Genomic DNA, 68,688 nt, shown 5'->3' with positions numbered 1-68,688 from the left:
AATAATTATAATATAATTTGCAAAAGGCTCAAAGTGCATTATTTCACAATTTAGGTCTAAATGAACAATGCTGTTAATGCATGAATGTATCTTCTTTGCTGACTATAAACTGTAGGCTTCCAGTTATATTTTTGTAGAGTACGTTTTTTTCTTCTGATGTTTTATTTGGGAGTGGTCTTAATATTTTGAAATTACAAATCTTTCCATATGATCTTGCCCATCGAACTGTGGTAACATTTAAGTTCAACTGAGTAATTTTGCAAGGGAAATTAATTTCCTTATGCCCAAAACGTAACGCTATCAAACAGTTGTCTGAAATGTAAAGTTAATTTGTCACAAGTCTACTGTTTAGGGGGTCCTTTCTGCGAAAATGTCTGCAAAAAATATTTTGGGTTACAGCATTTCACAGGTAATACTTTCCTTTCTACAGAAACCAGCTTTTCGTGTTCTCTTTTCAGAACACCGGACAGTGTTGTTTTTGTATAGCCTACATATTTCTACATTAGAAAGTAGGTTAGGCGACTGATTATCTCTGAAATGCAATTGCTACCAGTTCGACAAGGTTCAATGGAGACATTTTAGAGCATGCTGATGTTAGGCCTACTTGGTCTCAGTGTAAAAAAAAATTACCCAAGCGGCAAGGGAATTTACGGCTTCTATTTTGGATCAGTTTGATCAGCCATGGCCTAGGCCGTATATGCGCAACGGCCAGGCCACTGTGAAAAACAGTGGAAAAACATGTTTAATTACATTATGTAGGTCTATCTGCGAGCATGGTTTGTATTTTTGTCATAGGCCATACATATACGAAAACAGTCAGAATAAGGTACAATGTAGGCTTTTTCTAAAATTATAATTCATAACGTTGGAGTGTTAAAGATGTTCCCAACATGCTATTGCCTTACAGTTCCCAATGGCTGGAAATTATAAAGCTGTTCTGGATGGATTGTTAACGCTTAAAAATATTAGTTCAGTTATGGAAGTCAGGAGAACGACCATCTCACTGGATTTTAGGAGAAACTTCAAAAAATAATGTTTAATGTGTGTTCGCCTATCTGTCTAAAATGTTTATACCGGGCTACTGATCCCATGTTGTTACTTCCAGGGTTTTTACGGAGAAATATTTAATTTCGTCCAATTATGAGGTCATGGATTACACTCTCAGTAAAAATGGAGGAACAGGCAACTGGTATAAACCGCAGCTAAACTATGATTTATTATGACACATTTCCACAGCTTTTGTGATTGCAGTAATGAAGCCGTGGACCAAGTGGCGTGAAATGAAGCAATGCCTAATAATTTTAATCATCCCTTTTAACAGAGCTCCGGCATCAAACAAACAATGTCATTATCCATCCATAGTAAATCATTCTATTCTCTAGAGATAAGACCTACATCATTAACGGTCATATGTCATATTCATCAAATCGACCTCCACTCTCACAGATGAATCCTTACCATAGCCTACATGATGTATGGTAACGATGCTTGTAGCCGATAATTTACAACAGCAACTAGCCGCTGTAAAGGGTCTTGTTGGGTGTGACGTCTCTATCACATAGAACATCAGTCTGAAATAGTAAATAGAAAAATATTACAGGCGCTCTGAATTTAATTAGCTTCTTTATTACTGGAAAGTCAGGGCAGTTCACCAAAATAACATTGCATCTAACACACAGGAAGCCCATTTTAGTTTCTTCTAACCTTGTAAAGTATGTTATACAACAAAAAATAGTTGTCTAAGAAGTAAAAGAAAAAAAAGAAAAAAAAAAGAAAGAAAAGATGACCTAGTAAAGGTGTATTTCCCCATGTGGGCCAGCCCTGTACTCATCCAGACAGTGTGCCTCTGTGTCCTCCATGACCTCTTAACCACCCCACACAGGACAGGTTATAGCCTCTCAATCACACCGCAATGACAGAGTCTGTTTTACCACATGCTCCAACCTCAAATATTGTCAGGACATGAGAGGGTGGCTGGGTAAGTGACTCCACACTGAATCATTGTAACTGCCACCTGTTTTGCTTTGAACGTTGGCACAGGGAAGATTTCTGGCCCTTTGACGAAGGGAAGACTGCAAGTGTATGCCGGCTGGTCATAGACAAATGTTGACGTTAAGAATGGTGCACTCCACACAGTCCATACATTATGGAACGCCCGTCGCTTTGTGGACAGCTGCATGCCATGTGTCCCCCTGTCCAGGAGTCGTTATTGTTAAAGGCATCGTCATCATCAACACCAAACAGAGCTCACTGAACACAAGTTTGTGTGTGTGTGTGTGTGTGTTGTGGGAGGGCCAAGGTGGTAGGTATATTCACTGAGTTTACGGGTCTGATGAATATTAAAGGTACGCTAAATGAATACAGTACACACTGTGGTCCCTCCAAATACATGAGAGACTCCAGTTCCCTTCACTGTATATTAATGATCCAATCAAGAGATTCCCTGTTGCTACATAAACCTCAGTGGTTTGAATAAACCTTCCACAGTGGTTATGTACTCTGGAAAGGGATTTGGATCGCTGTTTATAAAAGCTTAAGAAAAATAGATGACCTTTGCCATATTGAATCCACGGAAGTAGTGTGTCCTTAATCATCCACAGAAACTCTGGTTTGTTTTTTCTGGTGGATGACTTCACTTCTCCAAACAGGCTCCATATTTATTATTGCTCCATCACTTCCTCCTTCTGACAAGTAATGTAAATCTCAAATAGGTGTTAGTTAAATCTGTGTTTTACAACAATAACATTAATCTGGACCACCGGCCTTTCGACTATGAGGGGAAGTTTATCGACAGCATCTAAGACCTTGAAAAAATACGAAATCATACATTTTGGACTTTATTATAATACGCAACAGTACATCCAGTGTCAACATTAATGCATCAAGGAGTCTTTATCTGTGTGCGGTCTAAACACACGTGTGTCTATTCAAGAGTGCGCAGTCGCAGGGAAATAAGTTTGGGAATTTTCCCTTTAAGAAAGTCTGTCAACGCAGAAACCCAAGGAAACAGCAACAGAGAGCTGAACAGTGAGCCCTTGTCTGTCAGCACTCAACATGCCCTGTAATTTACACACTACTGGCAGCAACCATTTTGAAGTCGGTCTTAGAGAGCAAACTTTTTGTCTCCAAACGTCTTGCTCTCAGCTAGCTGACTGCTGCTAGGGCCGGTGATTAATGACTTATGGCCTTATTGTGTGGAGGCAGCTAATTAACTGCAGACTGACTGAAGACACGCTATGAAAACCTCCACTGATAACCTGAACTCTTTCCTCCCGTACAATCTTGGCATGTGGACGCTCTTACTGACAAATTTGCAAGAAGCAGACCAGTTTGAGTAAGATGAATGGTCTCCCAGAACAGTAAACAGCCTCTAATTTAACAGTACTTAAAAGTATGACATACTGGCTTTGTGCTCCTGCTCTGTTCGTGCTCTCGGTTTGGAACCACGGCCAAAGTTCCCCTGCTGCTGGTTTAAAATTAGGCTTGGCATATTCATGTAGGGTGGTTCTGAATACTGGGCTAGCGGGCATGTGTTCTTTACCTTTTGAAGAGTTGGCAAAACTCTGTAATATATCTTAGGTTTTATAACGTTTATTTTGTTTTTAGAACAGACAATTGTTTTTAATTCACATGCATTTAGTTAATCATGAGGTCTTTAGAGGCCAGAACATGCAAAAATGCAACACTACTAACAATATTAACTAGGGAAGTGGGCCATCCTTCAAGGTAACACTCAAAGCTTACCAGCCAACACATACCTGGACAGATATGCAGCTAGCCCACACGCTTTTTCATCACCCATACTATAATTAGGTTTGTTAACATACTGCCCTGTTTGCAGTTGTGTTGACGGTAACTTGATCCAGTTGCCTTCAAACTCGTGCGCTCTGCCCAAGGAGACTGTTAAAGTGCCAAAATGATGGACTTTTAGGAGTACAGTTAGCTGAGGACAAAACAGTCGCTTTATCTTCCAGACTAGAATGATCTATTTTCATGTAATGACACTGATGGCAAATGGTAGTGAACACAACTGTTCTCAAATTACTTGGTATAAGGAACATTTTGCTTCGACCAAGAGTGGTACAGCATGCATATGCTAGTTGGCAGATCATTACAGCTGATGGACATTTCACTTATCCAAGTCAAATATAACAGACTGGTATTCAATAATATACAGGAAGGGTTGCAGAATCAAGCCTACCATCTGGTTAAATGGACAGAATAATCTACCGCTCCTGATTAGGTCTAAAGAGGAGAGTTTCTCTTTAATCTCTTTCAGCTTTCAGAAATTTCCATCTGCGCCGTACAGAACATCATTTTTCTTCAAGATGAATCGACTATTTTCTCATGCTCCAAAATAAGATCAGCAGAAAACAATCAATCTTGTCAAAGCCTGGGAAAAGAATCTAGATTCAGATTTCATTTCTTTCCTCCTTGTTTTAGTGTCAACTCAGCCCCCCCCCTCTCTCTCTCTCTCTCTCTCTCTCTCTCTCTCTCTCTCTCTCTCTCTCTCTCTCTCTCTCTCTCTCTCTCTCTCTCTCTCTCCCTCCCTCCCTCCCTCCCTCCCTCCCCTCTCTCTCTCTCTCTCTCTCTCTCTCTCTCTCTCTCCCTCCCTCCCTCCCTCCCTCCCTCCCTCCCTCCCTCCCTCCCTCCCTCCCTCCCTCCCTCCCTCCCTCCCTCCCTCCCTCCCTCCCTCCCTCCCTCCCTCCCTCCCTCCCTCTCTCTTCTAGTGAGCCTACAGTAGCATTGTGGCCATCAGCATCTTTTCCTGTTCTGTGTCTTAGTGTCATTACATAGATGTCACACTCTTGCTCTGTTGATGAATACGCCAGGAAAATGTGCCTTAGCACGGTGATCTTTCTTTAGTTCTGTTCCCCATGGCGGTCTACAAACAGATGGTGACCTGTATGTCTGTGACACCATAACCAACATCTACACAGAGGAGAAAAGAAAAATAACTCCAGTCATCCAGTCTGCAAATTAGCAAGACAACACAACTGTCAGTTGCCAGCCTACAGTGACAGTTGTCGCCCATTTTGGGAGCGGTGTTGTTTTCACTGCACAACAAAAGGGAAATGGGTCCGTTTTTTTATAGGAGACTTGTCTGTCAACTGGCTCTCAAGTCATAACAAATCACCAGCACTCAGCTGAGGCTGAACATTCAGGGCGTCAGGAGGAAGATGGATGACCTGCAGGCCTTTGAAGTGCTTTGGCAGTTCAGATGGGTCCGCAACGCTGACAGAGAAATATACACAACAGAGCAACCAATAATGAGAACATTAAACATTCCAGCCACCTGACAGGCTGACAAAAACACCCTGGTCTTACATCAATCATCCGCGAAGACGTAACCTTGACAATTAGTCCCTTCTGATACTGCCAGTAACCCCTAGGCTTGCAGTGCATTGTGGGTCTACCTTACAACTGAAGGACCACTAATGGATGTTATTTAATTCGTTACTTGGATCGTAAGAAACCAGGCCCAGAGCAGGGGAATGTTTGTTAAAGATCTGATCCACACACGACAGTTTGATATGCTTTAGAAATAGCAGTGGTGCTTTTGTAACTTAAGTGAAAATGTATCTAGCATATGTTTGTGATAAAGCCTGCACAGACATTTGCAATAATGATGATTCCCTAACCCTGCAAACACATCAGAGTCATACAACTTGAATTTCCAGTGGAGCCAAAACTAGTTATGGCACTACTAGGTCTGAGAAAAACAATGTTCAACACAAAACATGGTATGGCCTTCATTATCTTTTTATAAGGTTATAATGAAGAGGTACACATACGTGAACCTACTGTCAAAACACTAACATCACTAGTTTTATTTTTTCCAGTATGACAAATGCATCATGTTAAATGACATTTCCTTTTACTTTAACACTTGCAAAAATGTTGACAAAGTGACAAAGGGACAGATGGCAGACTCCCAGTAAAGCACTGTATCTTCCACTTAGGCTTACTGTTGAAACTAAATAAGCCAGCCAGCCACTGACTATTTACACACCTACCTGAAAGTGAGCTGCATAATTGTAGTGCCTGAGGATGATAAATGACTTCATGAGCCTTGGGGACTGTAGACTAAATGAGGACAGAGCTAATTGCCGTGCGAAATACTTTGGCATGGCCGTAAAAAAAAAAACCCCGGCAAGTTTTGCGGCCAAAAAAAGGACCCAGTTGTCGTTGTGAACTCTTGCTTGGTTTTTTTGGCCTTGAAGAGTTCACTTGGCGACCATAAATCATTGGCTGCTTACAGCTGAAACTGCTCGGAGTCATCAACATGCAATAGTCTGAGTGACATATTCCATCCTGACTACATTAGCCCCCAGTTCAAACGAGGCTCCTTTTTTAACTCTTCCTCCATCTTGTACTTTACAGGAAATGAAAACCAGATGGCTTCTGAGACAGATTGCTGTGTATAACGAAGTTGGGCTCACACGGGTGTGTATGAGACACGAGAAAGGTTGAGACTACAGGGTTGAAGGGTGTGGCAGATAGGGGTCAACGAGGGTTAGGCTATCCTCTGAGTTTTTCCTTGGGTAATAAACTAGGTTTGAATCTGTGGTTACCTACTGTAGGCGATTTTAAAGAGCACGTCAATGAACTGACAGGGTTGTGCACCAAGGAGTTGGGGAATTTTCTCTGTTGTTAACTGCACGTTTATGAGCTATGTAAGGAACTCACCATTTGCGTTGAAGACGGTGTTTAGAGGTCAACAAACAGTCAACTTCTGTTTTCGACGAATTACAGGAATAACGGTGCAACCACCACCTGCGGGATCAAGCTGCCGTTGCTCTTGTCATCAACGATGTTGCTGTTGCTAGTTTTCGGAGAAGAATTAACACAATAATTTCATATAAATGTAAATGAAGCCAACATAGCAAACGTGACGAGTTGCTCAGTCAACCTGATATCCTACAGTCAACCCGTGAATAAAATGAGCAGATTCGCAGTTCATTCAGGCGACGGTAAACTAGCCTACTATTACGAAGATGCACAGTGTTACTTGGAGGGTAACATTTTTTGTGAAATTGTGAGGTGTGCTTGCGTCTGTTGAAGCTGAAGAAATTTAGAGTACACAAACATCTATTCTAAGATTTATTTTTCATGGGTGGTAGACTACATTTAGGGGGGATAGGCTATGAGACGGGATGAGATATTTTTACCTTCCCTTTAAGTGACGATTACTTTATTTCACAATCAAGGGGTGGTGCCTCATCATCACTACATGAATTGATCCTTTAAAGCAGGGGCGGTTCTAAATCAAATCAAATCAAATGTATTTGTATAGCCCTTTTTACACGCAAGCATGTCACAGAGGCCTTCACATACGCCCATAGAACTGCCCCTCAACCAACCTAAACCCTCAAGGAAGACAAGGAAAAACTCCCAACGGGAGAAAAAATGGAAGAAACCTTGGGAGGAGCAATTCAGAGAGGGATCCCCTCCTCCAGAGACGGTTGGCAAGAGAGAGGAGCAGAACACAAGCTAAACATAGTCATACAGTGTCAATGGGTTTTGAAACACCAAAAATCCATTGTTCGGCTATATAGACGTTGGATGGGACCTGGAAACTCGCTGTTGGCCGTCATGGAGGCTGGTTTCCGGTTGACAACCTGGTCCAGCGTTGGTAGACCGACGACCAGGCAGGTCCTGACAGCTCAGACCCCCCACACCACAAGGTTCTACACGGGGCCTACAGGTGCCAGTGCCCCTGTAAAAATGTCCTGGCCCCCCTGAGCTTTTTTTTACACGTTTTTCTTCTAGTAGTCATCATGAAATGAGGAAGAGACATTGCAGCCTTTTTTTGCCCCATAAATAAAAAAGTTAGAGAAACATATCAAGGTATTGAGAGAGCTGGGGAGCTAGAGGAGGCCAGAGCCATTTGTATGATTTTAATGTAAAGCAAAATTAAAGTATTTAATGTTTAATATCATTTGTTTCCGTTTTTTAATGTGCCCCTCTTATTAAACACTGCCCCCCCCCCCCGTCAAATTTGTCTAGAACCGCCACTACTTTAAAGAACAATCTGCTTTTGATGTTTCTGCTCCAGATGGAAACACCTGCCCTGCTCAAAGCTAATATATTAATTCAGTAACTGCCCTAGCAGATGTTTTCTAGATAGCATAGCCCCGAGGCCTGTACACACGGCCCGCTTGTTTTAGAGAACGCAGTATATGCCAAGAAGACTGGCCAGTTACTTGTCTATCTGTTCACTAAATCTTGTGTTAGTAAAGCTAACTTGGGAGCAAGTTTTCACCACAAGCATTCTCTGAGATATGTAGGCTTTAATGAACTGAGAAACCAAACTCTAGGAGAGCTTTTGTCTAAGCTTTCATTTAAAAAGTTTCACCCAAAACTTCGACACGATTACATACTTTATCTCTAATGAAACCAGGAAGACAATAATTAACATTTTGAGACAAGTCAAGTTCAGTTTGGGACGGTTAATTTTGCACTTCGGGACGGTACTGGGACAGTAAGGAAAAAAGTTAGTTGCGAGCCTTGAATGAAACAATGTTTTATTTTATGTTTTGCTTTATGTGGACAAGTTAGTTAGAAAGTCATACACATTTGACTTTTGAACTGTGACCAAGAAACAAAAGGCTCACCTTGATACACACATCCACTACCTTTTGAAATTCCATCTGCTGAAATGGAAAATCTTCTGGATCATCTGGAAAATTATCATGTTTTCCATAAGATTAGCTTATCAATCGGAAAAACACAGGAACAATCCCCATGTGTTTGCTTAGCTATCACTCATTGTGATCAAAGCTAGAATTTTAGAGCCTTGATGTCAGCCGGGACATATACAACATCTTCTACTCACACTTTTTTTTCTTTTCCTCCTCCATCTCACATGCACTCAAGTCATCACACACCACAACAAAAAGAGATGCCCCAAGTTATCATCCATCAAACCCAGCCTTTTATTCCCCATCAAAAGACAATGAACTGTCAGAGTCATAGTGCTCGTAGCATGATATGACAGCAAATACTCCAGACAAAGATTAAACAGTCTCTTAAATGAAAAGGAGACATGGCGTTTAGATCATTAAGAAAACAGTACATATTATGTCATTAATCTTGACATGGTTTGAGGGTCAGAGGCATATAGACAAATATTATTATTATCTCTTGAGCTTTCCTTTCAGAGTAGGCATACAGATTAGCACAGCTATGATCAGGGTCCTCTTGAGTAGTATCCTTGGTGTCAGATACAACCGTGTCCATCATCGACTCAGATCCGAGGCATGGAAAGACATTAAACAGGAATTCCAGGAAAAAGTCTTGAAATTCAATCGTACCCTACTTCAACAGAAGATTGTGGGCAGAGGCTGTAAGAGTCCCTGGCACAGAGAGAAAACTGATGGTTTTGTACAAACAAGCAACAAGTCCTGACTCACATTGCTTTCTCCTCTCAAGTCAACCATCAAGCACTATGGCTACTGTGATGCAGGTACAGTTGCAAGGCTGCCCACACAGACTGTGTGGGATGCACAACTATTTTGTTTACAGGGTGAAACAGAATCCCTCCGTGATCACACTGTATTCGGTCACTGATTTAGTGTGACAGCACAAATTCCCTCCAGAAGCATTGGGGTCAGGTGCCAAGGCTCGCGCTGAGCATGTTGAGCGAAACAGATCACAGTGGAGAACACGAGAGACCTACATCTAGATCTGTGTAGATAGAAGCAGGCCATTTTGTACGAATACATTTAAATGTAAACAGCTATAAACGTATGTTAAATGACTGGGTGCTTGCTAGCTAGCTTTATGGGGTGTATTACCTCACAGCTCTGCCTTTGCCGAGGCAAAAAAGATCAAAGAAGCTTATCACATCCTCTTGTCTAAGCAGAGCTCTGGAGACAGTAGCATATAGTGCAGTGTCAAACAGGAATATTTTCGCTCATGTGTGTTTTGGCAATGCCCCAAGTCCACATCAACGACCTATCGCAAAATGAATCAGTGAACTGACCTCTGAGTGTCAACATCATTTGTCATCAGTGATCCACAGCAGTCACTCTTACGTCAGGTGCAAGGATGCTGCTGACCGAACTGCTGTAAAAATCTGCCAGAACTTTTTTCCCCCCCATAAACGAATGCATTTTGACACTCCTATCAGTGGCGCAGTGGCTTCTTCACAGCAGACAGCGGAAGCTAATCCTGGGCCCTGGCATTCCTGTTGGCTTCTCAGGACTCTTGTCAGTGCCCAGAGGTGCCGATGCCTGGCTGTCAAAGGCACCTCAGGAGGCTGGATGAAAGGCTGTGTCTCAACAACCTCCGCATGTGATCCTGTGCTGTGTAGTACAATGGAAAAGCTTTAATCACCGCTTATCGGACTGTGTCGCACATCACGGTGCATGACGTTATGCTCCAACACAATGTGCTCTTTCAGAGACTCGTATGACTGTTTGGTTACGCGTAAAGGTTGTTGTTTGATTAATTGCAAGCTCCTTTAAGGAAGTTTTATGGCAGTAGAACTTTAATATGATGACTCATGCCAGTTATACTGGAATCATATTTTGAGCTTTCCAACAGGAACAAGTAAGGAAGATTTTAGGGGACAAAAGAGTTTGATAAGGAAAAAGGATGAGCAGCTGGTATGTTGCAAAAGGAGACCCTTTAAAGTGACAGCCCTGTTTAAGTTTATGGACGTCTGTTTTTGAGCTCAGCACTTTGAAAACAAAGGGAGACATTATTCAGAATAAATGCATTATTAAGGAGTAGACATAAATGACTAAATAAAACTGTTAAGAGAGCAACCAATGGTAGCCAACAAGATTAATAGCAGGGAGCCTAGCTTCAAGATTGGATTTATTTTCTCTTTTATTTCTCCTTTAATGACTAGCTGTGAACACCACTGTTAATATATCGCCCATGGCTCCAGATTGCCAGTGACTAATAAGGATTCAAAATGGCCGTTATCTACATTAATGTCTTTTCATTTGAAAAGTCAATACTGCCTGAGAGACATAGTCTAGTAGGGGTAACCTTGGGTAAAGTAATATGTTTTCAACTATTCAATTACAACTGGGTTTTTTAAGTGCCCCTGTCAAACATTAAGGTATTCTTGCCTCAATGGAAAAACACAGTAAAGCCAGCCATAGCATTTGTATTAATGGATTTCCACCACTGCTCATGTTACTCTTTCAGATAAGTACAAGGTTTTCTAATTTCATTTGTCACCCATGCCCACTTAACTTTCATCAGTGTATTTATTATCACACAAACCACATCTAAATTATTAAAAGCTTAACGATATAGACTATGGGAATATGTCGTCCTCTATTTTCTCAGCACAGAATCAATGTTCTACATTAGTGGGATAAATTAAGTAATACTTTACCCGAGCATGTTGCTGCCAGCAGTGTGTTTTCTGTGTTGGATGTATATTCTTGGAGCAGGGCTTCCAAAAGGCCTAGCTGTGGAATAAGACGATATAGATCATTTTAATGAAAGTCCAGCTTAGTAATGACCACAGTGATTCATGTATTAGTAAAGGAAATCAATTTCATAAGCTAAGAGCAGAGGCAGGGAGTATCGGAGCGTAAGATACACTGTACTGTGTGATGATGATTATGCCATTTGTCACACATGTACAAAACAAGACAGATTGAGTCTATTCTTGAAGCGAAATGGCTATACTCAGATTCAGATAAAGCATTACTAACAATAACTGGTACACAGAGAGCGTTTGCCTTAAGGCTCTGCTTTGACATTGCACTCTACTTAGACTCAGCTATTGTTCTTGCCATCTGCGATTTAACAATGGGAAGCCTAGCAAGACAGCAGCCATGAGAGGACTTGCTTTTTACGTTTCATCGTCTTTTCTGCTGTACCTGTGCAGGATGATGATTAATACACTCAAAATCCTCCCAAAGATGTTATTAAAGAAATGGTTTATCCACTTGTCTAGACTGCGCAGTATGATAACATGTTCTAAATGATTGAAAAGGAACTTATCCTAAGTTGTGAAAGGTCATTTACCCAGAGCATTGGTATAGTAATTCTTCTGTACAGCATAATCTGAAGTGATATCTTTAACTGGACGGCTGACTCATCTGTTGGAATACAACATGGCCCCCCCAAGGGTTAGATACACTTCTGAAAGGTCATCACCATTGATACAGCAGAATGACTCACAGCAAAATAAAAAAACAAATAATTATAACAGGTAGACGACCAGTCAACCTACAGTATTCATTTTGTTAAAGATTTTATTAATGGGTTTAAGTGACAGTCCACTAGATATACATCGTACATTAACTGTACAGCTCTTTGATTTTTTTTTCCATTTTTTTTACAAAGGACAATTTTGAGGGAGGAACAAAAGGGTAACATTTTAGAGGCAACTGCAAATTTGCCCCTTCTCTACCTCAGTCAAAATTATCCTTCTCAACTTTTTTTAAATAAGAGAAAAAGGTGCAGTGGCCTCCATTTTTTCCAGAGCTTACATAAGAACTGACAGAATGTATGTGCCTGTTGCTCTGCGTACTTTTCAAATGGGACATTTCACAAGTCATATCCTTAAGTGAAGGATGGAGTCGCACTGTCATTGCTCTTCACACCTTGCCACCTGCTTAACCTCCTTTATGGGAGGTGCAATTCGACATGTCTGACATTCTGGGGTCACTGTCTACAAGACGAATGCCCCCCAAAATAAACTTCAACTTAGTTATACTTAGAGGAGGAAGTGCTTCTCTGCCTCTTCCTGTGATTGATGGTTTGCTGTTGTGTGACAGACGGGACACCAGTTAAGCCTTTCAAGATATTGAAAAATTGTATCCAACCCTAAGCCACCAGCCAGCTCTTAAAAACTCTTTTTGGAGATTTGATGTTCTGCCAACTACCGAAGAAAAGTACAGAACACCATGTTTATTCATGAATATGTTTTGTCACATAACTTGTGATTGAAAGGTTTTACCCAACACAATGGTTGACTCCAATATCAGCCCCAAACCATGTGTGATGTATGCATACGCTGTGTACATTCTCCTTTATTCATAACACCTTTTCATCCATACTGTGTGTCACAAAGCAGGCTCAGGATTCTGCAGCTTTTGACATAAGTTATGGATGGATATTTTTGAACAGTGTATCATATTCACAGGCACTGTCGTCACATCAATCCACAGCTACGCTCCATCAAATAACAAGAATTTTCTTCTCAAAGGACCAAATTAACATCTTTCATAAATATTTCAAGAAATGTAAATGATGTGATTTCTCAAATTAGTTTAGCTCCATCTTTGATGTCATTATCAATTATCGCACACTACACTATAACACACAGAGAGCTCTAGAAGCCCAAATGTATTACAGCTCTAGATGCAATAGATCGGGTAGGTTTGTGGTGATTCCAGACTAGAGTATTAGATATAACCAAACAAAATTAATATTCATTGTTTTTATTCAGAGGGAAGGAGAAACCCCCCTCATCAAAGAGAAACACACTGTCGGGCACGCTGTGGAGTTGAATCGCAGCCTGGCCAGTGACTTGGAACTGAAACTGACATTGGTTCCCCAGGGGGAAACAAACAAGAAGCAGATCTCAACAAATCTACATCCTTTACCAGAAAAATACAATGTAGCATATGGAATCGGATTACAGGGTCTTATGCTTTGTCAGTCAATAATAAGACGATTGGTTGACGTTGGTGTGTCTTGTTAACTGGACATCCTCTTGGTTGACATTTAGCATTGCTCCAGGGTCAATATCTTTAAGGCAAACGTCACTGAGTCATTAAATGTGAAGGGTTTTGGCTTTTTCTTGGAGGCATCATCACACATGTTTTCACGCTAAAGTAACTAGCCTCTGCTATACCAAACACTTCTTTGTTTAAACTAGGACATGCCGCACAAAGATAAGGGAACAATATTCTTGAAGGTAGGCAAAAGAATGTTTCCGTTAACAAGCCATTTTTTTCTACATTTCATGTAAATACAACTGACAATTTCAAGAGAAGCTTTTATAAAAGAGATTTGGTCTGTTTGTTTTCGCCTGAGAGATGTGATTCATATTCGGACTGAACTAACCCTGTGCATCTATTTCCAGGACACTGAAAGAGCTCTGACACCTGCTCTTAGGATTACCATTTAACATTCATACATCATCCACAAGATTTGCTGTCTTCTAATTGCAGATCGTCTGCAGGCAAAATATTGACCCTTGATTTATGACAATATTGAATAACAGAGTCTGAAAATAACTTGAAACTGGAGTCAGTTTGCAGATAAAGGAATTGGGTATTTGTGAAGCCAACACCCTTGTGACTGAATCAGAAGTGGACCACTTTTACTCTGTAGACTGGAGGCAAATAGGGTGCTCAATAAAAACACTGCACCAGCCCGCTCTGTTAAAAAATCAATAGCAAGAGGACAAAGAACCTATAGTCATCACTTAATTCTCTTATCACTGTGATTTAAGGGACGAGGAGGATGTTAAATAACTGTAAATCCTTATCTTTGACTTTGTGGGTGGTTTATGGCAGTCTCAACAGCAGTTCACAGACAGAATGTCTATACCTTCTGCAGATAGACGATTTATAGCTTTATTACTCTTTGTCTAAAAGAGCAGAGAAACATATAATTGAAAGGAAGAGATAGCGGCCAGGGGCCCAGGGAGTCAGGGGAGGTAGCAGAATCGAGTATCATCATTGCTAGAGACATTTCATGGTGACAGGTTTACGACTGAGGAGATAGCCCTCTATTTTTGGGCTCCTCTTTATGAAATGAGCAAGATCCAATTTTCTGATTCATCTGCAAACTGTTCTGGCTGGAGTTTTAGCATCCCTATGTCTGCCACCGCCCACGCAAGCCTGCAGAGGTCACTGGGAGGACTGGGGAAGGGAGGAATCATGGGCCCGCACTCACACTGTCACAGGCCTCCTCATATTATTGGTCCTGCTGACAACTGGATTACTGTTCTCCCTGATAAGGCCACAATGCACACACAGTAATGGGAATTAGGAGATGTGTAAGTCACTGAGAAATTGGGTGACAGCAGATCAATAGATAGCAGCAGATTTCTTGCGGGCCCTGAGGGGCCATTAGGGAAGAGCACCCTTTGTTTGTCTAATGGCAAATGCCTGGTGGCAGTGAAGGTAAGTAGGTATTCTAGGTGGAATTAATGAGCTTTGTAAAGCAGATATACCTTTGCCTTTGGTCGTTGAAGACCAAAGGCAAACCAAGGTAACGGAAACCTGAAATTGAACTGAACTGACGCCCCCGGGCAGTAGACTGGAAAACATGTTGTTCCTTATAAACCAACATGGAGAACATAACTTACTGTGTTATGGTTTTTAAAAAAAAGCCATCTTTAAAACGATCGTGTATTGAGTCCTGATGTTACCAGCATGTTCCTGGGTCATGTGCTGTGAGAAGCGAAAGAACAGACCCTCATAGCAAAGGCCCCCACACCCAAGCTACCCTGATGCACAATGGAAAAGCATTAGCCCGGAGAGTGTTCAGAATGATTACCCAGACCATGTGACAACTCCAATAAAAGAGATTCCCCCATTAAGTTCTTAAGGCAAATGCATATTGTGGCCATCACTGCAAGACTCTGCCTCTTAAACACACAGATGATTGGTTGTTGCATTGCATTACTCCTACTCTGTAAGTAGACACAGCAGCTAACTACAGCTGAGCGAGCAATATGCCACAGAAAACACAAGATATTAATTAGTATATTATGATGGCGGCACATGCATTTTCACAATTAATAAATTCCACCCCATCAAACTGTGATTTAATTATAAATTATGTAAATAGGGCCATGAATCATTTATGCATTTTATTAGCTAAATGGGGGAAGAGAATGTAGGCATATCACAATGATTAGAATTAACACTTTCTAAATGTAGACAGCAGAAGTAAAAGAATATTTAGTGACTGATCAAAACTACACATAGGGCTTTCGCTAATGGCAAAACACATTTCAGATTACAGATGAATAATTGACAAATAAAGCTGAAAGGGCCAGGTTGACGTGTAAATCCCTCTTCTGGCAGATAATGTGCCAAGCTTTACAAGTATGAACGTTAAATAGATCAGTGTTGTACAGTGTTTTTACTGTAATGCTGTGAAGGCCCGGATGAACCAAAGCATCTGAAATGCACTTGAGTTTAAGGATATCTGCCTCATCAACACAATTCTTTTTTTCTCTCAATGTCAAGATGATGTAGCACCAGGAACAAGGAGTGTACTTAGTTGGAAGAGGGCTGTCAAATCAAACTGTCAGACTGCACTTTTTGATGGAGTCGTATCGCCCGCTCATCTGTCAATCAAGGAGAAAGACTGCTGCCAAAGTCAAATTAAAGAGTTGAGGAGAGCAGAGTTATATGACAAGCTAATGTTTCACAGTCTGGGAAAGCAGAGATATCTGAAGGGCATTGTTAACACTTAATGAGTCTTCAGAAATACTCTGCAGATAATAACAGATTTGAGGGCATTCATAACCTCGATGATAGGCCACAAATTATAATTTATTGGCACATTGCACATGCAGGCCCGTGCAGTACAGCCAAACAGGAACCGTTACAGTGCATAGCATGCGGTAGCATATCACACATTCTTGCATGTACACTAAATCATAGTATTTTTACTTCCTAAAATACTATCTTTAGTTCCCAGAAACACTTAAAGTAGTGTGCCGCCTCTGGATCCATGTGTGATTTGTTGATCCTTTGTGTGCTCACCTAAGAGGAGAGGCCCTAGGCCTCCTCGCCTCACCAGCCTAGCCGCAGGAGCCCTTGTCCCCAGGAGAAATCCTCTATCCTCCCCTGCTGTCCACAGTCTGTCGGTAACCAGCAGCAGCTGCAGGCAGCCAGCCAGCCAGCAGTACCCTGGGAACTAGACCCCGTGTCTGGGAGAGCACGGCTGATGGGCCAGCCAACTCTCCATCAGCCTGAGAAGGTATGAATAGCTCAACCACAGAGCACAGCTCGGGTGAAGACGTTGCCAGGTTTGTGTCTGCAAGGAGAAAAACATTTCTCCATGTGTGATGTTATGGTTCAAGAAGACCCTGCAGTGCTTCAATACCTATGAGGGTGACACCTAAATAGACTCTTGAGATAAACATTGTGACCCATGTCTGATGTTGGGTTGTTGGTACTGACAGGTACTGGTAAAAGTCAGTAGGCATTTATAATATGAATTAGTGAGGGTACACAGTCTGGTGGGTCGACTGTTGGTACCATGCCAGCCTAGTTTAGACACTAGCTCCCTCTAGTGGCTCTTCCTGGTACTATAAACCTCTATTTGGGGGTGAAAAACAAGTAATTTACTTACAATTAAATTGCTCGAATTATATTCGAAGAACCGGCCCTTATCACAAGATTTTATCACGTTTAACAGACTTGTGATTCATGTTATTGAAATATTACAAGAACTTAATGGTTATTTTCATAGCACTTAATTAATAAAAGGTGTATATATATAATAAGGTTTTCAACACTATTGTGATGCATAGATAAGCACTTGTGCGTTTACGAAAGCGCCTTGTTTTTAGATGGAACTGTTCCATTTACCCGCTGTAAGTCAATTATCTACACGACTTCCCTTTGACATTGTGGTTGATAATGTGAGCTGCTCTTCACCTTATGCTCATGTGTCTTCAGATGAAAGAGCAAGTTCACCCTCATGACTGGCTTAACAGCAGATTTGGTGCGTGTCTGGGAGTGTTGTGAGAGCCGTGTGACACCCTCGGACCGGCTCTGGGTGCATGACCACGGCATCACACGATGTCTGGGGACGAAAGGGCCTGGGGAGAGGGCGAGCGTTTTCACTTTAGATCCAGAGCTGGATCAGCCCCACGAGCCTGTTGTGCAACTCACAGAACAAGTTAATTATGCCACAGTGCGTACGTTTACACCGACAGTGTTATCAGGACCTTAGTTGTGACTAATGCACCATGTTATCACAATGTTACTGAAGAGAATGGGAAGTGGGGAGAGAACGAATTTGCGAGGTATTTCAAAGACGCTATAATCATCGAAAAAGATCTTATCAGGAGTGCACTGACTGCACAGCACCGCCTACAGGCTACACTGTGTAAATAAGTATTGTACCCATTTATTTTGTTTTATCACTGTTCCACATTGTTCTTGAAAACAATATATTGTTAAAAAATATTTTTATTCAATTCTGTTGGCCTCAGTTGTAGTCAAAATCGATGATTATGTGACTGTTCACTTGACGGAATTTGCAAATATGTGCAAAACATGGGATAAGATCAGCGTTGGAAAAAGTCCAGGGAGACTAGAGACTACATTCGCATAAATTAAGTCAAATAAATGTAAGCAGACACTTAAAACAACAACCCAACAAACCATTCCAGTCTTACAAATTGATTTTGTTTTTGTTTTATGTTCATCTGTGTGAAAACGCGTGTTAAAAGCACATGACATCGCTGAGCCGGGCTGCATAACACAACGATTATATGGTTCACTGTCTCTCTATTAAGAGCGCATTATTCGGGGGGAATCAAGGGTTAAATTGATTATTCACCATCACAGACCCTCCTTCCTCCATCCATCCTCAGAGGCCATTTTATTTAGTGGTCACTCGGCACAGTCGGCAGTTTGAACTTAAGGCACCAGAAATAACTGTAAAACAAGCATCACAGGATATTTTCTGCACGCTGTAAGTACGCTATACTGTAACATTGTTTTAGCCTCCATTCTATCACCATAATCAGGGGCGGTTTTAGGCATGGGCAGACCGGGCGGCATTTTTTCATGTCACGTGGGGGGGGCGCACGAGCATTTAAAAAAAAGACATCTCTGCGCGGCTTTTTATTATCTATCATTTCAGTTTGTGGGGAATTGGCATATTGTAAGTGGAAAAACTCGACCGGGGCGCAAAATGTGCTTGGACCGCCACTAACCATAATTCTATACTGGTAAATTATTAAGTGCTTCTTCATCATATCTGTCAATAAAACACTTGAATTGTTAACCACATCCCAATGATCAGACACAATAACACGTGTTCTATTATAAAAAGTTGTAGATGTCCAGAATTTAATTGTGGTTGCTTTTCCAAAAAGAAATGCTTGAATGATTATGGAAATACTTTTTTTTTATTGCAAAAAAATAATCAAAATACCACATTGTCGAGTGTATGCTATTTAGTGTACACTGTGTATTTTGTATGTGTCTTATTATTTGTATGTTTTTGACACCAGACTACACTGTAGCCACATACCCAGTATATGACCGTCACATGACTGCACTTTTATTTACCAAAAACATTGTAATATAAGTGCAAGTCAAAATATTTCACGTCAGTGTCCACCATGGATTTTAAAGTAGGGAATTCAATGCGTCTCGTATTACGGCAGTGTGCTATGCAAACAAGGAAACGATGTTACTAGATCTAGTGATTTGACAAGGTGCTTTTACACAATGTCACTCTACAAAGTATCGAGAGAAGCATTGATTGGATCTGCAACACTTGGGGTTGTCTTTGTTGCAGGGTACTACATCGGTAAGGTGCTAAAAGATTTGGGGTCCAACTTTATTTCTTTAGAAAAGTAAATGTCAAAAGTTTAATTGCATATGTGGTGCTGCATGTTGGCTGTCCGATAAGACAGGCTGTGATCTTGCTGCAGGAGTGCCTTCTGTCTTACTTGATCTTACCATTCAAGCTGTTAGGGGACTTATCAAGCTGTTATGTCTTCCTCAGGGAAAAGAAGATCTCGAGTTTCCAGCATGGACATTTTCAAGAGCCACAGTGGAGGAAAAGATAACCCGTTGATGCAATATGTTATCAATCATTCGATGAGGGAACATCCGGCCTTGAAAAAACTGCGGCTGGTAAATGGGATGATCTGATTGAACATGAACCAGTGCAAACAAAACCACCAGGAATATATTGTACATTGACCCTGAGTACTGGGGTTAAAAACAAAATAACTAATCCCTTTTAGTCGTGTTGTACAATGAGATTTGGGATTAAAATGATCTTTTCTCTTTTAGAGAACCATGGAGGATCCACTGAACTTTATCATGGTTGCCTGCGAGCAGTCCCAGCTGATGGCTAACCTTGCCAGACTCATGAAAGCCAAGAAAGCTATAGAGATTGGTATGCACATTATATATTAACATATATATTATACACATCTAATTGAGAATTTATGACCATGTGTAAGCCTTTGCATTGTATCGGTTTGTGCTATATATTTGAGTGTTACCATTACAGTCTCAAAAATAGATCAACATTGTCGATTATGTACATTGACCCAATTAACTTGATCCTTGGTCACTGATCAACAGGAGTATACACTGGCTACAATACTCTGAGCATAGCATTGGTTTTGCCAGAGGACGGCAAGATGGTGGCTTGCGACGTCAACGAGAAATTCACAAACATTGGCAAACCTTTCTGGAAGGAGGTAATCATGGGTTTGTTTCCTAAAATATAATTTCATATATTTCTCAGTTTGCTTGCCATTTTTACTATCTGTGGTGAAGCTAACAAACCAAGCTTGTGAAGATCATTCAAATATTTGGAGGTGCAATGCAATAGCACTGACTGATACTATATTCCCACAATGCCAAGTGCTGAGTGCAGTGGATTGACTGGTTCTCAAGGTAACGGATACAAGTTCTGATTGAGACACTTGCATGTCATCATGGACGCCATCTTTGCTTGCAGAGTACTGAGGGCACCCTGACTGAAGAGTGCATGCTTTGGTGTCACGGGCATTGGCCGGGTTTCCCAGATTCGTTAAGAAGCTCTTAACGCTAAGAGCTTCTTAAGAACATTCTAAGAGTGCTCTAGAACGCTCTTAGAACATTCCTAAGAGGCACTTACCATTAAGTGCTTCTTAACAAATCTGGGAAACCCGGCCATTATCAGTAACACAAGATGGCACACCTGAGTTAATCATTTATCATGTCTAACTCTAGAGATCATAATGATTAACTTTGAGATGTGATTAGCTGTGGTTATAGTAGTTTTGATGTTAAAGACCTGTCCAAAGGCATTGAATGGGTATGGAAATGTTTATCTTAAAATGTACATTGTTTAATATATATTCTTTACCAAATACTTTTCATAATCTAGAATCTTTTTGTTGCAGGCTGGAGTGGAAAATAAAATTGATCTACGCATACAACCTGCTCTGAAGACGTTAGGTACGGTGTGCCATGTTTTTATTATGCCACAACATACACTGTGACACGATCACCACGACAACGACGCTGACATGGCGGCCATCTTCCCCAGATGACCTCGTGGCCGCCGGGGAGGCCGAGACCTTCGACTTCATCTTCATCGACGCAGACAAGGCCAACTACGACAACTACTATGAGAAGTCACTGCAGCTCCTGAGGAAGGGAGGCATCATCGCCATTGACAACGTGAGTATTCCTGCCTCAGTCCGTGTCTGTTATATGAACCTGGGTCAGACTACATTACATTTAGTAATTTAGCAGACCCTCTTATCCAGAGCTACTTACAGTAAGTACAGGGACATCCCCCCCCCTCCCTCCCCCTCGAGGCAAGTAGGGTGAAGTGCCTTGCCCAAGGACACAACATGATTTTTCACAGCTGGGAATCGAACCGGCAACCTTCTGATTAACAGCCCGATTCCCTAACCGCTCAGCCATCTAACCCCCTAGGATGGACTAAACCAGGATGGAAGGATTGCTTTCAACCATTTGATGGGTGCTCTTGCCCTGGGTTTGTCTCACAGGTCCTCTGGAGCGGAAAGGTCGTCAACCCTGCAGAAGACGACGTAGACTCCCAGGCCATCGACAAGCTGAACAAGAAGCTACATCGAGACGTGCGGATCAACCTGAGCATGCTTACTGTGGGAGATGGACTGACACTTGCATTCAAATTGTAGCTTTTGCTTTTGTGTTTCCATTAAGTAATGACAATCAGGTAACTGTCCTTAATGGTAAGGGCTTCTATTAGAATCCCTTTATTTTTTACCATGTCTTATCAGGTCTCTGATCCTTAACATCAATGTTATTGTTCTTAACTGTTAAGATTGTGGATAATGTAATTGTTCCTTTGTGAGTACGAAAATGACAGGATTGTGAGTGTGTCCACACAGTACATCTGTTTAGTTCATGGAATACAAATATCAAAGCCTGAAAGTGGTTATTTAACGTACATGGTTTGTTACTTGAATGAGATCAATCTTTAATCAAATGCACCGTGACACCGTAAACCATAGTCTATTGAAAATGGTACTGTACCTCTTTAATACAGGTCTAGTTAGTAGTTAAAACATTCTTGAAACAATAGTTGCTTCTGTTTAAAGACTTTATTGCAAAGGTAGACATACACACTGACGAGGTTTCTGATCAATTTCCCAATCAATTTTACACAACTATGGGTTGGGCATGTAGAGGAGGCACTCAGATCTGCACCATCACTCTTATCACACAGAGAAAAAAACCCATTTGGCATCGTCTTGCAACTTCCATGTTCAACTAAGAAGCAGTTTGATCAAGATAATCGAGGTTAGGCCTGCATTTAACCTCAGGGTGGGCATGAATAAACATCTACTTATAAATACAGATCATCCAATCAAATGGTGTCTAGTTGGTAAGCATTTTTAAGTAGGAGCAGCCATAACAACAGGCAAAGCATTTTACTAATGAAATGCTAATACATGTGCAAACGATAATGGAGAAGTAGGGTATAAATAAAAGGTAAAAAGGTGTCCACGAGTGTGCAAAATAAGTTCAGGTTTACATTCTATGTTCAGATTACATTATCACACAAGTAAAATCTGTGAATTCTCTTAGAACTGTACTTGGATTGTCTGATGAACCAAATCAACAAATACAGGTTTGCGTTAATTAGAAGGATGTGTTTCATAGCAGGAACTGAACAGGATTGAGGTACATGGCTGTATAAATAACAGACTCGGTAAACACATAATGGCGACAAATTTAGACAGTGGTTGTAAGGTAGGCCATCTAACCGTATCAGGACAGGGGGGGAGGGGGCGGGGGGGCATTGATCCCGGTGGGAGAGTGTTTTGCTGAGTGGGCTGGAGACGCTCAATGCCAGTTTCTGCTGATATCACCTCAACTGTGAGGTCACTGGGGTTGTGGACATGCTCAGGCTTCCAGCTCCAGCCCCAGCCCCAGTTTGTGGCCTCCAGCATTGATGCTCTTCCCGTCCACCAGTGCAGAAAGGACAAGCTTCATACCTGCAAAACAGACAGGACATTTGAGTTTTAACATTTGAGAAATAGATGTATTTATTTGTAACTATGAGGTGAAGTGTAAGCGGTGCTATGGCGACAAGAGCTAGTTTTCACCTGGCCGTAGAGTCTGAGTGTAGCCAACTCCCACCAAGCTGGCATTGTTCACTTTAGCCTTCATAATAAAACAAAAACAAAACAGCAGCACAATTAGTTAAAACATTACAAATGATGTCTAAATGCAATGTATATCGATTTCCCAATAGTACCCACTTATGACTATTATTAATTAGAAGAATAAGAACCACTTACAGATATGGAGGCAGTGGAGTCCAGCTGGTACTTGGCAGCAATGCCAAAGCGAGTGCTGTTGCTCCCTGCGGTCCAGGCCAGGTTCACGGCAGTCTCCAGCTTGTCGTTCACCTTCTGGTAGATGGACCCACCAAATTCTGTGCCATCATTACTGGAACACAGACATGAACCACAAACATTAGCAGTTCCTAGTCTGTATGTGGGGGGGGGTCGTTGGATATTTGCAGTCACCTCTACCCCCCCCCCCCCGCCCCCCCCTTGCCATTTTCTATTTACCTCTTTTCTGTGGAAGACTAATGAAATTGTTTAATTCTTAGAATTAGTTGACTTTTTTTTACTTAAAGATCCGTATATGTTTATCGTTTGCACCTTGCTGCAACAGTAAATCTTGTGTTTGTGTAACATACATGGCAAATAAACTGAATTCTGAAACTACATTTACATTTAGTCATTTAGCAGACGCTCTTATCCAGAGCAACTTACAGTAAGTACAGGGACATTCTCCCCGAGGCAAGTAGGGTGAAGTGTCTTGCCCAAGGACACAACGTCATTTGGCACGGACGGGAATCGAACCAACAAACCTTCTGATTAATAGCCCAACTCCCTAACCGCTCAGCCATCCGACCCTCCTCCAACTAGAAGATACTTACACATTGGTGTGCAGCTGGAAGTCGCCGGTCTTGTAACCAATGGCAAAGTTGCTCTGGGTCATCTTGGATTTGGCCGTGTCAAAGGTCATCTGGTAGCCAGCCAGCCAGCCCTCGTAGCCTGCCACGGCAGCCCCATGAATGGCAGGTCCAGCAAAGTCAAAGTCGACATCGCAGCCAAGGTTGACATATTCACGCTTATAGGCGGTTTTCACCTTCCCGCTCTTCTTCCTGTGAAACAGTACACAGGGCAAAAAAGGTACATGAACAGGATCCCACAATTCACTCTGTATCCAGTACATGTCTAGTTAGGTTACACAAAGCATTGGGATGGCTCCCTTGTCATTTTTGTTGCACATCCCATTTGACTGAGAGGCTTGGTGAGACATATTCAACTCAGATTGTTTCAAAGCAAAACATACCCAGTATTTGGTGAGAATGTGGTGTCAAATGTAAGTTTCAGCCCTTTAGTAATCTAAAAAGGAGAAGAAAATAATGAAATCAAAACAATTTCATTAATATTGATACATCCCCCAAACCCACTCCGTTGCAGTGGCTTTCATAAACGGCTCAGTCTTTTCCCTGCATACCTGGTCTTCCACAGTAATCTCTGTCCCAAGGGTGTTGTCTGTAGTCCACTTCTCTGTAAATGTCAACCCATATTCAGCCCACTTGTATTTGGTTTCCAGGTTCCCATTGACTTTGCTGGTGTCCGTGTTGGATGAGCCAGAGGTTTTGAATTCCTACACAGAACGAACACAAGGATCACTTAAGGACATGTAGAAGCTATAGTAAAGGCATTTCACCTTCCCCTACGTCACTGGACACACCATCTTTATTAGCTTAACTCACCACTCCACTTGAGGACTTAGTCTTCACATCAAGTTTCACCAATCCAAAACCTGTTAAATAAAAAACGACCACAACATTGTTTAAATGCAACTTAATTATTTGGCTTTGCCAAAGCAAGCATTTGTGTGCAAGTTTTTTTAAATTATATATCTAATGTAAAAGTTGGCATGTTTAAAAGGTTGGTCAATAAAATGATCTAATTTTGATTAAACTCACCATATCCTTTATTAAAGATATCCTTTGCTGATTTGCCAAGGTCGCTGTATGAGGGAGGGACAGCCATTCTTCCTGAGAGAGAATAGTTAAAGGATTTGAAGACATCTTATGAGCTACTCTATCAACTTAATGACAGAATTCTGCATGCCCCAGTTAGATGAGATCTTGATGTCTAATAATTAAACTGAAAACCAGATCCGTTCACCATAGAGTTAGGTATAAAGGGCATATTGGTCCGATATCAGGTAGTAGGCGATGCAGCATTGGTGTAGCTTGTCACAAAATGTACTCACTATTGTCCCATATTCCTGAATAGGAGATAAGATTCATATATCCTACCTGTTTAATTGTGTTCGATTAATTTTAAGAGACAAGGCTGCTGTCTTATTTCCATTACATGTATCCGACTTTAAAAAGGTCCCTCTCCAGTTACCTGTTGCTAGCTACTCGTTTAAAATCTCTTTTGACATGACAGCGGCAGGCTCGTCTCTACTCTAATAGGTAACTGGCCATGACGGCAGAAAATGACTGTCGAGCCAGAAAGCTAGGTAGCTATCTTAGCTGGCCAGCTAACTGGAATTGTACGGTTTAGCACAGTCGGTAGCTAGCTAGCGTTTTAGCGTTGCTGACCTTAGCTAAACTAGCTAGCCAAGAACTGAAAATACACTATTTGGCTATCTAGCTAATGTTACCACCGTGAAATGGCAGTTCACCTGCAAATATTTCTGGATAAGATGGTAACTGAAAAAGAAACTGGCAATAAATCTAGTTGTGTACTTACTGACAAATGTTCGGGGAGACAGTCTACGTTCTCAGCAAATCGTGTCCAGCTGGAGGGCGATGTGAAGGAGACACCGCAACCAACACCCCTTCTTGACCGAGGTGTGACAGGACCCAGCAATTGTAGCAGTTCGATTTTTGCCTTTAAAGTAATTGGAAATTCAATGTATTTGTATTAATTCAAGTATTTAATATTGATATGTAGAAATTATTATTGTCTACAGGTGTAAAAAATGTTAATTATACTAACTACTTAGCCGAGCAGAATTTTTTCAAATAAATTATATATACGGCAATTGCAAGCCTTCCTTGCTGCCATGGCAACCCCAACGATTGGGTCCTTGAACAGACTGACGCTGCTGTTGGTTGCTAGATAACTCAGTGTACTGTAGCTAGCGAGGGGGTAGCAAATATGGATGGTATATGTTACTAGTTTCTACTTGATCTAGTGTTATGTCCCGCCTACTTTGTAGATTTATTTAGCGTGTTTGTTTAGTAACGACATACTGAACGAGAAACAAGCGCTGTATACGGAAACAATACTTTTCGCTGTCTTAGCTACTACTAGAGTAGCCTACAGTAGTCAGACCAGTCTCATGCTGTAGTGCTAGAATAAATCAGTACTGTACTGACAGTAATCTCATCGACCCTTTGATTTTGATTGGATACAGTAGGCAACTGTACTGGCTAAATTCAGTTGACATACATTGGTGCCTATAGGCTAAACCGGTCAACTTTATCATTAAAAATGGCCTGGGAGGAATCCTAAAACATGTAGCTAGCTATCCGATTGATGTGTAGTAGACTATATACTAGCCATTCATTCCCAACCTTTTCCACTTACCGGCTCATTTGCACAGCTCAAATATAATTGCGACAAGACTTCCGTTCAGTTCATTCGCGTCTAACACCACACATTGAAAAGGGAGGTAATTTGAACTACAACCATTCCTATAGTTCCATATAACATAATGTTAAATGGCAAACGACGACAGTGATATGTATTACCGATGAAAAATAGGTCAGGCCAGGTCTAAAACTTCTGATGGAAGAAACATGACTTCTAATAACCAGAACAAGTTATACCTAGTGATTGCTATCTCAACCATACACTCAGATTGTGCGACTTCTCTCTTTTTTCATTGACAGATAAAAGGTCACCCTCATGGAGATCTCTCCCGTTTCCAGATTTGTGTTTAAACTGAGAAAAACGTGTTACATTATCCATAGGGAACAAATGACAGAACAACAAGCAAGCTTACAATCAGATAGGCTAATTGAGTACATTATAATGTAGGCTATAGCTAAAAATGGTTTGTTAACTACTAGCCTAGCTAACATTAATGCTCAAATCCGGTGTTAGTGATCAGAGTTGGGGTAGTTAGCCTACTAAAAAAAAAGTAATAGATTACACATTACTAGTTACTTTTTTTGTATGCTTTACTTTACAATATTACTCACTGCTAAAAGTAACTTACACTACTAGTTACATTACTTTTGGATTACTCCGTAACATCACCTGAGATGCACTATAACTTACTTGCCACAATATATGTAGGCCTACCATAGGCCTATATATATGCCCAAATCAACTAAAATTCTTATTATAATGAGGACAAACACAAGATGTTACGGAAAGAGACGATTCCACTGTCGAAACAGGCAACATTTCCTCAACTATAAACTCCTACAAGCCTGTTTAACTCTGATTTGGTAACCTGCTGTTGGAAGTCCAGTCGTGGCTGCAACGCGTTACATTGCTAAAGACAAATGTAATATTATTAACAGTAATGCGTTACTTTGTATCCAAAGTACTTGAATTCTATGTTGGGGTACTTTGTAACGCATTACCCCCAACACTGTTTGTGATAGACAACTACGCTGGCTATTTTTACCTTAGCCTACCTTCATGATTGTCGATATAGCTTGAAACATACAATTTGAAGCCCCCTTCCCTCTTGCTTTAAGGGCAGCAACATAGAATCCAAGTACACCGTTTATTGTACTTATTTTGGGAAAATAACCCTTACTCCTTGTAAAAAAATACAGGCATATTGTGTTCGAGAACTTGCATAACTGCTAGCTACCGGAAGTTGGGGACCTGGCTTTTGCAATGTGCGGAAGTGATGCGTGCATAGTGAATTGAATAGGGCATATCCAAGTTAACGTGACAAATTGTAATTTTCAAATGTTTAAGAATTGTAATAATCATTTACCAACAGTATGTATACATTTGATATATTTATGTTTTTATATTTTAGTTTTAATTGGTTTGGCGGCCCCTATGGGAATTGCTGTACTAGGCTAATTAAGTTTTTCCACCAATTATAAGTGGTCAGAGTAGAGCATTTCTCTGTTGAATTGTATGTTTTCAATCTCAATTTCCTAATGGAAATAAGTATATGTAAATGTAAATCCTGTTTTTACCACAAATTCACACGTGATTTTAAATTCAGTTTAATGATGGAAGAGAAGTATGCCATCAACTGGCACGTCAACTAAGCCACAACAATGCTACATTTTTATTACATTGGTAGGAAATGACTGAATTCAACATCCTGTAGTAAACTATAGTCCTAAACTGTTGTTCTGAACACCAAACCAAACGCAGAACCACAAATATTAGAGCAATAACAACATATGTGTCTAACATTAGCAGTTATTTGCAATGAGCTCAAACTTATGAGCTGGGGATCCAAGACTATGGTGGTTAACAAGGTGACATGAATGACTGTACTTAAAATTTGAGATGTTTTTACGTGATGGACAAAACCAACACAAGAACATGTTTAAAGTCTTGGTCATATCTACACTCACATGCGCGCCCATGAACACCAGCTCCAGTGTGTTTTTGTTGTTTTTCTCTATTGAGAGGAACATCTGAGATCAGACTTGATAATCAAAGCACATTGTGTATCTAACATACGCATAGTTATAAGCAACTGTAAACATATTTTTGTTAAAGTGCATGTTGCAAAAAACTTGGTACATGAAATATAAAAAAATAACTATTGACATATCCAAAGTGAAATAAATTAAAACATGAATATAATAATACATTGGAATATGAGGGATCTGTGAAGGTGCTAAAACAATTTGAGAAAATATGTTGATTAATATACGTATAGGGTAAACATGTCATGAAGTCTGCTCACTTAATACTCAATGTTACAAGCTTAACAACTCCACAATATGTAACATCTCATCAGATATGCTTTGCCTATAAATACAAATTCATTTTTACACCAAAAGTAGTTGGCAAATAGAATGATTTAAAGACAATTGTATACTTCCTCATTCCACATTTTTGGCTGTTTTTGAAATGACACTGGTAATGGCTCTCTTTCTCTAAGATCTGCTTGGATCAAGGTATTCTACCAAAATGAAAGAAACCAAAATACCATATTCTGTACTATAAGAACAGGTTAGAAATCAAGCTTTCAACATTCAGGTAATACTGTTAAAACTACCGTTGCTTAATTTGAAATGATGTATTTTTGCACTCCCTTAAAACCATAATAATAGCCAGCAGTAATAAAGTAATATATGTTTCAACAACTTGAATGTCATGTTAACACATTTTCATATTAAGAAATTTAGCAACACTTTACATAGATCATGTTTCTACTATTGCTTTTAGGTGGTCCATATTAAGATAAGAGCTTGAGTCATTGAGTCAGTAACATTTAAATACCATATATGCTGACAAAGAATCTAGTCTTTAGAAAATAATTTGTTTTAATGATTATACAACTGTATAATCATGGATGTCAACTATTCATACTGATTTCAAAATAAGGTATTTGGTTACATGTGGTGCCTGAGAATATATTTTTCATGGTGTCCCAAACCATCTCCACTGCCACCACCAAGTCTCCTAGATTTGTTTTAATCTTAGACTCTGCATATAAAGATGCGCCCAGCTTTGCAATGCACTTTGTATAGAGAGGAATGGAGAATATTTTCACAATTCCATTCCTTAGAAACAAACAACAACCATAACCTACCCCAATAAGTTCACTTTTCAAGTAAAATAAAGGAGAAGGTGAACACTTTTCTAACAAACCCCAGAGTCGACAGAAATCATTTAATCCCTTTCACCATGCCAGCAGAGGTAGCACAAGTCACAGAACATAAGGGAATTTGGCTCATCCGTATCCTGTCAAGACCATGGCACGACTAGGATCACGATCATGCAAGCCATTTCAACAGTCTCTTAACTATTGTAAATGAAAAACATCATATACCCACGATGGCGATTGTGGAGAGAGCAGCCGTCTGCTCCCTGGGCTCCTGTGTGTCCCCCTACCTGATGAACCTCCTCATGGCTGTGGGTCGAGAGAATGGCCAGCAGTACTCGTTGGGCACTGGCCCGTTGACGTTGCACTCGAAGAAAGAGAACATGGGGAACCAGATGCGAGCGCGGCGGCTTTGCTGGTAAGCTCGCGTGTTAGCCAGAGTGTGGTAATACAGGAAGAGTCTGGTAGTGATGTAGAAGGCGATGAACACGTCGATTGAGTAGTGTTCGTGGGCAGCCAGAATGAAGAAGATGCCAAACAAATTCAGGACCCAAGATAAAGTGTGAAGGAAGTTCCAGCTCCTTGGAGTGTCTGTAAAACCAAGACACACATTTCAATGCTAGCTTGAAACAGTAAGATAAAGGTCTGTATATTCACTGAATGATTATTCCAATCTGAAGTACCACTATAGGACACTAGGTGGGAGACAAGACATCAGTTATCAAACAAAAGACACACTGGTGTGAAAAACTCACATTCAGTGACAAAGAAGTTGAGCATTGTTAGGACCACAGTGTGACCACTGAACATGTAGTCACCACATGTATGGACTCCTGTAAGAGTCATTCCAAACCCAGTCCAGATGGCCAGAGCTCGATGTAGTTTGGCCCACACATCACCATATATCTGGGAGGAGGACGAAGGCAAGGATAAAGACAGGGTCATTTATTCACGCATGCATTCAGCTGAGCACGAGTCTACCACCGTCTGAGAAGTAAATATCCAAATCAGGTTTACGCTTGCATGTAACCAACAGAAACCGAGCGCTGTTGTTTTACATGTTTGTGGGAACATAAGTACCTTTCCTGAGCACTGCAGGTGCTGTCCGGGCACCGACAGGGACGTGACAAACATGGTGACGCAGCGCAGCATGAACACGGTTCCCATGAGGCTGCACAGGCGACGCAGCAGGATTGACCTGTGATGGGGTCGTTTCAATGACAACGCTGCAGTGAATCCAGGACACAGTGTGTGTGAGTGCTAATATTTGAAGCTGCCCCAGATGGTTACTGTACCTGTGTTTGTGTAGTAGCAGGACCAGCAGCCAAATGTTGCAGAGAATGACTCCACATGCCTCGGCCATGGCAAAGGCCCATGGGATTCTAGGAACACTGGTTACAGAAAGAAATGGATTTAATCTTCTTATTGCAAGCTGGTTAGATTCTTTCTCCCGATCTATTAAAACAAACATGTGTTTAGCGTCACAGACAAAACAGATGCCAACCAGTGACCAGAGACACAAAACAATAAAGTAGACCAAAGTGATATTTTACTATTTTCAACAACTTTAAAATCAGAAAGTCATATTTTATACAGTGAAACATTCTAGGAGCTTCTTTACATTTTTTGGGAAACGTGTCAACAGAGAGGATCTCAAATAACCAACACAGGAGACCTAAAGAGCGACTTATTCCCTTGATCATCTTGCCATCAGCACTTTAGCATTTGCCACTGCATGAGAGTCTCAAATCGCCTTTTAGAATGTTCTCTTGAAACTGCCTTGAGAACATTCCAGATAACAACTTAGCATAAACAACAGTTCTTGCAGTCTATGATCACACGCAATTTTTAAATACGTGAGTCTAAGAACAGACACGTGCAGAAAATAGGGCAGTGACAACGTCCATCTGGCCTGATATTCTAGCAACTGATTAAAAAGGCAAAGCATTTCTGGCCTGACTCCCAGACTTGCCCCACCATCATATTCCCTTTCACTGCTGCCTTTCAAACACCCCTTCATGTTCACACCAAAACATCACTGTTGCTGTCATTATAAACTAGTATTTAGGTATATGGTAAACAAACCAGCACACTTTTCTCAAGTTTTCCAGTTAGCAAACCCACCTGTCTAAGAAGATATCTGGCAGGGGTGGGTAGGTGCGCATGTCCGGCACCCTCTCATGCACTATGACCATGACGAAGGAAGTGAATCCAAACACAAACATCACGTATACTGCGCTGAGGACCGTCTTCCAGCACTCGGGGTCCAGACGTCTCGTCTGCTGCTTGTACTTCCCGTTGGTGTACTGGTGGTACTCCTCGCCCACAGGAGCCGTCCGGGCGTGATCGTAGTCCGCGGCGGGGTCTCCGTTGTAGTGCCAGTCACCTCCACCGTTGCTGGTGGGCGAGTGCCCGTCGAAGGGCAAGCCCAGCTCCTCTAGGATGTCCGAGTTCTGCTTCTGGAGCTTGCGGAGGGACACCATCAGGCGCTTGATGTCTCCCAGCACCTTGAGCTCCAGCGGGGGGAGCGGAGGTCGTATTCGCTCAGGGTCAAGAGGCTGGTGCCGTCCAGGCGGTGAGTGTTACACAGGAGGTCCACGTAGTCACAGAAGCCCTCCTCCTTCAGCCACTTGGCAACATGTTTGGGGGTCCAGCGTCGGACGCTCAGCTGAGACATCTCTTTACTCTGAGAACTGAGAGAAGAAACAGGGCAACAGGTGACTTGCTGCAGGAGGGGACACAGAGATACTGACCCTGGTATGGGTCATGGGTGAAGCTACCAAGGAAATGTGACAACGTTGTGTCTCGATACAACACCGAAGTAAAGACAAGATAAGTTTTGAGAAGGATCTCAGTCAGGATTTTGGCACAAACACTTCATCTTCCAGGCCTGTTTATGTCTGTCTAATGATTTGAGCAGTGGGGGGGGGGGGGGCTGTGCTAGTGTGCTGCATAAGAACACAGGGCAGAAGTTCCACACCCAGAATAGGTCTCAGAGATGAAAATTTCTTTTTTTATTCTTACAAAAACAGTCCCGTGGTTAAGTCTTAGAGAACAACAGATTCCCAGTTTCGATTGAATCAGCAGAGTCAGTTTCTATCGCCTGCTAAGCAGCATTTCGTAATCATTCCAAAAACAGACCTAGACAGTTCCAGTAATGTCCGATTCTGAACTGGGGGAAGTCCAGACGCTGGTGTATTCAAGCTACAGGACACACTACTTCAAACCCATACAACACTGTCTCTTCCCCACTTGTCTTGTAAGAAACACTTACAAAAAACTGACATACGGAGTGAGCTTTTGCATTCAACTTTGTCCACTCTGATGTTGCAAACTGTTGGTAACAGTTATGTCTTTGAAAGGAAAGCTTGCTCAATGGGGATCACGCCCTCTATTATGCTTTGTTATTAATTATAGCCTTGAAGTAGGTGAAGGAGTATACCAGTTGTTTGCTATTTAAACACCAATTAAATTAATTGACCATGGATTACTGTCAAATTACAAATTGAAGGTTAGGCTATCAAAGCAAATAGAATTTAACAAAATAGGTCAGAAACGTTTTGAACGACACGCTATTCTCACTTACGCCTTCTGGCTTTGATCTGAATCGATATGCAGTATTGTCAATACAAACTTAGAAATGAATCTGCATCGGACAGAGGAATTAACACAACTGTGGAGAATCATGTTTATGCAGCATTGACATTGTCTTGAATAACTTCAGTAAGTTAGGATACACTGTATTGTCATTCAGTGTCAGTCAGCGAGATGCTTATCGTTAAACTGTGGTGCAGACCACATTGTAGCTTTATCCGGCGAGACACAATCCATGTCCTCGACTATGTAAATCCGTAACACCTGGGGGGCTATGCAACAGTGCTGGCTCCAACAAACGAACTGACAGCAAAACAGAAAAAAGATGAGAAGTTGGCTAGCATTAACACTAGCTCTAGACAGGTTAACGCAGACATAAATCTGTCAAGCTAGCTAGCTATTTAACAATAAAGCTTGCAACGTTAATATAGCTCTAACACACACAGCTCGTCTTACGCCAACCTCGAGAGATGATTGGAAGACTGAATATGATTATCCAGCTAGCCATGTCAATAGCTAGTTAGCTAGCTGCTACCACATAGTTGAGTTGTCCAGTGCTAACAGGACTTCAGTTAACTAGGTGGTTGAAGCTATTTGGACACCCGTGGAAAATACTCACCGGATTCCAGTTAGAATCTGTTTTGACATATACTTCGATGACAGGGTTGATGCAAATCATTTCTCACAGGTTGGCTACGCTACTTTACATCAGCGTTGACCACATAAGGTGCAGAACCGTACCTGTGAGAAGAGATGCGCAGTTATGTTATATTGTACAGTAGGCCTACATAGACCATGTACGGGAACACTGACACCTGCTGGTCAACTATGCGTACTTTGACACTTCAACTTTGAAACAATGATTTAAATGTTCTACTTTCTGACTTAATGTCTTTCGTATCAAAATTACATGTTGTTCATAATAAATTACAGAATCCCCAAAATCCCAAATGGTAACCTGTGTAACTTAATATACACATAGGGTCACTATTTTTAGTTTTAGACTACGGCAAAGACACTTGTCACCCGCATGATCGCAAATTAACAGCATAAGAAGATAAATTGGTTAGATATTGAAATCTGATGGGTCACAGTTATGTGTAATGTCCAGAAAAACAATGGTTCATCTGACGCTGCAACAGTGAAAGAGTTGGAGAGGGTTTTGTACGGGGGTAAAAGGTTTGGCAATCACGTGGACGAAGTTTGGCCAAACTTGTACATTGCGGACATGTAAGTCATTCAAAACCATTGCTTATTGTTGTCCCGGCATAACATGCAAGGGAAGATTCATTTGAAATTTGGAATATAGCCTACTTTTGATGAGATTACTGATTACAACCCCTGTTGATTATGATCAGATCAGCGGCCAACGACCGATACGGTTTATGGAAGCTGGGAATCACCCATGTCCTTAATGTTGCACACGGAAAGGCGTACAGTCAAGGAAGTCATGATTTCTATGGACCCTCTGTGGACTATCATGGGGTCCCGGCTGACGATTCTCCCTCTTTTGACCTCTCACGCTACTTTTATGCCTCTGCTCAGTACATAAAAAATGCGCTTGACACACCAGGAGGTAAAGAATCATCGAATGGAATAGCCTAGTTAATTTAAACCATGGATACCATCCTGTATACCAAGGTTACGGTGCATGTCCATTACAGTGTTATTTAAAGCTCTGCACCGCTTGCCTTCCCGCGGTATGCCCACACCACGCTCGAGGGGCGTTTCAGACAAGTTAGGCTAATACAGAGTTGTAGTTGTCTAAGGTCACTGTTATAATCATGGCCAATAATGTAGGCCTATGTTTTGCAAATATTTTAGATAATAACGTTTCCCCAAAAGAGTTTCAGAAAGATTTTTGAAAGCAGTTAAACGTTTATAGCATATAGAAAATATTTTTTCACAAATATTCTTTCCACTACTTTTTTTCACAAATATTTTTTCACAAATATTTCACTACGCGCTGCTCGCTCCACTGTAGTGGACACACACCGTTAGTCTTTGAATAATCTGATGATTTTCACCTGTTGTTTTATTCTCCAGCTAGGGTCTTAGTCCACTGTGCTGTTGGAGTGAGCCGTTCTGCGTCGCTAGTTCTAGCCTACCTAATGATCCATCACCACTACTCCCTAATGGACGCCATTATAAAGGTCAAAGAGCGACGGTGGATCTTTCCAAATAGAGGATTTCTGAAACAGCTCTGTGCTTTGAATAGGAAATTACACACAAAGGTTTGAGCTGAGAACATTATCAAGGTATTGACCACAAATATGAAATGTTTTGTTTATTAAGGTTATGTAATCACAGATCATTTACAGTAAGCAGTACTGTAGCACAGGTGGTAACATGTTCTAACCACATGGTGGTGTTTGTGTTCCATCAGCTTAGACTTATCCTATTACAATCCATATGTATTCCAAATGCAAATTGTTGCTGTTTTCGATTTATTGAATTACTAAGTGTAGTGTGACAAACATGGAACCAGCTTACAGCTGAATGAAAATGCGCAGCTGGGGCTGTTATCATACTGTATTTATGAGTAGGGACAACACACTAGCCTGAGCGCTAAATTTGGTACGCGTCCAATGGCGCTGACAGTAAACAAACACCTGCCAGCAACGATCATCTTGGGAGGGAGCAGAGGGTTTAGCGTTTTCTCTGTAGCGTAAAGTACTCTGTTTATTCATTAAAAGTGTAATCTAGGGTTAAAATGACATCCATAAAGAACAGGAAAAAGGAGTATCTGTCTGTGAAGGACCTACAAAAAGTTTTGGATTCATGTAAGCTACAGCTGAATCAGATAGATGAGGTTTGGCCCAACGTATACATTGGAAATGTGTAAGTACAGTATTTTTCTCTCACTTATATTCCAATGCTCTTACATTGGTTTATAATAAACATTGAATAATACATCTTGTGGTAGCCTACTTTGAAAGTTATGCATCATTCCAATGATGAAAATGCCTAGTTGTGTTGCAATAGATCTGTCATGAACTGTTATGGAATGTTATGTCATCATATTACCTTGTGCATCAGATTTAGGCTGATGGCTAGGGTTGTGTAAATACCATATGCATTTTCAATACCCTTTCTGAGAGGTTTGGAAAATTATATGTACTGGACGGTTATTAATCTTTCCTCTCTTTGTCTTACCAGGGCAATAGCCCAAAACACGACAGCCTTGCGGAGATTAGGGATCACTCATGTTTTAAATGCTGCTCATTCCAAGCGAGGCAGCATAGGAAACCAAAGGTTTTATGGCAACGACTTTGTGTATTGTGGTATTCCAGCAGATGACTCTACTCACTTTGATCTGAATGTTTACTTCAAACCTGCTGCAGACTTCATTCACAAAGCTTTAAAAACACCAGATGGTAAGGTTTTTTCATTTTCTCCTATTTTCAATTTTGCACCAAACTGAACACAATTCAGACCTTTTGATGCAAATAAAAGCCTAGTACAAAAACACTGCAGGTGCTTCCTTTTCAAAGACAACTCTTGTCACCTGGGCTTACACTTATAATTGCATACTCAATGATATACTGTATGTTTTCATCCATAAAGAAGCAATAATAAAGAACCTTACCTTGCATAATGTCTATAATGTCAACCATGGATGTTCTCCCAGCTCCTTTCAGAAAGAGGACAGTATGGGGTTAACCTGACAGCCTGGGTCTGTCTGCAAAGGGACCTTAAATGAACAAAGGCAACAAACTGTGGACACTATTTTTAGCCCTCAGTAGGGAATGGAAGGGCCACAGTTTGAGACAAGCAGTCATGTATGATATGAATAAGACGGAGGCCTCTCGCTAATCCTTTCTCCCTTTCCTGTCCCTCGCCTCTGTGCTCCAGGGAAGGTGCTGGTGCATTGCATCATGGGAATGAGCCGCTCGTCCACCTTGGTGTTGGCTTACCTCATGCTCTACCACCGCATCCCCCTCCGTCATGCCCTCCAGGAAGTGGTGCAGAAGAGGGCCGTTTACCCCGACAGGAACTTCCTGGCACTACTGCTGGATGTGGATCTTCAACTGAGAGGGAAAAGGAAAACGTGTGTGATTATTTAGAGGTGAACTAACTGCCACACCTCGATCTGGAGTGATGGATTAACCTCGTCGTCGTTTGTCAGGCAGCAAATCCCTAGGAATGTTCTGAGTTTGATTCAAGGCTTTGGGAAGAGATGGAGAAGATAGAAGATGCCACTTCATCCTTGGAAAAATGTTCAACCTTATAATTGTCAGACTGTTTCACAGATAACTGAATGTTGATGTTGAAGTACTGGACACACAGTATGTCAATATACATGGACCAAAAATCCTTTCAAAACGGACACTTAAATGTTTCTTATTCTTAAAGATCACATTTCCCTGGTCAAGAATCTATGCAATTAACCACAAGGCCGATATGTTCACTGAAAAGAGAATAGATAATACAAATTAATGGTAAAAATTACTAAAAAATGTTTTACTACTTTTTCTATAACTACCTGAAACATATGGATACCTCTAACATGAATTCTAAATGTTGTGTGAGATGTTACAATGTGTCTGAAAATAGAAATGACAAAACTAAACACAACAATTGTTTTAGTTTCTATTGTGTTTACTGTATTTCTGACAGGGTAGATCGTACGCTTTGTGTGAAAGATGATAAATGCTTAATTTCAACGCGAGTCAGATCGAATGAGGTCAACAAATGAGGTCACGGGAGAACAGAGACTTCCAGAACATTGATGTAGTCAAACAGCACATGAATCCCCGGGGAACGGTCCTTTTCCAATGCTGTGAAAGCCGCACCTCTGAAGTCGTTCTCTGGCTGTGTCCTTTAACCCTAACCCTCCTCGCAGACCGGTATATATCAGATAACCTTCAGGGAATTCAGAAGATGATGCCAGAATTATTTTGAGCTGAGATTCAAATGTTAAAATAGCTCCAAAACGTTGTGAGGCAGATTACAGTGTGTGGACCTGCAGTACAGTGCGTGTGTGCGGTTGACCTACATGTGGTGACTGAGAGACGTTCGTGTGCATTTCAGCCAGGCAAGTCTGCTATCTGGACTCATCTATTGCTTTGCAGGTTAGGAAAACACTGTATACATTATGTGTGAGTACACTGTTTATGCATATACGTGACCTTCATTTGCAAGTCAAATAGATGTCTGACATTGTTCTACAAAAGACTGTTTCTCGTGCCTGTACGAAGAGGCAGAGAAGAGAGTAGCTGATGAAAGAGGATTCTTATTCGGCCTTTGTGTAAACTGCGGGCTCACTTACTATCTTTAATTACTCTGAAGTGGAGCGAGGAAGGACAGGTTAGCCTTGAGGGGGGAAGGGGAGGGGGGGGGTCCAACACATTCACCAGGGAAATCAGCCCCCTCTACCCCCCCAACTTCAGTAGGGAGGAGGGAGGGGTGTACTTATAGATCAATGGAGAGGAAGACAGGCCTGCAGGGCGCAGGCACATGTTGTGCCAGAACAGACACAGTTCCCAGCTCTTGGTTTCTCTCCCACACACTTCAGCACAATCACTGAGCACACACGTAAAACGGTCGGATCACTCGAGCCTCACTGGTGTTTCGGCCGTGAGAAAGCGTTCATGTCCACAACCCCCGGTGAGGACGGCAAATACAGAGATGCGCAAAGCCGTCAAGATGTTGGAGTGCAGTTCCGTATGTCGCACCAGCTTTACAAAAGGTCACTGAAACAGATTTGTACTCAACAATCGCATCCCAGTAGACGTGAGTATCACGTCTCCAGACCTACCCAGTCTCGATACGCCGCTAGAATAAAAGAATTTCTAAGGGGCTCTTTACATTGACTATGCAGACAGTACATCTGTACCCTGCCTGAAGCCGAATCATTCAAATCCGAAATAGAAGGAAATATTTACAGTATGAATAGAGCATGAGCTCACGTATCTCTCTTGAGTGTGTGCATGCCCGACGGAAATGGGCCGGAACGAAAATCTATCTGAAGAATTCACTGTTAGTTTTCTCAGGATCTGATACAAAATAAGACAACATTAACTATCTGGCAGCATTTTAGCGTGCCGCACATATAATCACAGTACATATTTTATGGCTGAATGGAATACATCAAAGAGATTGCTGGTCGAAATTCCGAACGTGTGTCACCAACAGCTAATAAAAGGCAGAGGTGGACCACCCAGACATGCCCCGGGGGAGCAGCTGTTTGGGGTGCACTGAGGCGGGGGAGAGCCGGTACGAGACGCCCCTGGCCTCCGAGCTTCAGAGGCTGATGTGGACCAAGCCTGGAACCAGCGGTCATCTGGATGAGGTCTATCCCCGGATCTACATAGGGGACATGTGAGAATCTCTCTTTCAGTGTCACAGTGGAGTTTGTCGGGGATATATTTTTGATCAAAGGTCATTGGATCCACAAACTACATTACAGTATACTGTGTATGGGCAAGCCATATTCTGTACATACAAGGCAGTCACAAACCCAAATGGTGTTATTAAATATAAAAATGAACATGTGCTATTTTAATGTGTCGGACACTTGTGCACTTAGGCATGCAGCCAAGGACAAGAGGACCCTCAAGGCGCTCGTCATCACTCACGTAGTGAACGCCGCTGACGGGAAGTTCAACGTGAACACCGGGCCCAGCTTCTACAGAGACACTAAAATCACTTACCACGGAGTAGAGGCTTTTGACATGCCGTCCTTTGATATGAGCCCATTCTTCTACTCATCAGCCAAGTTCATTAGGACAGCACTGAGCACACCCACAGGTACAGTGCTTCTCTCCTCTATGAGTACTCGCAAAACTCTGCAGACAAAATCAAAAACAACGTTTTGTGCGGTGAGTTTGTGAAAAAAGTCTCAAAGGGAAGGAAATTCACACGAACAGCACAGCCAGAACTCTACCCATGTACAAATCAAGGTGTTTGGTGATGCATGATGTTGGACAGTATGCTATACCTGCTAACCCCACGAGGACTAAACACACAGCAGACATAACGTCTTCACGTCTTTCCTCTTCATCCGTTTGTCTGTCAAGCCGTACCACAGCAATCCTATCTAGCATAAGCAGTTAGAATGCAAATCAAGCAGTAAACACAATATCAAGCTAATATCATCCCTCACGGTAATCTCCTCATAAGCCGAAACCTTGGACGAGAAAATTGCTTTTAAATGGCTTGGCCCGGTAATTTGTAAGCAACACTTTCATTGGACATGGAAATTACACAATTATGTTTGTGGCCTGCTCTTCTCCTGTTATGCAGAGTGCATCTAGTCTGAGACATGACAGTAATAAGATGAGGCCTCCTCCCTCCCAGGATGGCGGGAGACGGTGTGTAGCAGGCCCTGCGCAGTAATCCTCAACAGAAATACACAGCCTAGCAGACAGTTCAATTACGCGCTCCTCTGGGCTCTAATCCTCACACATGATAAGAAACCCAGGATTACCATGTGTTGAAACATTTGTTGCAACATTGTCGAAACTTTTAGGGAGTAGTTAAAAACACTTCACTTTGTGGTACACAGGTCTGTAATCCACAGTGAAGTAACAAATAAGGCAATTAGTGTAAAAGGAACCTGTGCTGATCTGCAGGGTGCTCTACAGGAAGGGGAAGGGAGGTTCACAGCTGTCTGAGAACAGCCTGAACTCCGGCTTCGGCAGGAGTGGAAACTTGCAGCATGCCGTTATTAAAAACATGTTGTGTTTCGTCCTCCTCGCTAGGTAAGGTGTTTGTCCACTGTGCCATGGGCTTGAGTCGCTCCTCTACCCTGGTGCTGGCGTACCTGTTGATCCATGAGGGCATGACTCTGGTCGAGGCCATCAAGGTAGTCAGCACCAGCAGGAACATCTGTCCCAACGCTGGCTTCCTGGAACAGCTCAGAGCGCTGGACAAACAGCTTCACTATCAGGGCAGATGACCACAGACACAATATCTTTAGACGCACATTTGATACCAATTGAGACCAGCCTATCAGACTGTAATTGTAAAAATAAAGCGGTAGAAGAGTAGATCTGTCTGCAGTGTGTGTGCTTTCAATGCTGGCATGGCAGTATGTCCTATTCTAGGTTTGGGTGATGCATAGTAAATGAAATGATAAGACTGCATAAAAAAATACTGTAAATCCCTTAATAAACCCTTTAAAACCTACAGTTGATATTGTATACTTCAGAAAGCCTAGATTAGCTGTTTTTTTTGTTTTTTTTTTAAGTGTGTCTGCTAACAATATCAAGTCTGAAACTTCAATTAGAGTTGCACATCTGGAAGCATTGGTGGAGCTCCCAAGCACCTGCTGTTTCCTCCCAAGCTGTTCCTGGCTTCTGTCACAGTCACTAGCCGAGGCCACGCCCACCCTGCCTGGGCCAAGGAATGTTCAGCTGTCAGCTCTGGACAGGGAAGTGAGACTGAGGTCTATAATGACCTCAACATCTACACTGACTAATGACGTTCCTGAAGATATGGAAAGATCTCTTTGTCTTCTAAAGGGAAGACGCTCTACAGACTGAAGGGAGAAGGCGCTGAATAAAAAATGAAAAAATAAAACACACCAACAGACTGGAGTTCAAGTCCGTTTCGTGTGCCGCTAAAATAGCGAATCAAAAGAGTACCCACAGTGCATGCGCTGATTTGACAGAGTCTGTGTGGAGCTTGTCTACCACACATGCTGCTTGGCACTGACGTTCTCCACTATGACCAATCGTTAGCTCTCTGCTGAAGGAGTTACGGTGATGAGCCAAGAGGAGGAGCCTGGATAAGAGACTCCGCCCACTTGCGATCTGCTCAGCCTTCTGTTGAAGAACAGACGGCCCACCGGTCCTGTCAACGAGGTCTGGCCCAGAGTCTACATAGGAGACGCGTCGATGAAACTCGGCGACCGAGCTGCATCTGTGGTGCAATGACAGAAACGATGGATGAAAAAAGAAGACATTTCAAATGTTACAAACGATGTACAAAGAGCAGTGGGAGCACAAGTACTCAATGAGCACATTACACAACCCGGGGTTAGGTTCAGAGAGCTACTCTCAATGTCACCTGACCTCATGTTCCTAGAGACTTCTGAGACCAGTCTAGACATGTGACTGGTTTCCCCACTGCTGTGGTCACCACACTGTACAACCCATTGTAACCCACACCAGCTATCATTCTTGTTTTTGCGTTTGTTTCTGTTTGATACATGCCAATGTAAGTAAAATATCAGACATGACAAGCGCTATTTTGAAGCAACATGTAACTTGAAGTGTATGTACCTATAAATAAATAATACCACACTCAAGTTCACTTTCACATAATCCTGTGCCTCAACTGCTGAAGTACAGTACCGCGCTGTAAAATACCAAGAAGCTTTAAAGAGTCTTGATTTGAGATGACAGAAATATGCCAGTACGGTTCTGAGAGTGTGTACAGATTCAGGTCAAACTTTGAAAAAAGATGAAACAGTGAAGTTGTCCTAATAACAGATGCGCTCCAAAGCGCGGGGGGGGGGGGGGGGAGTGAGATGCTGTCATAATAAAAGGAATCGAATATCACAGGTCTAATGATTTCACTGTCAGAATGAATGATGGCAGCGCATGAAGATGTGAAGCAAAAAAAAGCGTGGAAATTTGATGAGTCTGACATGTTACCAGCTCCATTCAGACCTTCCACACTCTGGAATCATCATTACACTCTGGGGCTCACAGTGACATCAAGGAATGTGCTATGAAAATGTAGTTTGTGTAGCATTTAAAAAAATATTGTCTTCAACAGAGCCCAGTTACAGTGAATCCTCTTCCTGGCAGTGACAGTCTAAAAGGTTCAAAACATCCCAACAGAAGTCACAAAGTCCTCCATCTTCTACAATGAGGTTTTAAAACCTTCTGGAGGCTGTAATATGTCAAGCTGAGAGAATATTGGATGACACCATTTAATAGAACGTGCTTGAGCTGAAGGTTGCAATGGCCGGGTTCACTTGACTGAATGTGGGAATCCTTTGGCTAGTGCAGAGATTTGGATAAGCACAGCTTCATGCCAGGGGCGGAGATTAAAGCTCCGGGCTCTGTTGAGGAGTGGATGGCGGGGTCTGGGACAAACATTTCCCTACAGGCAAGTCATTCAGCAGCTAAGGTCAGGGGCCTGCCGCATCACAGCCCTAAAAATATCCTTCATTTGATGCCTGTCACAGACCAGTTACACAACCTCTGCTCTGGTTCCAGCCTCAAGCCTCCCAGAATTAAAAGTCAAGCAGTTCTGTAGGTTTGAAATGATAACGGTTTGACAATATGCTCTCCAAAGTACAATGTATGCCTTATGTGAAAAGGATATATTTGAATCGTTTGGTAAGTAGTCTAGCATTTTAAACCAGATTGTAACACTGTGTAGAATTGGCAATTGCTTTCCAAACAAATAGAAACAAAAGAACATTGCTGACATTAAAAACAATGCCTCTTTCTCGTAGTAATGTTTGTGTGGAAAACAAGCGAAATCCGACAGCAAAGCTCACCATCCTGAGGGACTGCATCATGTGTGAAAGCAAGCTATTGTGAGAGAAATGGCTTCTCGCCGTTCCAAGGCAGGTGTGAAGATGAATGTTCACAAGGCAGAAGCTTCTGATACCGTGGATGAATATGTCACACCTGGGGGTTATGAGCTTGATAAAATCCTCAACCGTGGAAGTGTGGTATACACTCACATCAATGAGGTCTGGCCCAACGTCTACATTGGAGATGAGTAAGGGGGAATGTTTTGGTTTGCTATGAATTAAAGATACTCCTCAATGTTAAAGTACACACAGCTGTTATCTCACAGCTGAAAAGAAAAGGATAATTCACCAAATTGAATTTGACAGTTGGTGGGGGTCGTTCATTACATCTGTCCACACATCCCTCTGCACTAACCCCTCAAAATCTTGATTTTGACAGAGAGACTGCAAAAGACAAATACAATCTGAAGAAACTGGGAATAACTCACATCTTGAACGCAGCGGAGGGAACCTGGAATAATGTGGACACAGGAGCGGGCTACTACAGCGACATGGACGTGGTCTACTATGGAGTGGTGGCAGAAGACGTCCCCACCTTCAACCTCAGCCAATATTTCCACTCCTCTTCCCAGTTCATCCACCAGGCACTTAGTAATCCAGAGAGTACGATTAAACATGTGTCTTACTTAAAACACAAGTGCATATATATATATATAATATATCTAACCCCATCCCTAAGACTTAGGGTTAGATAGGGTTATGGCTATAACTAATCCTGATCCTGACTCTGCTATCACACCTCACTGTAAGGTCAGCCGTTTCCCTAACCCTAGTAGTACTCCCTTGTATCTCTGTGTTTACAGATAAGCTTCTGGTGCACTGTGTCATGGGGAGAAGCCGCTCAGCAACTCTCTTTCTGGCCTACCTGATGATCTGTAGGAACATGACAGTTGTTGATGCCGTCGACCACGTAAAACAATGCAGGAGAATCATCCCAAACTGGGGCTTCTTGAAACAACTCAGAGAGCTGGACAATCGCCTTCTGGAACAGAGGAGAGCGGATTCAGGGTCCGGACAAGGAAACCACCAGGCGACGGTAGAAGAGTATTAAGAGCAGAGCATAGAGCACCCTGAGGGACATTAATTTCATGTGGATCACTTCCACAGATGTGCACAAAAAGGTGATAGCCAAACAAGTGGAATGTTTCCTATGCCTTCAAACATCCATCTGTGGAGTACAGTAACTGTTAACTGTTTTATGAGGGAGCGATGTTCTGAACTTTTGGGGAATCAAGAAGCTTGAGTTTTACATTAAACACACCATTCAAATCTTCTGCAACTAGTCTGATCTGGAGTCAAAGGAGTAGGAGCATGTGCATGGTCAATCATAATTTATTTTTATGCTAAAATGTACAGCGTTTTTTAAGTGACTGACAAAAGGAGAAAAGTCATAAATACAAGACTGTCATTCTGTCCAATTTTTGTGCACAAAGCCAGATTGATCCCCCTGTCCTTACCAGCCCCTCTGTACATGTACAAAGTCTACAAAAGAGCAATATAAACAAAAACACAAGTACAAGTTGCTTTTTACATGCAATCCGTTAGCTTAGCTTGGTCTATTCACACGCTCTACTCTTCTATACTTCTGTAAAATATAAATCCAACATTTTATAAAGATAGAAAACAAATCTACAGATGGAATGAAAATGTAACTTTAAAGGCATTATGTAAAATATTGACTTTGGACTAAATTTATATTTCTTTATTGTTACTCACCATATCATTTAGTAATTTTGTAAATGTTTTATTCTGCCACATTTCTGGACATCGGTACGTTTTGAAATGTTTTAGAATTGTCAGGGTACAAACACAGATATGCTTTGTTACTTTGACAGAAATCAGTCTGCTTTATAAAACAGAAAGCTGCCTCAAGGAAATCTGTTACAAAAGACTTCAGAATTATACATACAGAGCAATAAAACCTCTCAAACAGTACTGGAAACAGGACTAAGTTTACAATTTTTTACATTATTAGAATTAACAAAATATAGTTTTATTATTCTCCCTGTGAGGGGAAACCTAGTGAAGGCCAGATATCTTTCAAATGGCTTGCTATTAAGCACAACACTTGTACAGTATTACTCAATGCACTGTCACTAACAGAGACTGAAGCATGCTAATTGTCACTTTACAAAATAAGTACAATAATTTAAATATACAAAGGCATGAGTATAGTACAAACTAATTGTCAGCACTGTTAGACAGGTACACTGAACAGATTCAAATATCCACTAACTCCGTTTGTAGCAGGCACATTAAATGGCTTCATTTGAGCTGCTACACAACTGCAATCATGCCGGTGGATTTCCTCCCCTCCCCCCTGCTCCTCTCCCCTCCCCCTGCTCCTCTCCCCTCCCCTCCCCTCCCCTCCCCCTGCTCCCCTCCCCTCCCCTCCCCCTGCTCCTCTCCCCTCTCCCCTCCCCCTGCTCCTCTCCCCTCTCCCCTCCCCCTGCTCCTCTCCCCTCCCCTCCCCTCCCCCTGCTCCTCTCCCCTCTCCCCCCCCTGCTCCTCTCCCCTCTCCCCCCCTGCTCCTCTCCCCTCTCCCCCCCTGCTCCTCTCCCCTGCCCTCCCCTCCTCTCCCCTCCCCCCCCCCCCCGTTCCCCTGGAAACCCACCGGCTCCTAGGAGACATGAGGGACACCAACACTAATTAAATAGAATTTCATATTTATGATGTAAGGCTTCCCATCTGTAGGAACAAAAATACTTTTACATAGCTTAAAAAGTCGACTTATTGATGAAGCTTTTTGCATTCTTTCCAAGTGCTGGTTTTACGTAATTATCAACAAATGAAAAAAAAAAAAAAAAAAAAAAAAGAAAAGGCCAAATCTGTGCATCTGGGACTAAATGCACGTGAGAACCGTCCAGTTGGATTGGGAGTTACCGTCTGATGAAAGGCCCTTTGAGGGACTGTTTGGCCATGCCAGTGTTCATGTAGCCATGGTGACCAGCTGGAGTGTACATCATGTTGCCATGTGGCGGAGCCTGCATGGGCTGCTGGGGATATGGCTGTGTTCCCATCATCCCCATCTGCATAGAGTACTGGGGAGACTGGTTCATGTAGGCGGCGTGGTTGCCATGGTAGCTGCTGTTCATCATGGGCTGGCTCATGCGGTATCCGCTCATGGCGTTGAGCGTGGGCATGTTCATGGAGTTGACGTTGTAGGCTGGCGCCGGCATGATGTTCACGCCCATGTTCATGCGCGGCATGGCTGCCAGGGTCCTGGAGGGGGCCTGCATGGAGACGGTCTGGGGGGGCGGCCGGCCATACATCTGCTGCTGCTGCTGCTGCTGCTGCTGGTGGTGGTGGGACAGCGGGGCAGACTTGGAGCGCATGGACAGGTGGCTCTTGGGAGCCATCTGGGTCTGGATCCTTTGGGAGGGAGGAGGGATGTTCATGTTGCGCTGCAGCATCATGGAGGAGGAGGAGCCGAGGCTGGGGGGAGGGGTCATGGTGGCCTGCACCTGGGGGGCGGAGACCCCGTGACCGTGGGGGGCCTGGGATAGGGACACCAGGCCCGAATGCTGGGATGACAGGGAGGCACTGTTTGCATAGGATGTGATGGGGTGTGAGGCCGAGTGGTTGAAAGGCAGCGAGTGAGGGTGGTCCATCAAGGTGTTGGTTAGCTGCTGCAGTTTGGCCAGGCTGAAGGTGGCCGAGGGCTGGGAGTAGTGAGCTCCGGCGTACTCCCCCTGGTTCATCCTCTCGTAGATGGCCAGGTTGGCGTTGCCCGACTCGGGGATGTCAGCCAGCTGCATGGGGGCGGCGAAGTTGGTGGGCATGCCACACTGAGGCACGCCCTGCTGCTGCTGCTGCTGGCTGTGCTGGGCGTGGGCGTGGGCGTGCTGGCTGTGGAGCGCGTGCTGACTGTGCTGGGAGTGCTGGGCATGCTGATTGTGCTGGAGGTGGTGATTGTGATGGTGGCTGTGCTGGCTGTGGAGGTGGAGCTGGCCGTGCTGGTTCAGCTGATTGTGTTGGCTGTGCTGATTGTGAGAGAGGAGCCTGCCGTGGGGGTTCAGCTGGGCGAGCTGTTGGACGTGCTGGGCGTGCTGGGCGTGCTGGGCGTGCTGGCTGTTGCTGGGCGGCCTCTCTACCACCACACAGCCCTGGGGCGACTTGACGTTGCAGTGCTGCGGAGAGCTCAGGCTGTTCTGCTGGATCATGCCGCAGCCCCCCGGGTTGACGCCGGCCATTTGCTGGCTGACTGCGCAGCTGCTCTGGGCCAGGCCGCTGGGCGGGAGGCTGCCGTAGGAGCAGCTGTTTTGGGGAAGGGCCCCCGCAGATGCTGCCCCCCAGGGTGGAGTCGTAGCTGCTGGGGTTGTCGTAGTTCTCAGTGGTGCTCTCGATGCTGCCCAGGTCGCTGAAGCCGCTGTCCACCACCTGCTGCGAGTGGTCCGACACGGACGGCACGTCCATCATGGGGCTGGTCTCCATGTTGTGGAGCGAGGCCACCGAGATGCCCGCCCCGTGCTCGGGGCTGATCTGGGTGTAGCCTCCGCTCTCCAGGAGGGACACGGCCGGGCTGTTGACGGAGCGGACCGACTGGCTGGGGTGAGAGTGGGCCGAGGAGAGGGGGCTGCTGTGGTCCGACTGGGGGCAGTCGTCGGCGGGGGCCAGCTGGGGGCTGTGGGCGGCCCCGTGGCCGTAGGTCTGGAGGTTCCTGCAGGCCTCCTGGGTCTCCACGCAGTCCTGGAACACGCTGCTCTCGGGGGGCTCCGTCTCCCGGGTCAGAGACTGGACGGCCCGGGCCGTCTCGGTGTCGATCTCGGGGCAGAGCGGGGTCTGTTCTCTGGGAGGGGGCGGCGGGCTGGGGGGTCTGGTCGGGGGCTGGGGAGGGATCTGGGCAGGACTGGGGGCGCACTCCTCCTCTGAGTCACCAGGGTGAGCAGAGTCTACTGGGGACACGGACACTGTTGTTGCTACTGCTGCTGCTGTTGCTGTTATTGTTGTTATTGTTGTTGTTGTTGCTGCTGCTTCAAGTGTGGTTACTGCCTCTGCTGTTGTCTCGTGGTGTTCTTCTCTGGGGTTGGAAGGTACCTCCGGGCTACGGGACGCTACACTCTCCTCCTGACCTGGTTCGGGGTCGTCGGTGTCTTTCGGAGCTGGAAGAGGCGAGGCATATTCCTGGAGCTCTCTGGAAGGTTCTGGCTCCGGCTTGGCGTTCTCCGAGTCGGCAGTGTCAATGTGACTGTCGTCTTCATCGTCAGCGTCCTGGTCTTCCACACGCCTCGCCTCCTCCTCCTCCTCATCCTCGTCCTCCTCCTCCACCGGCCCCTCCGTGCTGTGTTCAGGCTGTCCGGGGGAGGAGGAGTTATCGCGCTCGCTGTCCTGACGGTCGACCTCCAGGGGTTCCACAGCCTCTTGGACGTCCTCCTCCGAGGGCGAGCCAGCCAGGGAACCCACAGGAGAACACGCCGGAGAACACGCCGGAGAACGCACCGGAGAGGCCATAGGAGAGCCCTCTAGAGAGCTGAGCTTGGGAGAGCCCTGGTCGTCCGGGCTGTCGGCCTCTGAGGGAATCATCTTCTCCAGCTGCACTTCCTGGCTCGACGCGTCTCTGCGGGGATCACTGTTCAGCTCTTTGACGACCCTCTGATGCTCTGCTCTCTGCCGCTCCGGGTTCAGGTTCAGCTTGTGGTCCAGGTGGGGTTCCTCCTTGGGCTCCTCGGTGGCCTGAATGTGGTGCTGCTCTGGCTCCAGCGGCGTCTCGGGCGGAGTGTATAGGTTCAGCTTGAAGCCCATCTTCCTCTCGTTCTTCAGACGCCACTTGGGAGGACCTCGCTTCACCCCTTTGGGCCAGCCCTTCTTCCGTTTCATGGGTCGAGGTCTGTCCGGCTTCTTCGCCATGGCGTCGTCTCCTGAAACAAAAATAAACGACCGTTACAATCCCGTCTCGAGCCGTCACATCGACCACACAGCAGAATCTCTGTGGTGTGGGTGGTGGACCTTTGTGAGGTTTGAGAGGCGTTAAAAACCCCGCTAATCTAATCCCGTTCCATACCTTCGTTCCAGCGCTCCCGGTTGGCCTTGTCTATGTTTTTCTGCAGCCTAGGCCGACCTCTCCTGCGCTTCAGCGGCTTCCTCTGGGCCTCGTTCTGGGCCTCGTCCAGGGCCTCTCCCAGGTCCTCACCCAGCCTGCAGGTGCGCTCCAGCAGGGGCATGGGCCTCTCGTCCTCAGAGTTGTCGAAAGGCTCGTTCAGCACCTCCGTCGTCTCCGAGATGGTCTCCGTGGTGACGCTGCTGTTGATCCTCTTGCGCTTGCGGCCCCGCCTCCGCAAGGCCAGGAAGGCTCTCTGAAACACACACACACACAGGACATGTCAGACTAAACATCCTCCTCTTTCCTTCTCCAGCTGGCACGGTCCATGCGATCGTGGAGACAGTGTTCTGTTCGGATCTCATGATTTTGGTCAAACCGGACAGCGAGAGCCTCAATGTTCCAGACCATTCCTTCTCACAGAAGGCCGTCTGCTTGTGGAAACCACAAATGACACAGGCAGAGGAAGACACATTCACAGGCTACATTCTCTACACAGTCAGTCAGTTTTCCACTAACTTCACATGACAAGCATGCTCTCCTCGTCGATACCGAACAAAGAATGTGAAACAAATACTGTAGCTAATTTAACCAATGAAGCTTTTTTTTTCTTTCTGGAATCATTTTCTGTGTTTCAGGGATTTCTAGACCAGGCCGTTGCAATATCAAATCTGACACAAGGGGGCACTGACATAAAGTCTAAACAGATGAGCTGAAGGGGAGGGTGTTAAATATCCATGACCACTGACAATGCTACAAGGTCTAGGCTGCACTACTCGACATCAACAGTGAAAACAACATCTATTATCTATTGCAGTGGGGCCACAAGGAGGCTGGAGATGAAATGGAGACGCAGAAAAATCCAGCAGACCTTTCAGTGAAGCGAACATCACCTCAGTAACACTTTGTACATGGCATGACAAGTAGAAATCTGTCACATCGGGATGGGAATTCATTTCAGTCCCGCAATCCATCATAGCACCGACACCACATGACTAAGACTGTGACTAACCAGCCGTCCCTGGGAGGGGAAGGACACTGAGTCACCTCACCCAACAAAACAATCACCTTTCTCTTGACTCCGAGCATAGCGTGGGCTTTTGTCAGGATCGGAGGCGAGCCGTCAGAAAACTCTTCCTCGTCGTCCTCATCCTCGTCTTCATCCTCAGAGTCCGACAGGTCCCTGTCCTCGGGGGAGGGGTGGCGCTCGTAGGAGCGGTAGGGGTTCTTGCAGCGGAGCTTGGCGGTGGGGGGGCGGCGGCGGCGGTGGTGAGTCATGGCGTACACCTCCCTCTCCCTCTCCCTCTCCTCCTCCTCCTCCTCCTCCTCCTCCCAGCTGCTGGCCTGCTCCTTCAGACGCTCCGCCTGCGACCAAGAGAGACGCGTCAGAGCAGGGGAAACCAGGACTCTGACGGAAAACAGGAGGGGGGAGGGGTGGGGGTGTATGGGGGGGGGGTGGTTGGAATTGACATCATGACAAATGAATCACCCCAGGTTCCTGTCGATAACAAGGAAGGCGCCCCTCGATTGGATGTTTGTCAGGAGACAAGGACATGTTTCCGTTAAGCAACCGTGGAGAGATTGCATTTCATGGAATATTTAGTGCCGTTAATTATGTAGTGGTGAGCTGATTCGGGCCAATTTTGCACAACATTAAATGCTTACTGACGGCGAACATGCTTTGCCCATTAATGGCCCCGCTTTGAACCTGCTGGCTGATCAAACAATGACTCTGCAAGCCTGTCTGCACCAGGATGAAGCATGGCCCGGGCAACGGTGTGTGGTGTGTGTGGTGTGTGTGTGTGTGTGTGTGGTGTGTGTGACGTACGTCCATCTTGGCCTCCCTTTCCTCCTCGGACAGGCCTGCGTTGAGCGCCACAGTGGGGGTCCAGTGGAGGCCGTGGGGGTCCACCTGGTTCACACGAGGCCTGGTGCTCAGCCTCTCCACATGTCTCTGCACCAGACGCTCTCTCCGGATCACCACCAGCCTGCCAAGGAACACCCCGACACAACACACATCTCTACCAATGGCCGCACTTCTAGCATGTGTCTCTCTCTCTCTCTCTCTCTCTCTCTCTCTCTCTGTGTATGTGTGGTTTGAACTAAAGAAGAGCAGCCTTTCCTCAGAACACCAGGTGCTCAGTGTCCTTGGGGCACTTAACCTGACTTACTTCTGTCAATATTCAGCGGCATTAATGGATGCCACGTTAAAAATACCCACTGGCCTGGATAAGTCAGAGACGGCAGTGCATGCAGGCGTGGGGCGGGGCGGGGCGCGGGCGGAGGAACTGACCTGCCATCCTGTCTGTCAATCATGCTGAGCTGCTGGAGAGTAGCAGCGATGTCATGTGGACACATCCCAGTGGCCCTGCTTATTCCTTTCACTGAGATGTGTTTATCTTGGTGCTTATAAAGGTACTCCAGTATGACACTTTTCCAATATGCCAGGTAGGATAAGCGACCCAGATCTGACAGGGGTTTCTCAGGGGAGCCAGCCTGTCCTTCTTGCCTGGTGAGAAGGTAACCTAAAAAAAACGAGAGAAAAAAAAGAAAAAAAGAAAGACATTCAAACAAAAACAAAATGCTTTGGTGCTAGATGCTAGCTGGGTTGGTTTAGATTGCATTTCAATCCCCTTCCACCCCACCTTCCCCCCACCCCCCCCACCCCCACCCCCCCCCCCCCACACACACACACACACACACACACACGGCCCTCTTGAAAATTGCATATTCATGTCGGATGTGACATGAAACCCTGGTTGGAGCGCTCCATTTTCACCTTCAAAGACTGGAACGGAAGGTGAGGCAATCAGTTTTCCTCTCCTCCACCCTACGTCAGATGCTATGATACACGCTGGCAAGGGCAACAAAGGAGGTCTGACAGGGGGACGTGCATATGTGGTGTGTGTGTGTGTGTGTGTGTGTGTGTGTGTGTGGGGGGGGGGGGGGGAGCGACAAAACTGCCGAACAAATGTAGAGAAGCAGCTGGATGTCATTGCTCAAGAGAGGCTGTACTTAGCAGAGATAATGAACAGAAAAAAAACACAAATACTAAAAGGTATCTGTGTGTAATTAGTTTTATAGCAGTCCTGTCAAGGGTCATCCATTATAAGCAGCATGAAATTAATTAATGCCTTTTAATGTGCAGCCACTACCAGGAAGCAAACAAGCCAATCTAATCACCAAACACTGAATAAATAATATTCCAGTGATTAGGACTATATTCATTACCAAAGCTAAGGCTGGGGGCAATAATAACAGGCTCATACAGAGACAATGGCAAATATTAAAATGCTGACTATAGAAAGTCATTTTGTTCACATATGTATTACCATAAGTCAACTAAAAAAAGAGCATGTCTAAATCCCTAGAGTAATGATTAGGAAAGCTACATTTTTCAAACAGGTGCTAAAGAGCTAATGCTTTTCCCTCGCTGCACTATCTGAGACAGTGTTCTTCTAATGCCATCCAATAAAAACAGAGAATCTAAATCTAAACAACTTCCACTTCTAAAGCCACATTTTCCAATAAAGTCCTCAAAGCGCTCAGATCTCAGCTGTGTTCAATCTCCCTTAATCCCTGTCTTTGTTATCAGCACACTCTCAATATCGCAGATCCTCTCACGTCTAGGTCTCAATGGCTCCCAAAGTGAACAGGAAATCAAATGCTCCATTACAGCTCCCTTTTCTTCTCACTCGCTCCTCCATCCTTTCTCTCGCTTTCAAACACACACACACACACACACACACACACACACAACCTTTCCAGGGAGAAAACCCTTGAACTAATAAAAGGGCAAGGCCAAAACTGGCCCAAATCCACTCCCCAAACACAGAAACCCACTCAAGGCAGCAGTTGTTATCATAAGTAGACCACAAGGCCTTAAATATTAAATGTGTTGCATTTTGCAGGACTTAAAACATTCAAACCGGTTCGACCCAAATACCTCATCAGAATTCAGAAGGGGAGTCATTTCAATGAGAGAGACCCCTTAGGGCACTAGCAAGGCTGATACTTATGGTTATCAAATATTAACGTATGCAGAAAGAACCTAATGCCCCTTCAGCCCTGATCAAATGTGATTACTTAAGTATTTACATAGCCTTGATTCACCCATTTCAGTGACTTAACTGAATCAAATGTGTGCCCAACAACAACACTAAAAATCAGCCCCCTTTAAACCGAGATTTGGTTTCAATTGTAAAAGATCAAGCAGGCATTCAGTCTTACGTTCTTAAACGCATTAAAGAACTTACTGAAATCAATAAGAAACCTTCCAAATCCTTGCCTTTGGTACTGAGGCATGATCATTATGCAGGAGACGTTGTACTTCTGCTGGCAAAGCTTCTCCTGAGGGAAGGAGAAACAGATCAAGTATGTCAGAGCTCTGCTGAAGCTGGCAATTTATTGCACCTGCCACTGTCCTTGTGTGGAAAACACACACATGCACTAACACACACAGCTAGGATTGTGCTAAGCATTCATTAAAATATCAGTCCCTGGTGAACACATTTTGAAGACAAATATAGGACAGGCAGTGTCACTGCACAGTCTATTAAAATACCGAATCAACATCTCAGAAATTGACCACTGTTGTTTTTCCAAGTGATCATTCTTGGACGCGTACCTTGGAGAAATAACCCACAAGATGACAGCCTTTCTCATCGTTCTTTGTGAGGATGTAGAACAGGAAAGGCTCCACGTCATAATAGAGGGTCTTGTGATCCAGAAAAAGCTTGGCCAACAGGCAGAGGTTTTGGCAGAACAGTTTGCTGATATTTCCATCAACCTAAACACGGAACAAAAAGAGCATGAGGACATTGTTCAAAACGCTGGACTGTCCAACCCTTTTTATTCCCTTCCTTCCCCACATCCTCGTTCAGCTGAACCTCATACAGTTATTGCTTTATTGCTGTAAAGAGCTGCTGACCTCAAACACGGAAAGGTCATCCTTTCGGTAGATCTCATTGGCTGGTGGGTGAAACCAGCCGCACTTTCTGCCGTGTCTCTGGAGGATGGTTCTGCTCCTCATGTACTTGAGGCAGAACTCGCACAGATAAAGCTTTTGCAATCTGTCACAGACACGAGACAAGGGGTAGCAAATATTGAATTTCAGCGCATCACTCACCACTCTGTTGTAAACAGTTAAGAGTCGTAAAAAAAAAAAAAAAAAAAAAAAAAAAAAGGGTTTGAGCGAGGCGTTTTACCTTGAGTATTCAGGTGGGTAAGGCGAAGAATACCAGGTCTGGATCTCATATGTCCCAAATTCAATGACAGCAGGGTATCTTCCAGAGTCAGGGTGCATCAACGATCCTGTTCTCTGATCATGCCACAGAGGGGGAACAAAAGTAACATCAAAGAGTCACAAAGAGTGAAGTTCTGATTTGCAACGACCATTCATACAACACAACTTGTTTCACTTACATTTTAGTCATTTAGGAGACGCTCTTATCCAGAGCGACTTACAGTAAGTACAGGGACATTCCCCCCGAGGCAAGTAAGGTGAAGTGCCTTGCCCAAGGACACAATGTCATTTTGCACGGCCGGGAAACAAACCAGCGACCTTCTGATTACTAGCCGGATTCCCTAACCGCTCAGCCATCTGACCCCACTTGATTTAAAAATATATATCTGTATCCAAGGTTGTGTTTCACACGCATATACGATGTGCATCAGGTGAGAGTTCAGGAATGTCAAAGGGTGAAAGAGGGAGGGCTGTGTCACGTCTCCTCACCTGGCAGGAGAGCTCCTGGACACGTTGAAACACCTCCACGTCCTCCGCGGTGACGTGGTCCCTGGCCACAGCCACCACGGCAGCGTGGGTCTCCTGCTTGACGCGCAGCTGCCCTTCACAGCCTGTCACAGTCAACACATGAACACATCAGAGGAACGCCACTCAGAGGGTTACAGCAGCACTGGGGGAAACAAGCCAGGCTGGAGAATCCACTCCAATTCATTTGGTTTCACTGCGGCGCTTACGCCGTACAGAGTCTATTGTTACTCTGCTTTTCCTCAGTCTGTTTCAGGCCATGCCTCTCAGGAATACCATAATGTATGTATCATCTCTGCATGTTTTCATGAAAATCCCTAATGTAATGGAGTGAAACTAAATCACTCTAATTGCATAACCACTTTCATGTGCTTAGTCATCCACCAAGACAGTTTCTCATGAATTAAAAAGCGGTAACAGCTCAAGTAGACGATGAAAAGCAATGATGTTGGAAGGCAAGCTGCGGCACACAACACTCTCACATCTAGACACTAGTTACCATAGAGACACAGGTGGAAATGATTGTACATCAAAAAACATGGCGTGGGAATGCGTTTTACCGAATTGTTACCTTCTCACAGCCTGCTTGACTGACAGTGTGTATTTTGTTTACAGCCTTTTGAAATCAATATTCTTTTATCCAAGTTCTTAACCCAGTTAATTGGAAGGTAAAACTGTAAATGTAACTGGAATAATAACGTAAACTTTGATTAAGCTTGTGTGAGGAAAACATTGAGTGGTGTATGTGTGTGTGTGTGTCCACAGTAGAATGGGGACAATGCTTCAGAGAGGATGGAATGGGAGGAGGAGTACTGATGCGACTACAGTCACTACTAGCCAGCGATCACAATGGGCGCATTACTGTGGGGGGAGTTAGAACACAGCAAAGAGCAGCATGAGATAGTTAGTGGGCCATGCACTATGACAAGCCGGCGGCCAGAGATGGGAATCGCTTGGATTACGCAGCCAGTCAAACGCAACGGAATCGGGTTAAAATAAAATCTCAAAATGAATCAAAATAGGTGGTAGAATATTAGTAGAAAACTGTTAAATGCTGAAAAAGCCGAGTGGCAAAATGCGCTTCTCGTTTTAATTAATAAAAAGAACAAAAAAAGAAACATTAGCTGGAAGTATGGAAGGAAACATCTGGCAGTGCCAAGCCTTGGCTTAAAAAAAAAAAAAAAAAAAGGTTAAACCTTTGGAGACGCACGTTGTAGTCGGAGCTGGGCGCCTTTTCTTACCATGGTTGTGCTCTGGCTTAATTCGTCCGTCTGTCAAGTCACCCTTTCCTGACGCGGGGGCTCCCTTCTGAGGGGTCACTTTATACCTTAGCCTGCCTAGTGTCCTGTGCTTTTTATAAAAGGGGTTACGTCTGAATTGACTGACCACCTTAAAGGGCCGTCCGTGTGTCCGGCCGGGCCCTGCGGTGGAGGACTGGCCGGGCCCTGCGGTGGAGGACTGGCCCAGTGGCCTACTCTTTAGCTCTCTCTTCACAAGGCGCTGACGACACGGTTTGGACAGTGCGCAGGTCGAGTCCTGCTTACGGTGCATGCGCTTAGGCGGGGCGTAGCAAGGCAGTCCCTTTTTCCGTGATTGTCCCTGAGTGGTAAAGATATGCGAGAGTCCGTCAAACAGTCCCTTAAGTTGGTTGTTACTGGAGATGCTACCCAGGGAGGGGACACTGGACAGGCTGGAAGAGCTCAGAGGAGAGTTAGCGGAGGTGGTGGACACCTGGGAGGGGGGGCTTTGTCCAGGCAACGTGGGAGGAGGCGGGAGCGCACAAGGGGGCGGGGCTAGCTTTTGAGTGGCGTCTGTAGCCAAGGCAACCGACTGGGATGGTCTGGGTATTTGGGATGGGGCCTTCTCCCGAGAGCGAGGCTGTTTCGAGGGGTGTAAGGCTACTGCTTGCGACCTGCGGCCCGTGGGGGAAGGGGTAAAGAATTTGGAAAGCCCATCGATAAGCCCTTTGGTTTTCTTGTTAACGGTGAGTGTGGCTGGGGTGGAGGTGGGCGTGAGGGGAGGGGTGGGGGTGGGAGTGGAGGTGGTGAATTGGGTGGCGTCAACCGCCCAACAGGGGTCTGCAACAGCCAATCTGTCTCTGGCGTCCTTCACAGATGCAGCATGACCAGATGAAGGTGTGGAACAGACGGAATTCTTTTGACCCCTACCAGATGACCCCCTTCCTCCCAGTGTTATCATGGAGTCTTCACCACTGCTGACAGACCTGGAGGGGGGGGGAGGACACACGGGTCAAATACCGCCAGCCGTAATCATTTCACACTGGGCCTCTGGAAAACAACTGCATTATTAACATAATAATATGAGATACTGGATACAGCTAAGCTAATGGATACAGCTAAGCTAATGGATACCTGCCATGCTTTGTGTAGGCTGTGTAGATTGTGTGGGAAGCAAGGGGGGGGGGGGGGGGGTCATAAAGGGTTCAGTACTACAAAAAAAAAAAAAAACACTGTAGTTTGATAAAAGGTAAGAAAAGACTAATATTTAAACATCTCCTGACAAACTTACATTCTTTGTTTGAGCTTATTTCTGGGCCTCCCGGTTGGCTTTGCATATCGACGTTTGATCTGATCGGCTTTTCTCTGCAACAGCTTCTTCCCGTTCTCCTTCAGCCTGCAGACCTGGCACGCCCACGTTCCTGGATGGCATCCAGACAGAGAGCACCGGTTAGGTGGCTTCATCAATTCGGACGACACGTGCTCATCGGAAACATTTCCTCCTAATGCGGGCCGAGGCGGGGAGCGACCCGCTGCTACTCACAAAGACAATCAATTACTCAGCACAAAAGGGAAAGAAATCCATAGGAAAAACATTAGGTCAATTCACCGTCCGCCGAAATAAGACTTCATGTCAGCTTGTTTTGAGCAGAGCTATGCGACTTGTGTGAATTGTCTGGCAAATGGCCTACAACGTGCATCATCATTACAAGCGTTGCTGCAGGCCCGGTACTGTAATCCAGAGATAGCAAATCTCCCCAGGGACACTGGGAATAATTTGATATGCATGCAAAGCTCCTAATAAGCATTGCTGCTTCACAGTGTTGAGTGACAGGCCCAAAAGGCCTAGCCATAAAGGAAAATGCTTTGCATTGACAGAGGAAAGACAGAGAGAGAGATAGAAAAGAGAGAGAGAGAAGGAGAAAGAGAGAGAGATGGAGAAAGAGGAAGAGAGAGAGAGAAAGAGAGAGAGATGGAGAAAGAGGAAGAGAGAGAGATAAACCCAAGAGCCAGAATAAACCCTAACCTTTTGGCATTCTGGAAAGCGGCGGGTCGCAGCACTCCATGTGAAAACCCCGATCACATGAATCGCAGAACAGCATCTCATCCTGAAAGGAACAGGAGGCATATGAGGGGCATCCCTGCTGCATAGACGTAACACCTTCTGTCAAGTCAGGCTAAAGGAGGACATGTTCAATTGTTCACTGGGAAAGCTCACAAAATCGGACAGGAAGGGAATGGTTTCCCTAAAGCTGCACAAAGACAGCTCATTGCTGAAGCAAATGGGCAGTGGGCAACCTGCCTGGCTCGTGTATTGACAAGAGGACTTATGAGACCACTATTGGTTATTTCAAAATTCTCAATATTAATATTTGGTTCTCGTCAAATCAGTTGTGAAACAAAGAGAGTACTTACGGCGTTGTTCCCCTGTATTCGACAGGAGCTACAGGTTTTGCATTCTATGCATTGCCATCGCAATCTCTTCACGTTAGCGCTCAATTCCAGGGAGAACTTCAGACAGGACGGATGCCCTTTAGGAAGTAATTAAAGATCCAGTATCAGTTTCACTCAGTAGCTGACATGACCTTCCCATTCTGTTCACATAAGAAGGTTAAATATTAACATACTGCCTCATCAACAATGTTGTGCATGTGTCCAGAACAAGTTCCCCACCCCCCCCCCGCCCCCATCCCTCCCCCCCCACCCCCCATCCCTCCCCCCACCCCCCGCCCCCACCCCTCCCCCCCCACCCCTCGCCCCCCATCCCTCCCCCCCCCCACCCCTCGCCCCCCATCCCCCCCCCCCCTCCCTCCCCTCCCTCCCCTCCCCTCCCTCCCCTCTCCTCCCTCCCTCCCCTCCCTCCCTCCCTCCCTCCCCTCCCTCCCTCCCTCCCTCCCTCCCTCCCTCCCCCCCTCCCTCCCCACCCCCCGTCTCCCAACACATTGCGGTGGCTAAAAACAGTATGATCAAACATCTGAGCTGCTAATTAAAGATAATTTGATCTTAATGAGGCAGAAACGGTAGCAGCACTCAGTCTAATGGAAGCAGAGCCGTGAAAGTCATGTGAAAGCTGGCCTTCTCCTTGCTCCGTGTCCCACCGCCTCCCTCTCATGGTTGTAAAACAGCTGTTTTACAGTGAGAGCACAATTTGTGTACACTACGAGCGGTTAATGAAAACCACCTCAACGCTACTTAGTCAAATTTGAGCTATAAAAATGTCACCGGGAGAACAATTCCTTACGGCATTTAAAATAATTGTTCAACACAAATGACTCTTTAGGAGAGGTAATTTTATGGAGGGTTAGCAATTTTGTCTGGAACAAAGGAACAGTCAAGGAAAATGCCACCAATCTGCAGTTAGCAAATGGCTGATCTTTGATCCTTTCTCGCCTGTCTCGCTGGCAGAGGAGGATGCATTCTCAGAAGAACTTGACTGACTTGAAGGGATTTCACATTCTAATGGGCACTTTAAGTCAATTCTGCTTGTCCAAAGTACATCACGGCTTGTTAGTAATTTTGATCTCCACAAGTATCCAATTTCAACACTGTCCTTCCAATAAATCATTCAAAAAAAGAGATGAATTTTAATCCAAGAACAAAAACATTCTATAAGAGTGGGGCACAGAAGTGTTTATCTTTTGCAGGGTGTCACTACGACCACCCACGCCATCTCACCCACGCCATCTCACCCACGCCATCTCAGCCACGCCATCTCAGCCACGCCATCTCAGCCACGCCATCTCAGCCACGCCATCTCACCCACGCCATCTCACCCACGCCATCTCACCCACACCATCTCACCCACGCCATCACAGACTCACAGACTGTCCTCATCACAGACTGTCCTCAGATGAACCTCCAAAGTGACTTATCTAAAAAAGGTCAGAGGGGATGAACTTAGGGGCTATTCCAATAATATCAACAGTGAAAAGAAACTTACTTTTGACACCCATCTCATTTGACACCTACCATGTCCCGAAATGGTCAGATATATAACAAGACTTAAAGATCCCATGACATGCTGTTTTTGGATGCTTTTATATAGGCTTTAGTGGTCCCCTAATATTGTATCTGAAGTCTCTTTCCCGAAATTCAGCCTTGGTGCAGAATTACAGCCACTACAAGCAGTCCCACTATGAGCTTTCCTGAGGACGCGCTGTTTCTGTAGCTTTAAATGCTATGAGGAAGAAAGAAGCGGGGCTAACAGCCATGCTTCGGACGTAAGCCACGATGTCTCGAGGAAAAAACAATATCGTCGTATCTCATTTTCTCATTGGTGGGCCAAATTCTCTGTGCGGGCAAAGCAGGGAAAGGGCAGGTAACCTTCCCTATTTTTACGTCACAATAGGGAGATTTTCAAAACCGAGCGTTTCAGCTTTCATTTTCTCAAAGGCGGAGAAGAATACCCAGGGCTTGGTTTACACGTATCGAAATTTCTAGCCACTGGGGGACCAAAGGCAGGCTAGGGGAACTCATATTAATGTTCCATAACCTCCTAAAGGGTCCCATAACATTTCATGTCATGGGACCTTTAAGAGAACAAAAGCTTACAAAATGTAGATTATTTACATTTAGTTATTTAGCAGACGCTCTTATCCAGAGCGATTTACAGTAAGTACAGGGACATTCTCCCCGAGGCAAGTAGGGTGAAGTGCCTTACCTAAGGATACAACCCAATTTTGCAATCGAACCGGCAACCTTCTGATTAATAGCCCAATTCCCTTACCACTCAGCCATCTGACCATCTTGTCATAAGCGACTCACAACACTCAAGTCCAATTTTCCAAAAAGAATTGAAGATCGTTCTAAATTCTACGTTGCCTTCAGTTCCAGAAAAGCCTTGTGTAGCCTATGTTGAAACTCGGATCCACTTCACAACTAACATACAACATGAAGGAAGAGGAATGTATACACTTTAAACTTCAAATGGTCTTAAGAGGCTTGTGGGTGGCCTTACACTCTCTATTGGCTTCCTCATATCATATCTTGACATCAATGTCAAGAAGCCATACGGCCCAACTCTTACATTTGTATTCCATTGAAAATGAATATCAACACCTACAGCGTTGAGGAAATAATTGCGCAAAACATCACTTCCGTCTAAAGGATTGCGTGCCTCAGAAATGCTTGATGTGTTATCTGTTTACTACAGAAACCGTCATGAGATATAGGGTGCGTCACGGCTGTCGAGACGTTGTTCTGTGACATGAAAAGACGCCCCTTGCATCATCTCCTCAACCGCGTTTGAAAAGGAGCCGAGGGGAAGGCACACACACAAAGAATTCGAGGAAAAGTATATTTCAGTCCTTCAGGACACCGGAACCTTGTTTCTGTGTCCACACAGCCTGTAACCTTGCTGTGCACATTGTTAGAGAGGGCTGGGTCCACGAGGACTTCCCCAAACCCTGAGTCAAGTCACTCGACGCTCAAGGCTTTGCCACTTACCACTGCTTCCACAGTCTGCACAGGACAACAGCTCCTCTGGCTTCTTGTCCCGATTTGACTCTTTTGTCCCCAAACAGAAACTGCATATTGGGATGGGGTCAGCTCGTAGCTGGGGAGAAACAGAAATAGAGAGCGTTTTAGGATCACAGGAAGAGACAAGACACTAACCACACTGCCGGGCTCTGCATATGTGCCTGTATGCAGGTCGAGTCATCAGTAGGTCATTTCCTGTTTGTTAACCTCTGTTTGGATGTCATTGGGCAAAGCTTTTACAGAAGTGATGGAAGACATTCCCAAACCAGCATGGAACTGAATGTAAGGAGTAAAAAGTGACTTTTTTCCTAAACCTAATCCATTCCTGACATCTGTTCATAAACACCAAAAGATAAATAATGAACACTTCCTGGCAATAGTGGAACTGTACTGTACCCAGAAGATCTTCCTTTATCCAACTAAAAATCTAAAAGGGTATGTGATGATTACAGTTTAAGGGCTTAATCCCATTCAAAAAGCTTACACTGCAGTTTGAAAGGATTAACCAGCATGTAATCAAATTACCTCAATAATAAAACATGTTCTCATTGTCACTGAAATGAGTCAGATTCATTGTAGGCCCTGAATGTCTCTGAACAAACAATCACTTTAGGGCTTAAAATGAAGTTCAAAAGTAGTTGGAAAATATGAGCTTGTGGTTTAAGAGGATTTCCCAATGATCACACAGTACTAGTAAGGAGACTACACTCAACATGCTGCAGATAGGGACATCACTGGAGCTTTGATGTATAGTATTTAAAGTATTTTTTATCCAGCTTATAAAACGTAGCATTTTTCTATCTAACATTCTACTGCTGACCATACGTTAGCATTAAACAAAATGGTTTTAATATTATAGACATGTCTTTGCTTTCAGCTGGGCCCGAACAGCTTTTAATCAACCACCTTAGAAAACGATAATAAAGCCACAGAGCAGCCTCTGGAGCTGCATCAAGCACATTGCCATGTTCTCTCAGAGGAGGTTCTTAACGGAAAATAACACTCACAGGGCGTGTCCATAAATAACTCGCCTCATCATGGGTTTACACACAAACGCCTCATCAATTGACTGGGGCTTTGAAGAGTGCCCAGGGGATGTCAATAATTAGTTTCCCCTTAGTGCGAGCCACATCAGCATCCTGACCTAAAAACGTGCGTTCGAGCCACCAAACTGCTCCGTCATGACCTCTCTGTGACCCCCAGAAGTGATCTGCGGGCGGGGGGGGGGGGGAGGGGGATCTGATTTCCAGGGGCAAGCCCTGACAGACGCGACAACCTGACGCTGTCAAAATAAAAGCAGTGAAAGGTAAAGAGGGAAACACCTAGGATCTGCTTATTGTTCTTGGCTGTTGTATCAATTGATCAAGGCGGTGGGAGAGGGCAGTTTACAGCTTTATCAATGATTACTCCATTTTCCCAAGCCGCCAGGTCAATACCAGAGTGCTGGTGCTCACGTCAAGAGCTGATTGCTGTTCACGCAGCCTTGAAGCAGCTTCGGCCCACTTAACAACAACCTTGCAGGCCAGAGTGATGACCGTCCTAAACCTGTAGCTAGCATCTCTTCTCCCTGGTTAGCGCTCGTTGGCTGTGTGTAAACGTCACCCATTCACAAGGGTAGATTGTTGTTTCTTGTAGGGTTTCCTGCATGATAAGTGTTCTTGCAATAAATGCCTTGAAAGCCACTTAAGAGAAGATGAATGGTCTACTGAAGTATTCCTTAGTACTACAGCCTAAGGTATTCACTGCAGTCTAGAGACTGGAAGCAGGTCTTTCAAAACAGTTCATCCCTACTTATGTCATATATATATATATATATATATATATATATATAGCCCTAAGACATAGATATTATCAAACAGTCGTATACACAAACCTCATTGTAAAACATTCAGTTAGGTGTGTTTTGGCTTTTGTACTACTAGAAGCATATCACTATCGGTATCAATTTCACTTTATATCCTCCAGAGGCAGTAAATCTAATTTGGATTAGACCTAAAAGATCTGGGTTTTAGACAAAATCCACCTGCAGGGATGCTGCGACAACTACCCGACATGACCCAACGTTATGATAAGCTAGTGGTCAGACTGCATGCAAAGGGAAGTCTTTGTAAAAGACAGACTTTGCTCCAGTAAAATACACCCTCGACTGTATTTACTTAGGGCAATGAGGTCATGATCAACAGGACTTCCTGATGAGCTTTTAGCAGGCCTAGCCTGGGGTGAATCACACAGGTTGTCTGCCTACACTGATGAACTAACCACATCTCATCCCCAGTTGAGTATTTGCAGACTGCACTTCAGAAAATCCCTGTTGATATCGATTTCAAGAAGTTTACTTCTAAATGAACCTATGTAGCAAAAAAGATTAAGTGTAGTTCACGGGTCATTCAAATATTTCTTTCTAGGGTGTTGCCAACTATGATTTGCCTCCACTGAAAGAAATCTGTAACAATCAGAAACAACTCACTCACCCCCAAACAAAACAAGATGGCACTGACCAGGGGAGTCCAAATTAACTACCTTACAGGAAATTACACTGCTTCAAAGCCAGGCTTGAGTTTGGTAAAGGGGGTGGGGAACCATTAGAAGGCTGCAGTTCTAGAGAGCCGAGATGGTTACATAAGACATGAGAAAGAAAAACAATTCCTAGCCTTTGTTCCTGCCAAACTCACTTTAGAATTTAATAAACTTTGACCGAAGACTGCTCTTTTTCCAAGAATTTCTCATTCCCCATACCTGCATGTCATGTTTCATTCAACAACAAGGACAAAAACTCCTCATCTTATAAAATGCACACTAAACTGACTGATGACACTGACTAAAACATGTGAACTGAATTGAACTTAACTCGAAGTTGAGGGCCTCATCTTACACACAAACTTTACAGGACACAGTCTCCGAACAGCTCTCAGTTTCACTTTGTCTGACCACAAACACAGCAGGTCGTGGCTGCAGAGTCATTTCCTGATAATCATTATGAAACCAACCAGGGAAAGGTTGATCAAGCCTGTGTTAGTCAAATTCCCATCTGTATCATTGCAGCGAGTGTACAGCATTGCATGAGCTGCAAATAAAAGATTCCTTGCAACAAGGACAAAGAGAAAAAGGTATTAAGTGCAAAAGTGCTGTCAATGTAGAAGTAGTGACCTGCAGTGTGTCTGTACTTCTGCTGAGTGCCAGTGATGGAGACGCAATCTCTGCAAACTGAGAAGCCCCAGTCTCATTTGTCAATGTCAAGCGGAAACAATGTGGGCTAAAAGTGTGTCTTTATGGTCTCAGCTTCTAACCCCCTCTAATGCACCTCCGGCAGACAAGTTAGATCAGCTGTGCAGGCGCTTTACAAACTTGTTATCGCACAAGCACAGTCGCTAGCTCATCTGCTCTTAAATGCATGGCTAATCATCGAAGATCATTTCTATTAGCCCCAAAGCTACACACAAGTAGTGCACTGTCAAAAACGTGCCACACTGATGAGATTCAGATGTCTTTGCATAAGACCAGTATACATCCTTCACATCTATATTTGGTTGTCTGTGCAGACAATAGGAGACGAGTCAGGTGATGAGGAAATGGCAAACAGCATGAGGTGGCGAAGGTGTTGCGGAGGTGATGGACGTGTTGCGGAGGTCTGAAGTTTTGGTCTACCTGGTCTCTCTCGTGCGGAAGCAGCGTCACAGACAGGGACGGCAGGGAAACAGCAGGACATCTGAATCCCCTTCCCTCCGCACCTCCATGGTTCAGCCGGTAACGTGGACCGTCCTTCAGCAACCTGCCGTTGTTTACGGCCCGTTTGGCCGCCAGGCGTAACCTCTGCTGAAAGGCAGGGTTGTCGAGAACATCTCCGAGATCATCCTGGTTTTTAAGGTATCTTTCGATGTTCTTCAACGAGGAGCCGTGACTGTCGTCCAAACCTTCGATGGCCCTCTTGAGGACTTGATTCCAATCGACATGACGTAGATCACTTGAATTCCATATAGATCCCTTTGATGGCACTGAGTGGTTTGCAGGTGGGAGCGATCCAACTCTCCCAGGGTTTCCGGGGTCTTTGTACGACGCGCTACCCTTGTTTGTAACTTTGAGAATGGAACCATCGTGAACACTTAATTCCAACTGCTCCAGAACGGTCGTCTTGCCCAGGCCGTGTGATGTTGACACAGCATGACATATTCTCTCCTCTGAAGGCCTCTGCTTTTGCCTTTTGATCTTCTGTATTGCTTCAAGAATCCACTCCGTATAGAGAGGGTTTGCAAGTTTTACCATGGTTAAACAATTAGATTCAGGAAAAAGTGATCCATAGAGATTCCCCTTGCTCTTGGCTAAACCCTTGGTACATCCACATCTTTGAGAAGGTCAAAAAGTTATGTTCCACCTCAGCATCAAGACACTCACACTTGTAAATCCCGGGTAATTCGCATGAAACTTCACAAAAATAAATTCCTCAAATGGTAGGGACTTCACCAAATGACTTGGAAAAGCAGTCCTTCAGGATCCAAATGCAACCTATAGGCAAAACACAGACAGTGGTGTGAGACTTTATAACAATATAATAAAATACCATTCAAGAAAAATATGATGAATATTTTAAGTCAAAAGGGAGCAAATTATTTCTCATCATTATTGCCCATGCTCCTCTTGTGTACATTAAACCCACTTTAATAGGCCTCATTGTGTTTGAAGTGCGTTTTATTATGAGTTACTTAAGTTAAAACGACATACTAGACAACAGCAGTCTGTTTATAAGAACTGTTCTTCGGAACTTGTCAACAGCTAGGTGGTCAACACTGAGAGCCAGATGGATGATAAACCTATAGGATAGGCTACAGATGGATTGAGAATGCAGACACAATAAAGAAGTCAGCGCTTAATCCATGGTCTGATAACATAATCCACAGACCAAAAGGGGTAGCGCCTCATTTGTGATAGATTTAATAGTAAAATCAGACCATTACCTGACTGTACTGTAACAAGAACAAACAACTACACTTACATTTGTCACTGTAGTCTATAATGTCTACCTCATTTTCTTTGCAAAATATAAGACGACTTGGAGCGAGTTTCTCTAAATTATATCTTTCTGTCATATCATTAGGTTGACTTTAAGAGCTTCTACGGTGTTTCGTTGTGAGTTTCTCAGTTTTGACAGCGGGGATACGTAACGGGCAACTATCAGATTTGTTAATTTCAGCAGTTAGCGCGAGCCAAAATGTCACTGCATACCTTCAATTAATATTGTTACACTTTTTGACAGCTGTCAGAGAGATGGTTACCGGAAATTTATTACGGCAATCCAATGTTGAAACTCGTATGAGACACGAATGAGCGTTATTATAGCATTTAACCAACCTTGACTTCTGTTAGTTGAGAAGCAAAAAATAACATTGTTGGCTGCATTACTGATGTAACCTAAACAGTCGCCATTTTGTTACAATGTTGTAGTTTACATGAATCCGACATGACGCTGATTACAATCCAATGGAGTCTCATTAAACCTTACCTACACTAATGTGCCCTCCCTAGCAACTTTAATATTGGTTGTTAAGAAAAGATCCGATTTCTGGTTTGATAAAGCACATGTCAATCTTTATATATGAGCTCAGTGTAAGAGGAACAGCGTTGGCTGAATGATCTGTCACTTAACTCAATTGACCCGCCTCTTAAGGTGCTTTCTCGTTTGATGGATTGATATTCAATTGACTCCGAGCACTAATCAAAGTTGAATTTAGTGAATCTGCATTCATAAGCTTGAATAAAAACATACTTCATACTAACAAAAAAGTGTAATGGGAAATTCAAGGTTAAATTGACGAATTTATTCCGTGTTGAACACCAGCCCACCTTTACTGAGACACCTCCTTGAAACAATTGGTTACACTAGAAAGTGATTTGGATCATTTTAGACTTTAATTGGTTGTTTGTTAAATCGATCATTTATTTGCATTTAATCTGCAAAGACGACTGCCAAATGAATGCAGCATGTTTTATAGCCTATGATGTTAAGGTTTTACGTTACTGTTCTAAAGCTGTTCAAGACATCCGTCACTTTCCCCTCAAAATAAATG

The 68,688-nt window shown here is 43.9% G+C and overlaps 9 protein-coding genes across 12 annotated transcripts in view; 6 read left to right on the top strand and 3 right to left on the bottom strand.

The window, feature by feature from the left end:
- LOC146259443 (zinc finger protein 503-like) overlaps positions 1-25 on the top strand; it is a 2,402-nt gene extending 2,377 nt beyond the window's left edge. Inside the window, exon 2 of the mRNA XM_084670105.1 lies at positions 1-25. This exon is cut by the window's left edge and continues 1,569 nt beyond it. The gene's annotated coding sequence lies outside the window, so the exon portion shown is untranslated.
- An 18,527-nt stretch (positions 26-18,552) lies between these two features.
- LOC146259442 (catechol O-methyltransferase domain-containing protein 1-like) lies at positions 18,553-22,140 on the top strand. 2 transcript variants are annotated; one of them, XM_084669894.1, is made up of 7 exons: positions 18,553-18,657; positions 19,702-19,832; positions 19,995-20,100; positions 20,292-20,410; positions 21,101-21,155; positions 21,247-21,380; positions 21,716-22,140. In XM_084669894.1, exons 2-7 carry the CDS (start codon positions 19,728-19,730, stop codon positions 21,866-21,868), a joined length of 672 nt encoding a protein of 223 aa, XP_084526020.1. In that variant the 5' UTR covers positions 18,553-18,657; positions 19,702-19,727; the 3' UTR covers positions 21,869-22,140. The 2 variants fall into 2 exon arrangements, with proteins under 2 accessions (XP_084526020.1, XP_084526019.1); XM_084669893.1 differs by lacking the exon at positions 18,553-18,657 and adding an exon at positions 19,351-19,503.
- Positions 22,141-22,279: 139 nt separating this feature from the next.
- LOC146259441 (non-selective voltage-gated ion channel VDAC2) lies at positions 22,280-26,259 on the bottom strand. Its single transcript, XM_084669892.1, has 10 exons — positions 26,243-26,259; positions 25,994-26,134; positions 25,213-25,284; positions 24,997-25,046; positions 24,735-24,887; positions 24,567-24,619; positions 24,148-24,375; positions 23,498-23,648; positions 23,303-23,360; positions 22,280-23,191 (listed from the first exon to the last, which is right to left on the bottom strand). Exons 3-10 carry the CDS (start codon positions 25,277-25,279, stop codon positions 23,100-23,102), a joined length of 852 nt encoding a protein of 283 aa, XP_084526018.1. The 5' UTR covers positions 25,280-25,284; positions 25,994-26,134; positions 26,243-26,259; the 3' UTR covers positions 22,280-23,099.
- Positions 26,260-28,433: 2,174 nt separating this feature from the next.
- Positions 28,434-37,283, bottom strand: LOC146259440 (sphingomyelin synthase-related protein 1-like). Its single transcript, XM_084669451.1, is given in 9 exon segments — positions 28,434-30,602; positions 30,767-30,917; positions 31,092-31,209; positions 31,307-31,402; positions 32,136-32,538; positions 32,541-32,704; positions 33,808-33,908; positions 34,225-34,346; positions 37,195-37,283. Coding segments are annotated over 8 exon segments (1,398 nt in total). The 5' UTR covers positions 34,285-34,346; positions 37,195-37,283; the 3' UTR covers positions 28,434-30,297.
- On the top strand, positions 33,916-37,463 carry LOC146259439 (dual specificity protein phosphatase 13A-like). Its single transcript, XM_084669458.1, has 4 exons — positions 33,916-34,835; positions 34,964-35,181; positions 35,652-35,863; positions 36,899-37,463. The coding sequence occupies exons 1-3, from the start codon at positions 34,702-34,704 to the stop codon at positions 35,843-35,845; spliced, it is 546 nt and encodes a 181-aa protein (XP_084525584.1). The 5' UTR covers positions 33,916-34,701; the 3' UTR covers positions 35,846-35,863; positions 36,899-37,463.
- Positions 35,846-38,252, top strand: LOC146259438 (dual specificity protein phosphatase 13A-like). The gene is made up of 3 exons (XM_084669457.1): positions 35,846-36,446; positions 36,765-36,982; positions 37,461-38,252. The coding sequence occupies exons 1-3, from the start codon at positions 36,319-36,321 to the stop codon at positions 37,670-37,672; spliced, it is 558 nt and encodes a 185-aa protein (XP_084525583.1). The 5' UTR covers positions 35,846-36,318; the 3' UTR covers positions 37,673-38,252.
- A 258-nt stretch (positions 38,253-38,510) lies between these two features.
- LOC146259437 (dual specificity protein phosphatase 13B-like) lies at positions 38,511-41,738 on the top strand. Of its 3 annotated transcripts, none has more exons than XM_084669455.1 (4): positions 38,511-38,643; positions 39,744-39,929; positions 40,138-40,358; positions 41,312-41,738. In XM_084669455.1, exons 2-4 carry the CDS (start codon positions 39,775-39,777, stop codon positions 41,506-41,508), a joined length of 573 nt encoding a protein of 190 aa, XP_084525581.1. In that variant the 5' UTR covers positions 38,511-38,643; positions 39,744-39,774; the 3' UTR covers positions 41,509-41,738. The 3 variants fall into 3 exon arrangements, with proteins under 3 accessions (XP_084525581.1, XP_084525580.1, XP_084525582.1); XM_084669454.1 differs by having other exon boundaries at positions 38,545-38,680; XM_084669456.1 differs by lacking the exon at positions 38,511-38,643 and adding an exon at positions 39,187-39,341.
- Positions 41,739-43,711: 1,973 nt separating this feature from the next.
- On the top strand, positions 43,712-46,048 carry LOC146259436 (dual specificity phosphatase 29-like). The gene is made up of 4 exons (XM_084669453.1): positions 43,712-43,903; positions 44,023-44,294; positions 44,486-44,709; positions 44,910-46,048. The coding sequence occupies exons 2-4, from the start codon at positions 44,116-44,118 to the stop codon at positions 45,155-45,157; spliced, it is 651 nt and encodes a 216-aa protein (XP_084525579.1). The 5' UTR covers positions 43,712-43,903; positions 44,023-44,115; the 3' UTR covers positions 45,158-46,048.
- Positions 46,049-46,713: 665 nt separating this feature from the next.
- Positions 46,714-68,112, bottom strand: kat6b (K(lysine) acetyltransferase 6B). The gene is given in 18 exon segments (XM_084670396.1): positions 46,714-48,371; positions 48,373-49,964; positions 50,108-50,399; positions 51,212-51,508; positions 51,972-52,131; positions 52,437-52,668; positions 54,400-54,493; positions 54,771-54,932; positions 55,074-55,215; positions 55,351-55,463; positions 55,878-55,999; positions 57,155-58,137; positions 58,443-58,572; positions 59,178-59,259; positions 59,567-59,682; positions 62,597-62,705; positions 66,275-67,129; positions 67,973-68,112. Coding segments are annotated over 17 exon segments (6,627 nt in total). The 5' UTR covers positions 66,890-67,129; positions 67,973-68,112; the 3' UTR covers positions 46,714-46,985.
- Positions 68,113-68,688: the final 576 nt, after the last annotated feature.

The sequence above is a fragment of the Hypomesus nipponensis genome, chromosome 13, assembly GCF_054491055.1.
Source record: "Hypomesus nipponensis isolate SF chromosome 13, ASM5449105v1, whole genome shotgun sequence".
NCBI classification, from domain to species: Eukaryota; Metazoa; Chordata; class Actinopteri; order Osmeriformes; family Osmeridae; genus Hypomesus; species Hypomesus nipponensis.
This window is presented reverse-complemented; position numbering and strand designations above follow the sequence as displayed.

What these genes read in the sequence shown, in the direction of transcription:
- LOC146259442 (XM_084669893.1), top strand. Translation starts at nt 19,422, where the DNA reads ATGTCACTCTACAAAGTATCGAGAGAAGCATTGATTGGATCTGCAACA. An exon ending in GCAAACCTTTCTGGAAGGAG is followed by an intron (nt 20,411 to 21,100) that starts GTAATCATGGGT and finishes TTTTTGTTGCAG; the next exon opens with GCTGGAGTGGAAAATAAAAT. An exon ending in ACCTGCTCTGAAGACGTTAG is followed by an intron (nt 21,156 to 21,246) that starts GTACGGTGTGCC and finishes CATCTTCCCCAG; the next exon opens with ATGACCTCGTGGCCGCCGGG.
- LOC146259441 (XM_084669892.1), bottom strand. Translation starts at nt 25,279, where the DNA reads ATGGCTGTCCCTCCCTCATACAGCGACCTTGGCAAATCAGCAAAGGAT. An exon ending in CTAAGTCCTCAAGTGGAGTG is followed by an intron (nt 24,888 to 24,996) that starts GTGAGTTAAGCT and finishes CGTTCTGTGTAG; the next exon opens with GAATTCAAAACCTCTGGCTC. An exon ending in ACATTCTCACCAAATACTGG is followed by an intron (nt 24,376 to 24,566) that starts GTATGTTTTGCT and finishes ACTGTTTCACAG; the next exon opens with GAAGAAGAGCGGGAAGGTGA.
- LOC146259439 (XM_084669458.1), top strand. Translation starts at nt 34,702, where the DNA reads ATGTGTAATGTCCAGAAAAACAATGGTTCATCTGACGCTGCAACAGTG. An exon ending in AACTTGTACATTGCGGACAT is followed by an intron (nt 34,836 to 34,963) that starts GTAAGTCATTCA and finishes GATTATGATCAG; the next exon opens with ATCAGCGGCCAACGACCGAT. An exon ending in TGCGCTTGACACACCAGGAG is followed by an intron (nt 35,182 to 35,651) that starts GTAAAGAATCAT and finishes TTTATTCTCCAG; the next exon opens with CTAGGGTCTTAGTCCACTGT.
- LOC146259438 (XM_084669457.1), top strand. Translation starts at nt 36,319, where the DNA reads ATGACATCCATAAAGAACAGGAAAAAGGAGTATCTGTCTGTGAAGGAC. An exon ending in AACGTATACATTGGAAATGT is followed by an intron (nt 36,447 to 36,764) that starts GTAAGTACAGTA and finishes TTGTCTTACCAG; the next exon opens with GGCAATAGCCCAAAACACGA. An exon ending in AGCTTTAAAAACACCAGATG is followed by an intron (nt 36,983 to 37,460) that starts GTAAGGTTTTTT and finishes TCTGTGCTCCAG; the next exon opens with GGAAGGTGCTGGTGCATTGC.
- LOC146259437 (XM_084669455.1), top strand. Translation starts at nt 39,775, where the DNA reads ATGCCCCGGGGGAGCAGCTGTTTGGGGTGCACTGAGGCGGGGGAGAGC. An exon ending in CGGATCTACATAGGGGACAT is followed by an intron (nt 39,930 to 40,137) that starts GTGAGAATCTCT and finishes TTGTGCACTTAG; the next exon opens with GCATGCAGCCAAGGACAAGA. An exon ending in AGCACTGAGCACACCCACAG is followed by an intron (nt 40,359 to 41,311) that starts GTACAGTGCTTC and finishes CCTCCTCGCTAG; the next exon opens with GTAAGGTGTTTGTCCACTGT.
- LOC146259436 (XM_084669453.1), top strand. Translation starts at nt 44,116, where the DNA reads ATGGCTTCTCGCCGTTCCAAGGCAGGTGTGAAGATGAATGTTCACAAG. An exon ending in AACGTCTACATTGGAGATGA is followed by an intron (nt 44,295 to 44,485) that starts GTAAGGGGGAAT and finishes TGATTTTGACAG; the next exon opens with AGAGACTGCAAAAGACAAAT. An exon ending in GGCACTTAGTAATCCAGAGA is followed by an intron (nt 44,710 to 44,909) that starts GTACGATTAAAC and finishes CTGTGTTTACAG; the next exon opens with ATAAGCTTCTGGTGCACTGT.